Raw genomic sequence first — 72,089 nt, 5'->3', positions numbered from 1 at the left:
TATTTGTAATGAGTGAATTTTGTCAGCAGCTTAGGCATGTTAGGGAACAACTGATGTAATGAAAGATCAAGCACAATAAATTATCAATAATATTTTCGTCATATCCTATGTTTTCAGAAATGCTGATATATATATATTCATCTGATCCTTTAATTCTTTTGAGGAGTGTATTTTGCAGTGATGTTTGCACTGGAAGTGTATCGCGCATCGTACATGCATGGAGTCGTTTCTTTTATAAAGAGAAATCTACTAAAAACATAACAGTCCGAGAGGCACGAGAGATCCAATATTTACTTGCAATTGTATTAATTTAATGTTGTCAGTACTTATGTTTTACAAGTTTATATGCATTGTTTATTGAATATTACGATTGAATATTTCTACGAGCAAACACAGCAATTCTTTTTTTTTAAATCTAAACGTTGAAATCAGCTTTTTTCCATGACATTTTCATTTACAGCGGATTTCGTATACATCTTACAGTTCCTCAAACATGAATTTACTTCTTTTTGAATCAGCACGTACACTGTTTCCGCGTTACATAAAGTTGACAGAAATTCAAATATTCCTGCTGTGATCGAAAAGCGATATGGTGATGTTGTGATTTTACCAATCTCCTCAAAAGTGTTAACAAAACAAGGCTGCAAACGAATTCTAGCACCGAATTCTAGTATCTTAAAGACCCATCTGTCTTTCAATAATATCGGTAGACCAGACAAACGACCGCATCAAAAGATAAACAACTTGAGATTGGAGAGCCTTTCCCCTCTAGTTATCTCTTGATGACGTCATCAGAGACTATTGATCTGTTTTCATCCTCCTCGTGAAGCCTCTGTGGAGACAATAATGGTTTACCACATCGCACAAAATATTTGTCGTCTGTCTGTTTGACCAGAGATATGAGACAAGGTTTGACGGTTTCTGCTTACCTGATTTGGTAGGTCAATAGATATCGCGGACAGATATTGATCTGTTTTCGACAATAGAAAGTGGACAATTACAATACAACGTCACACATAACGGAGCCATCCTAATTTCAATAAAATTATGTTCCATCCGGGGGCCTACAAAGGCAATCCAGACCTCCAAAGGGCATCCAGGGTGTCCAAATGCAATTTTACATGAATATAAAATAAGGCAGGACATGGGTATATGGTTTTTGAACGAAACAACTTTGGTTGCAGATTCGGTATAAACTTTATTTTTGTCGCAAAATAAATACATCACTTTTAAAATAGGTCAATGTTGAAATGGAATTAACCACTTGTGCATTCTTCTATTAAGACCACTTTGGTGTGTTGATATTGCTCTACGCGGTCAATAACAAATTACTGCGCTTTTTTTTAAATGAAACAATTCGACTTTTGTTCTTTATAGTTCGCTAAAATCATAGATTATCTAAGCTAAAATAGATGCATGTCGATGGCTATAACCAACACCTTCATTCTAATTCTAATTTTTTTGTTTATTAATATTAATTTAATATTAATAAAAATATCAATGAATCCCAATTTTGTTCCATTGGAAAACAATCTAGACTTTGAACTAATCAATCCTGGTGTCAGCGTGCGAATGCATTGGTTTAAGCGGCGTAAGCGATATGTACAGCCGTCACGTCACCCGTATTATACAGCCTGTCTCAAATATTGTGCAAGTGAAAAGCGCTCTCTTTGGCAATTAGAAAATACCGTTGTGACATGATACTTACACCAACGTCAAGGCCGTAGTCTTAGCTCACAAATGCCATGTGCTCTGTTCAATTTGCTTGTTTTAATCTCGAGATACGTTAAGTTAACAACGAAAGGGTAAAATCGGGGGTGGAAAAGGTATAGTCGCTTTATAACCTAAAACAGTACAACATTAATGGTACATAAAGCGTTTATCAAGGTTTATCAATGTGCCTTTAGATAATATCTTAAATAGTATAGAACCAGAGTCAATCCAAGTGCAGCTAGCCATACCAGTATTTTAATTCCATTAAGTGCAGGAAAATCCCCATAGGATCCATTGATAGTGGAGTTTTGAAATAAAATGAGATGAATCAAATCTAGTTATGACGGCTAAACATTCTACTGAATCAAATTTCGCTTTCTTTGAATTTCACCTGACATTTTCAGACTTTTTATTTGATAAAAATGTCCATGATAGGTCAGAGCCTAGCTAAGCTTTACTCTTCAGGAGCACAATAGACACTAATTCTATTTATAAAAAAAAGAAAGAAAGAAAGAAAGAAGGAAAGAAAGAAAGAAAGAAAGAAAGAAAGAAAGAAAGAAAGAAAGAAAGAAAGAAAGAAAGAAAGAAAGAAAGAAAGAAAGAAAGAAAGAAAGAAAGAAAGAAAGAAAGAAAGACAGACAGACAGACAGACAGACAGACAGACAGACAGACAGACAGACAGACAGAAAGAAAGAAATACCGAAAGAAAGAAAGAAAGAAAGAAAGAAAGAAAGAGTGTAATAGAAAGAAAGAAAAAAAAAAAAAAAAGAAAGAAAGAAAGAAAAAAAAAAAAAAAAAAGAAAGAAAGGAACCTGTACTGAAAGAACACTACATAAGGGACAGTTGCGTTTTAGACCCATGAGAGCTGCCCGTGACGAGCCTGTACTAGACGAGGTGAGCTACCCGATGAAATTCAAAGACCTGGACGAGCGAATAATTGAAGAAGCATGACCTCGCGATTGATCGTGTATTGAAACAGCAATTTGCGGTGGCGAATTTCAAGTACTTTCCTGAAGTAGTCAATTAGTTTGATCACCGATTAAATCGATCGTTACTGGACTAGTCTACATATATCATTTTTATTTATTCACAGAAATGATTCCTAATTTTACCGTCTGAAATTATTTCTTGAATTTTTAATAGCTAATTAAATGATACAACAATTAAAGCATCAGCAGTATAGGCCTATAGTCCTACCTAGAGTATGCTAATGCAGATAATGTTTATATAAAGGACAGTGAAATGTTTAATTGGTTGAGTTGAAGAGTGGTTTGGAACTTTGAGTGGAATCTTTATAGATATGAAATATTTCTAATTAAAATACTTTTTAGAACCTAAAAATAAGGTGGGAATATTCATGATGTTGGATTTTTTTTAATAAAGAGATAAAGTGGTATTAGTTTTTTTCAACATGATCAAATAAAGCTATACTACTATTTAAATTCAATTTCAAAAGATATAACTATAATGTGAAAAACACGTTTACTTTCTTTAGACATTAATATTTTATCATGATTTGTTGTTAATAAGTTTCACAAGGTGAAACAATTTCAAACGTTTTCTTTTATATTTATATATTTATAGTTTTGACTGCAAAATGCAATTTCATGCGGTCAGCTTCCCTTTGTGTTGTCATAAGTGGTTTTGAGAAGTTATTGTCAATTATAACAATAGCATCGAGTACCGGCAATTTAAAAGATCGATTCTCACAACGGGCGGTCATGATACTCATCTCAATTATCTGGTTTATGAATTGACCTTTACATTCTTCAGTGATTCTAGAGGACGATGAAGTATAGAACGCGGGACGATCAAGTGCTCGTCTAGCTGTGCTCGTCCACCCAAGAAAACCAGTGGGTCTAAATCGCATCCATCCCTAACTAGCTATGTATATCATTGCGGACGGGTGCGTACGACAAGGAGATGTACGCAGTCTTCGAATTATTTTACATTGTAGTCCACTTTTGCACCCCATTTTGAAAGTTGTGCTGCGATTTCATGTGACGCAAAGCAATTTCAAGTGCAGTCTCAGACAATCAACACATAAAGTCAGTGAAATGTGGTATTACAATTTTGCACTACACTTTTAAAGCTGTAACGCAACAGGCGAATTTTGGGGTGCAAATTACACTGCGATTGGGCTTATTTCGAACGCTGGATGTACGTCTGGTGAAAATTATTGAATAAACCTCAGACAGTATATGTAGGTGACAGTAGGTCTATATACATGTATAATACAATTCTAAAAGCATAATGAAGATCTTATTTCCAAACCGTGAAGTCCACAACCACATGTTTCTCATCTACTTGTGTGATACAATCACAATCACTTTGACAAGTTTGAAATTAGCAACCATGAGTTGTACCAATGATCAACAATCCATTATTTACCACAACAATGCTGGTTAACAATAATAATGCAGACTATTGTTCTCATTTGGGAATCAAAGGCTTCACACAGTATTGTTACTGTGCATGCATCCACTGTTTGCTTTGTAATGGTGCATCCAACTGAAATTATAATACCTATAATAGCACCACAACCCATTGCAATATCGCACAGGTAAACATGGTAAATCAGGAAACATGTGTTTGTGGACTTAAGCTTTATGGAAGGTTTGGAAATAAGCTCTTCAAATACACTAAAAAATATATAACACCTCCAAAAGAGAAGGCTTAAAAACGATATGTTGCTCTCAAACATGCGGACATTGCCATTCACATATAATGCTATGTTTCCACCAGTGAAACGTAATCTAAGTTACAAGACAGAAGGTTCATAACATTACACTCCTAACATGGCGATGAAGATGAGTAACATTCAATTCAAATTGAGTCAGTGATTTTTCAAACCCATCGGATTACCTGACATCACCTAGAAAGATTAATACAGCTCAAATTAATCAGGGACATATTTCAAACGACAATACCTCCAAAGACGTTCCCAATATGCCATTAAGGTGATCTGTACGGCTTAATACCTAGTGCATGTCTGGTTTCATGAAACTTATTTCTGATATAGTTATAGAACTGATATTCAATTTGCATTTCCTTTTTCATAATCTTTTCAACTTCCGGAGATGTTTTTTTCTTATAGAAAGTTGCTGTGCTGGACATGTTTCCACCAACAGGGTAAAGATAATACTCCAAGGCATGTGTGAACATTGACGGCAGCAGTCTTTCTAACACTCTCAATGAATCCTCAAGTTCTTCCAGGATGCCTACAAATAAATATTTCTCTTCTACGTTTGCAATTGCTTGGTTCAGAGCCCATTGCGATGGAAACCTGCAGTCTTTATGCTGGCCACAGAAAAAGGGCACAATATAAAACGCTTTTACGCCTGTACACTCTTTTTTCTGTTGCAACACACAGACATCGAAAGTCTGGTACCTTTCTTGTTCTGATCCAGTGTACCTATCCTTTTGCTTTCCATTACTTATGCTGGTTTCATACTATCCTGCCGTTTGTCGCTGAGCGGCGTGGCGCACGCGCATTGCAGACAAACGGACACAATAGAGGCTTGTCATTGGTTGAAACACCCTGCCGCTTTAGCTTTCCATCTCCAAACCTTCTGAAGTAGTACTGTGATACCATTCTGGCTAAAGGATCTCGGATTATGTTGATGTACACGGGGGCGGGTTTCCTGCTGTAATTTGTGAAGTTAACATAATGCAAATGCCTTTGAAAAAGGAATGGTGTTTTCAATTTGTCTATGGTATGGACTAATCTCTCCTGCCAAGCTCCGTCTATCCTTGTGTAATTATACACAATAGAAGAAATCAAATTGAAGTTATTTACTATGGCAAGATGTTGTAACAGAATGATGACAGTACGACTACCACATTTACCTACTCTGTTGAACACCACACACGGTCCTGCAGTTGTGTAGGACGATCTTCATCTGATTTCAATGGCAATGATTTATAAGAATCTGGATCTATATCATTCCATTTATAATGATTCACAGATTTCCTAATTTGTATTTCTAAAGATGTCTTGGTAGAGTTAAACATTATAGCTATTGATTTTGTCATGATAACATTTTTACCAGTATCAATGTTCACCTGTTTTGTAACATTATTAACTGATATATTTTGTTTCTGCAAGTGCAAGAATGCACTAGTCTGCTGGACGATGCCCAATTTTTTCAATCCACAAGGTTCAGCTATGTTTCTAACAGGAGTCCTGCAAAAATACATCCATATCAGTACGATTGCAGCTGACACGAATAACAGTCCCCTAAATGCAACTTGGTTTAGTTTGGGTGCCATTTTTACAGTCTGATGCTGTATATTCCTATTAAATGTAGTTTGCTAGGGGTTGCTTGACTTGACAAATAAATACCGTAGTTACACGACGATGAGCCTGGAACAACTTATGTTTAGGGGTTGCTTGACTTGACAAATAAATACCGTAGTTACACGACGATGAGCCTGGAACAACTTATGTTTAGGGGTTGCTTGACTTGACAAATAAATACCGTAGTTACACGACGATGAGCCTGGAACAACTTATGTTTAGGGGTTGCTTGACTTGACAAATAAATATCGTAGTGACACGACGATGAGCCTGGAACAACTTATGTTTAGTCACATTGACGATGAATAACTACTAGCCGGACTAGCAGAAAAGCAAAATTCAAACATCATAATCATTTTAAAAAAGATACAGGTTTCCTTTAAGTTGGACTATAAAATACGAACACATATTGCACTATTTTCCATCAGCGGTGAGCTCTGACATAATGAGGTTACCTTGCTGCAGCTGCTAATTGTAAGTAATCGTGTAAGCTTTCGACATGTATTTCAATGTTTCTTGTACAATCTCCACCTCCACGGACATACTACAAGTTCTAAGGCTTCGTCTTCATTTGTTGTCTCAGCTCACGGTCTGTCTCCGGGGTCTGTCTACATCATCATCATCATCAGTCGGCTGCGGAGCAGGCGACTACAAGCTTTCTCCAACTAATGCGATCTTGGGCAAGCGAAACAATTTTGTTTGGCTGCAGCATCCCTTCAGTATCTCCCAGGAGGTGCTGGACATACTGTAAGTACAGTGTGCGCGGCCGTCCCGGTTTCCTCTTCCCATGTGGTGGAATATAAAGCGCATATTCTTTCACAGGCTCGCCATCTTCAAGACGCAGTATATGGCCGAGAAATTTGAGTTGATGAATCTTGACTCTGGCAATCAGTGGAGTGGTGTTGGTCAGGTTGTACACTATCAATATTTATCGATAATTGTCCGACTTCTGAAGGAGTTCCAAATAAATTATTAACCACTGGAATGACAATAAATTCGCTTTTATTTTCAATTAGAACTAGAAGTACAAATTACAAATTCCGTTGACTTGTAAGCTATAGAAAGCTGAGACAAGATTGATAGAAAGCGAAGCAAGCTATCAATTGATAGCCTAATTATTACATATCTTCAATACTGAATGGTAACCATGGGAACACGGTACCATGGCAAAACAATATATGGGTACGTTGGATTTTTAATAATACTGTAACTAATTAAGCATTAAGTCTCTAATTGCAGGACAAAATTTAATTGTTTTAAAATTCAATAACGTGCCAGTTTATTTTAGCATTGGAATATTAACGTATAAAAATCAAATCAGTTATTTGACAGAAACTGGCATTTATTCATCTTTTTTTTTAAAGTAACTCAGATTGGTATGCATGTTATGCAAGAGCGTTTGGTATGAATGTAATAAGCCCAATCGGCATTGGAAGTTTGCAATGCATTGTAGGACAGTTTTTGCAGTTTTGGGACACTTTGTCCTTTGACCTTTCAGAAAATTCAGAAATATTGGGTTTTTGTACCTACAAAATATAATCTAAAATGTTTTACAATAAAAAATATTAGTATTTTATAAATTAATTATTTGGTATTTTTAATGATCAAAATTGTGACAATAATAAGAAAATTAATAATAATTACGTCAATTTTCCCGATATGTCAGAGGTCAAAGTGTCCCAAAACTGCTCTCAAAAACCGGAAGTTAGAATGGCGATTGGGCTTCTTAATATTATGAAAGAGCCTTTGTCTAAAACATCAGTGCAGCGAATGTTGCAACATGTTGCTGATTGTAATCTTGGTATAGATTTATACCAACTCAATTTCATCGTTGTTCAAATAAAACAACTGAAGACCTGAGTGCAAGAAGACTGTAAGTCTACTTGGCCCCTCAACATGTATACACTAAAGTTACGTATAGTTTCTTAGGGTTTTATCATGTTTAATACGTGTTCCAGGGTGAAAACATCATGAAAGGTTGTGAAAGATTTGTGTTGGCCCCTGAACATGTATAAAACATTAGCAACTATACGAAACTATACGCAGCTTAAGTGTATACATGTTGAGGGGCCAAGTGGCCTTACGGTCTTCTTGCGCTCAGGTCTTCAACTTCATTATTGTACATTTCCATCACATTTTTCGGCACGTCTCACAATTTAAAACATTTAAATAAGTCTTCAGTAATAATCTCGGTGCAGATAAATTGTTTAAATAATACAATTCAAATTCAATTACGCTGTTTTTGTGTAGATCATTAATGCCTTTTCAACAATTGTTGAAATTCAATTAACCCATTTTCCTAATCCTCGATAATATTTATCTATACATGAAAGTCTCAAATTCTTTCTGACAAATCAGCACGTTACATTTTATCAGATTGTGAAATTTACTTAAAAGTATATTGACTAAGTAAATTTGGATGGTTATCAACATTATAAAACCTTTTGGTTTATGGATATGATACAAAACCAGAGTATTGCTAACTGATTTTAACACATTTTCTCACTGATTAAGAAAGTACGTTTTCTCTGGGAATGACGGTGATGTGTGATGTGAACTAACTTGGAATGGGGTCGATTATGATATGATTACATTGATTTAAAAACTAGAAAACCGAATCTGATACAAATTGCACAGAAGATAACAGAGTCAATGGGTTGTCGAATTTAAATAATTGTGAGCTTTTGATTTTTTTAATGTAACCCGGAGACGGGCATTTTTATTACACACACTGTTCTATACATACAGACTTTTTTTTTTTTTTTTTTTATTCCTGTGCTTGGAACTGGTGGAGGAGAAAAAACATACACAAAGAACCACCAGTTCCCAACGATCATGAACAATTACATTTATATAAATTTGCAATCACATTAATTTTTATACTTGATACAGACTTGATATTAACGTATCATATTATGATTTATTAGAAATATGATAACCTGTGCCACCATTTTGACATTTTCGATTGACGATATGGACCGCTTGCTTGAAACCACCAATACGTGTGAAATGTGTCCTCAATTAAGGGTATACAAGGTTTTGTTGGTCGAAGCAGACAAAAATAAAATCGATTTTCTTTATCTGAATCAATATATTATTGCAAAAAAAAATAACACTTTGGTGTTTTGCAAAAGTTCATTCTACAAATCATATACTTTGAAAACTTGCTTAATTTATTGTTGTTCATGAGTTTTAACGTTTTTCAAAAGTGTTGTTGTTTCAGCCCTCTTTACAACATAACTCAAGAACCACAGGACCTACAAAAGTATATTTGTAATATTTGAATTCTTCTACACGCTCGCTACTAATTGAGCAATGCAATTTTTGCTAAGCCTCACTACCATTCGCAAGATGTTGCGAACTACTTTTTGTTTTGGCTGCTTCGACCAACAATACATCGTATACCCTTAACGGCATTGCACGAGAGGGACCCAGTGCAGCAGTATACGCCAAAATAAAGGTGTTTCTAAAATGCTTTTAGAATAAGATTAATTTATGCTAATGCTAATTTTATTGCACATGCCAAGGAAGCCTGATTACCTTTTTGAAATAGGAGTGGGAGGGTATTTAATGAAAATATTTTTTGTGAAAAAACTGAAGCATCCTATGTATAAAAGAATATATGAATATTATTTGCACATCATATATAATGACCCAATCGTGATACAGTTGATGTGTTTAGAGAAGGCATATTATATACGCCAAAATATTTTTTGTTAAGTCTTCATTTTCACTCAAATAGTGAAACATTTATGTAAAAATTACATAAAGCCCCGCCAAAGATTACTGTTTCGTTTTTATCATGTTTATGGTAATCTAATCTTTTATTTTCTGAAATTAACTTTGGGGTTCTGTGGACTTTTTATAAAAAGTGTAAAAACCCAGAACGTCTTACAAGAAAAATGGTAGGCTCCCTACCTTGCAATGACTGACAACAAGTGCACCAAGTATTGTGTATGAATAGCATTAGCGCCATCGGCTTGAAATGTGTGTGGGGGACAATCGGCCTAAATTGTCAAAAAGTCACTGGTCCCCTCTCACACTCCAACATTACAATAGGGGAAACAATTTTTGATTATATCGCACTGCACAAATACATTCACGCGGTAACTCTGCATTGAACCATATCATGCTGATCACTTGCACCTGTAAGATTAGTATCTTTGATAAAAGCGGTATTGTATTCAATCTATGATTGCAGACATACACAGGAACGACCTATTGTTGTGGTAGTTGAGTTGGAAACCCCCCTGAGGTTGTAAAGTGAAGATGACATCACGGGATTCCCCTCAGGAAATGATAGCCTATCATGTGAAAGGTTAATGTTATAATTAAGGCATGGGAATTTCCAAGATCACATAAACACAATTATTCACAGTTTGTAGTGTTGATCTGGGCTAGCTAGCTAATAATTATGCTTACAGTCCAGTTCCTTCAAAGAAAGGAAATTGCGAACCAGAATTAATTTAAGTAGTCAATGCACTACTACCTGCCAGTGTTGTCGGAGAAGATCTAGAATACGTCAAAGAACGTACTTCATCCAAGAAATGAATATAAATTCTTCTGTCGACTCGCTGAAGTCTGGTTCATGCATAGATTATCCAAATATGATGATCTATGGTTTTTGATACAACACAGCTGTCAAAATAAGTGGGGACAACTGCATCGCAGTCCTGCTTCCTGGAGATATTGTGTGAAAGGTGGAAATAGTACCATTTTGGAGAAAGCAGCGCAAGGAGTTAAGTTTGGAGAAAGCAGCGCAAGGAGTTAAGTTTGGAGAAAGCAGCGCAAGGAGATAATGGTTTGGAGAAAGCAACGCCATTTTTGTGTGAGGATTTCATACACATATTTATAAACGCAAGTGTACATTGGACTTCGGTGATTTTCGCAGGACAAGTGAATAAGGATATATTACATCAGTCGTCCAGAACATTGCAAGAACTTTATGATCACCAAGAAGAAGAATGCTGGCTAAGTACTAAATAGTTAAAGAGTGATTATATTTGATTATTATGTATGTGCATTTGTTGTCATATATTGTACCAATCATAACTTGCTTTCAATTAAAGCCTTACTTAGATTTTGTTAGCTTAATCAAACAGTGTATTTGTGTTGTGCATTCGTGTGAGTTCGGGTGATTTTGGCCTTGAGTCAAATACGACTCGTAACAATAATAAACATGATAAATAAAACTAGTGATAATAAAGGCCGTATGGCCTGGTTGTATGCGTTTTGTCACGATATAATTTCAAAAGATAACTAAAAATAGTGTGTTTTATATTTAGACGTGCTTAAATCCCGTAGTTGTTTATTTACAGTGATAAAGAAAAATAGGGGCTGCACATAAAAACAAGCTATTTTTATCTCCCCCTTTCATACAAACAAGACAACGTGTGCTATTTTAGTACGAATTATACAATGTCTTTGTGTTCAGACTGTTGTTGACTCGACTAATCGTACTGATTCTTCACGCTGCAATGACGTATTTCACGACCCTCCAAAGTCACAGCAGACACGGAGCTATTTTTAACATCAAAAGACTTTTCGATTTATTTTCTTTTGGAGCACTTGTTTTTATGAAGCGAATTCATGAAAGATTAATTCTTTGAAATATATTGCTCAAGTTTAAGTCAAGTGGTCGAATCAAAACACATTATGTGTTAGAATAAATTTAAGGATACAGCGGAGGACGGTTTGCTTTCGGCGGGAGATGGGTTGACTTTTATCTTTTGAAGTAACAAAAACACGTTTGTGAAAGTAACGTTTTTCTAACAAATGACGCAAGGAATACAACTTTATCTTGAAATTTTGGAAGAAAAAACGGTTTTGTTGTTGTTGTTGTTGTTTTTAAGAATTCCGCCCATTTTAGATTTTTGCCCATTTTAAATCACCTGATATAATGGCCTACGTCGTACATGTATACCACAAAGATGTGGAACAAATTACCTATCAAGAGACAAATAAACCTTACGGCTACAACTCTCTCATTGTTTTGCAAAATTGACAAACACATGAAAACAAAAATTTGTTTCTTACACCATTTCCTCCACACCAACAGTGGCGGCGCTACGGGGGTTGGGGCAAGGGGGTATTTGGGGTACCTGCAAATACGTTTCTTTCTCCCAGAGTTTTGAGGCAAAACCCCAAAAATTACGTACATTTCCATTTTTGGCGGCAACACTTGGCCCCTGAAAAAATCCTGGTGTCTCCTACTTATTCTGTGACTTTCATGAAAATAGCTTGATTCGTTTTGGCGTGACATTGCTATTACTGAAAATGGACGAAAACTGCATTGTGTGTAATTTACAGCGCAAAGGCTTCATAACACATGGGTCCTTTATCACCATCGTCCAGCCGCACTGTGCAATATATATATTGGAGAAATCCTACATTCTTTTATGCACCAAATTTGGCACAGATGTAGATCTTAAAACGCTGAATAATTCTTGATATGAGATTAAATGAAACATTTCAATATGACTTCAGATATTTAGATTGACACAATTGTTACCCACAAATTTCATTATTACGGAGGATATAACTTCCTCGAGGATCCTCTGCAGTAAATTTTAATCTTCTCCGTTACGTAGTTGTGAGCAGTTGCCAATACACTGTAGACATAAATAAAATGCTGTGACACAGACACTAAGAACGAACCTTCTCTATACTCATCTCTGCCGTCATTTCAAATGACGAAACTCACACACTGAAATAATTGTCTTCAAAACTGCCGCCAAATAAAGAATCGTTTAAGGTCACTCAAGCATAACAAATCCTTTATTCCATACAAGAATTGCTTCGTAACATCATAAATAATCAACTATAATAATAATCAAATAATCGACTATTTAATAGAAGTAAGAACAGGACACAACAAATATACAAATATGCCGATTTGATTTTCCGGTAGGCTATTCATAAAAGTGATACCATTGTTTTCAATCAATAAGTGACTACAATACAGTCATCTGTAAGGGCAGTCATGTGTAAAGTGGTACCATTGTTCTCACGTATCCCAAATGTGAGCTGTGCGGGTCTGAAGTCTACAAAGGAGGCTTTAGCCGTCGATGTAATCTTTTTTATCACCACCTGACTTTAGGCGCTTCATTTAAATAAATTGAATGCCCCCGCTGATTGATTACACATCAGAATGTATTAAGGCTGCCATGTCCACATTTCTATAGTACTCTATAATCATGATAATGGTAATCGCTATACGTATACATGTAAGTATAAGTATAGGCATATAAAGGTGTTTTTTTCACAAATGTCTATTTAATTTAATTTTAAGAAGGAGATTGGCATATAAATAGCGGCGTACCCAAAGGGGGGGGGGGGTCAGGAGGGGCAGATTCACCCCTGTGAGAAATCCAGAGAGGGAAGGAATAATGAGAAGTAAATAAAATAATGGAAAGATAAGGACAAATTATTGGAATGACAGGGAGAGTGAGAGAGGACAAAAAGAAAGAAAGAAAGAAAGAAAGAAAGAGGGGGGAAGAAGGGAAGAGAGAGAAAAGGAGAGCGAGGGAGTGATAAAGTTAGTGTAGGCCTAGGAAAGAATAAGTACAGAGAAAGAAAAGAAAGGAAAATAAATGTAATATGTCATGTGTCACAAACTGGGGTACCTTCCCGGGGGTACCTTTTGGGGTCTCATTTGAAGTGGTTCATCCTCCTGAGCATTTTGACACCATTTTTATGGAAATCGGTTAAAAAATGAGAGAGTGCGGGCAAAAACAATCACAAAGTATAGGTGGGATTTAACCCCACCTCTTTTTTCCACATTTACAATCATTCTGAGCAAGTATTAGTCTTTTAAATGACCTTCTGTATTTATTTACTTGGTTTAGATGTCTGGAAGTTCATTAAGACATGTTTTTACTACATTCAAATTTTTAATGGGGGTTTTAAATCAAATTTACGATATGAATCCCTTCCCCTAAAACACCTCCCCTTAATCCACAACCACCCTTGGCACATTTCATGCCAAACGTCATAAGAAAATAATTAAAATTATTTTAAAACAGGATAAAACATAATAATAATATTTATTTGAATTACTTGCAAAATACAAAATAACAGTACATTTATACACACTCTACATTTCTTACACATGACAAAAGCATAAGTAATTCAGGATGAGGGAATGGGCTGACAAGTCCAAACACAGAAGTGCCCACTCATCCTGCACATGAAAGAATTATAGTTTAAAATTAAAAGTACATAAAATATAGAAAAGCAACATTTAAAAGTAAAATACAGGCATTTGAAAATACATAAGCCAAAACGTGTAACACCACAAAATCATTTAAGCATATTCAAGTAAAACGATTTACATTCAGACTTCAATACGACAAGGCTGTTAACATGATGTAATTCAGAGGGAATTCCATTCCAAAGACGTGGAAGTGAAACAAACATATATAGAATTAAAGAAAGAAGAAGATTTGGCAGTTTGGTGCAATAGCCTTATCCAAAATACTTCTTTGAACCAGAGAACATGAGTAATATAGAATAAATTAGCCTCTATTTAAGACCTAATTGAATCTTCTAAGTGAAGGAATACACAAGAGACGTGTTTTGAAATCCAAGCTGCACATCAAAATGTAACAAACTCGCCTTTTTGGGTACCCCAGTATATGACGCAGGATCAATAATAATTATTATATAAACTAACCCGTCTTCCTGTATGGGTGTGAAACCTGGACGCTTAATGCCGAGATGGAAAAGAGGATTAACGCATTTGAGATGAATTGCATGAGAAGGCTCCTCCAGGTCCACTACTCTACGCATACTACCAACAAGCAAGTAAGGGCAATGATGGAAAGTTTCATCGGAGAGCATGAACACCTGATCTCCATTGTGAAAAGAAGACAACTCCAGTGGTTTGGCCATGTGATCAGATGGAAGAACAGTCTAGCAAACACCATTCTGCAGGGAGGTACAGATGGGGTAAGGAAGAGAGGAAGACCAAAGAAGACGTGGATTGATAACATCAAAGACTGGACTGGACTGAACTTTGACCAGCTCATACGATCAGCTGAGGACAGAGACCTTTGGAAATTATGCATCTCTAAAGCCATCACTACATCGCCCCAACGGCCTCCTAGCTATGGGACATAGATAGATAGATAGATAGATAAACATCATAACCACACCATTCGATGACATCAATGCCGTTATGCGTTATGTAATTAAAACGCCCAGTCAGATGTATTTCGCACCTGCCAAGCACAAGTCACCCAATTTCGAAAACTGGACGTTGAATGTACACTCTCATGAATATTGATTGGCAACATTTTCCAATATGTCAGCGCTCTAATCAGACACAATACACAATAGAACAAAGAACGTTGCAGCCCGCTGGTATAATTATACACATATATTTTGCAGCAATTTTTAACATAGATTTTCGTTTCTGCATCAAATTATTCATTTTTTCTGCCCTTTTGTGATAACTTGAATTCAATAACCTGTACATTTGTGTGCATATTGAGGGCGCTATTTATATATATATTAAATTTAGATTAGCCAAATAATATGAGTTATACCTTACATTTCATGATAAAAAGTTTTTTGAAAATTCCCTTGTCATTTGTTAGTCTATTTGCTGATGTTCTAATACCATTTTACAAGTGTTTACCCCTGGTAAAGATGCAAACAAGATTTTAGATAAATAACGCCATCATTGTTCAACTTTTCTTTAAAATGAAAATGAAACGGCTGGTTCCCGTAAAATTACGGGAAATTTCGAAATACGGGCGTCCGTTAATTTACGGTCATTTTTACAGTGCACCTGTTTTATATGACTTGCAATGGCTACCATTTGAACAAAGAATCACATTTAAAATAGCCTTGTTTGTCTACAAGATCTTGTATATATCAGCTCCAGCATATTTAAATGAACTTGTAGAACTGTATTCACCAGCTCGTATCCTCCGTTCTGCTACAAAAGGACTTCTTCAAGAAACAGTTGCCAGAAACCAGTGGGGCAACATATTATTTCATGTTTCAGCTGCAAACATTTGGAACAATCTGCCATTTTCAGTTCGCTCTGCCAAGAGCTTGTGTAGTTTCAAAACAAACTTGAAAACACATTTGTTCCAAAATGCCTTTAATTGACTCAATGCATATCATGAACTAAACAACACTGATGAACTGTTTTGGCATTAATTGTTATAATATGTTTGTATCATTGTACATAAGCGTCTCTCGACGAATACCGACTTTACAGCTTTATTATTATTATTAATAGTTTTCACTTGTTCTGATATTTATCTCCATTAATTTGTTTGTACATGGAATATTCTAGAAATTCAATGCAAAATGCTAATCTTTAAAGTGAACAAGAAATTCATATCTAGTTATATGTAGAAATTTCTGGAAGATTAAGTGGTGGCGTTATTACAGTAACCATCTATACAGATTAAAGGGGCATTTCGTGATCCACAGCCTCATCCCCCCACTTTTCTCAAAAAAAGTTGAGATTTTTATATCACTGGAAACCTCTGGCTACATAATGTTCATGTACAAAATATTTCTTGCAGATTAATTCGTTTTGCAAAGATATCGTGAAATTTGAATTTCGTTCTGGTGCACCAGAACGAAATTACAACGCATTGTCTATGGGGCAGTGTAATACACATAATCATGCATAACTCGCAAACGCAATATCGGAATCAACTGAAATTTTGGGAATAGGCTTTTTTCGTGGATATGTACTGAAAAATGTCATAAAAAGAGGATGCTAGGATCACGAAATACTCCTTTAATGATTCTGATTGGCTGATGTGATGAGCTATATATCGCCAATCAATATATCACCAGGTTTAGATAAGTAACCATAATAAAAGGAAATCTGTGTAGTAATTCTAAATTTAACTCTTGTATGATCTTATATTGTGCTTTGATTGACAGCCATACTGCACTGCTTAATACTTCCGTAAATGGAGATTTGACCTGTAATACTTTCTTTAATGTTAAGTAATGGCTGCATGATCATGATATACATGTGTATTTTGAATTACCCAACAATGTACAAATGTACTTTCATGTTAAAATTTGTTGTCTGCTGTTGTTTTTTTATATTGTTTTTGTGTGATTATTGTAATTTGTTGATAATTGTTTTTTCATAATAAAAATCTAATAAACATTGAAAGACAAAAAAAATGATCATAAGTTGTTCTATATATTAAACAGTGCGTTTGGTGTTGAGTGAACTCGACTAGCAGGTGATTTTGCCCTGGGTCATTCTCGTGATCATAAGAATAAGCTATTCTTGTATTATAATGTTGGGCTTGTGATTATTTTTATCGTCCTTTATTTGGTGTAACAGTGGTCTCCTTTCCCCGTAAAAACGCGTAAAAAGGGTAGTTTTTCGTGGGTAGGCACGATGCGCGGGTATCTATCGTGTTTAGGGTATCCAAAACATGAAAAATTGGAAAAAAAGGGTAGCAAAATTGCAATTGCTAATACGCGGAAATGAAATTTAGGGTATGAAATTACATTGATAAGGTCGTGTGCAGCATCTTGTTAGCTCCAAATTTGATACCAACTACTTCGGATAGTCGGCAGGGGCCCATCGAGGGGAAGCAAGCTTGATCATTCTTAGCAATTTCGACCGCGTACATCGTTTTGATTGGCAACTTTTGAAACTTTCATATACTGGTATCAATCTTTGTTAATTTAAAGTGTTTGGGAGCAAATTTGGTATCAAATTAGAGCTAACGAGACATACAACCTTATCAATCAAATGGTCATAACAAAAAACATACGCATCTGTCACGAGACAGTTCGTCAACCACAATATATTTATACATTCTCCTAATGACCTTTCATTGTGTTAGGTACCATAATTGACGCTCCTCAACTTTTGTCCCATTAGCAATAAGACAGTTTGAGTGAGTGACGTTATTGCAACTTAGTGCGAATGTCTCTTATTGAACGATGCATGAAATTGGCAAGTTGTGTAGGTGTTGATGTGGAACATTATTTGATTACACACACGAGGCTTCAAGCGTACTACTACTTGGCTCGGGTGAGGTAATAGCGTTGATGTGTTCAACTCGACCTGTATCCCTACATATTATAATCCAGCTTTGAGATTATTTTATAGTATTTGGCAATATTAGACCTGCACATCAGAGATAGGTCAAACTATACTTTTTCTGAATTCTAATAATGAGAGGAATACAATTAGATGTTTTTGGTGTTGTTTTTTTAAATCCATATTCGTCCAATTTTGAAACTTGAGCCCTGCATTAGCAGCCATTTTGGATATATGCAAATTACCATTTCCCCTGTGGTCTTTTTTGGTATGTTGTTCAAGAGGGCGTTTAGATTCACTAGCAAGCAAAAAACATTAGTGTTCCAATTTTGTCTAAATGCACTCATTTAAGGGATCTAGAATGAGCGTTTATTGCGTTTCGACAGTATTTTTTGAGGGACATTAGAGCACCTCAGACCTATCGAATTGCATTCTGAATACGAAGAATGTCTTTCTGATATCAAATAATTTTCATTTTTTGAAAATCACAATATAATTAATACAAATTTTATGACAAATTATAAAAATTTAATATTTTTCAAATTTTTGATATATAACAGTCCTCTAAGTAAATTATATAAATCTAATGATATATTCTTAAAGTGTATGTAGCTGGGGAGGAAAAGCCGACGGTCAATTGAAAATTTTGACCTTTCATATTGAAGATATGGATTTTTTCCCAAAAAGACCTTTTTTTTTTTTTTTGGTGTTTTGGGAAAAAAATCCATATCTCCAATACGAAAGGTCAAAATTTTCAATTGATCGTCGGCTTTTCATCCCACCTACATACACTTTAAGTATAAATCATCAGATTTATAAAGTTTACTTCAAGTACTGTTAAATATCAAAAATATCAATTTTTAATGATTTGCCAAAAATGTGTATTAAATTGCAATTTCAAAAAATCAAAATTATTTGATATCAGAAGGCCATTCTTCGTATTCAGAATGCAATCGATATGTCTGATGTGCTCTAATGTCCCACAATAAATACTGTCAAAACGTTCATACCCCACCCCTTAAGTAGGTCATCTGTTTGCAATACTTAAAGAGGAAGCCCGGTAGAGCAGTTCTTCTGGGTGAACCAAACCTGCCTGGTTATCAAATTAATCAGTGACAGGGTTATCTCTGAATTTGACATGTTCTAATTGATGTTTTAATATTATTGCATCAATTAGCACCTGACAAATTTGGATATAATCTTGTCACTGATTAATTTGATAACCAGGCAGATTTGGTTCACCCCGTGCCCAGAAGAACTGCTCTGGCGGGGCTTTCACTTTAACGCCCAAGTAATAAAGTAACAAGTAATTCGTGGTCCAATCGGATTAACTGCCATAGCAATAGAAGAATACAATTTTTGAATAGATCGCCCTGCACCACAACGTTCATACCGTAACTATGCATAGAACCATAGATGTCAAAGGAATGCTGATCACTCGCACCTGTAAGATTAGTATCTTTGAAAAGAGTGGTTCTGTATTCAATCTATAATTGCAAACATACACAGGTGATGAGTGCAACCTACTTGCAGTGTAGGGTGATCTGTTAAAAAATTGTATTCATCTATTGCTATGTTAGTTTATCCGATAAATATGTCACTTCGCTTCAACAGGGAATAAGTGCAACACATAATTAAACAGAATAAATCCCATGAATAGGGCCGATAATAGGGCTGATAGTGGTGTGAAAATAACTTGTGCTCCAGAAGCACAAGTTGTTGAATGGAATCTCAAATATGCAAGGTGTCACCCCCTGTCCCCAGTGCATAACATGACTGCACAAATCACCCACATGAATCCACTCATACCCATGTTCATGTATGGGTGGATCGATCATTTGCATTCATTCAAATGCAATATTAATGCTACAGCTGTAGCAAATACCATAACCCCACTGCCAGTCAAACAAAATTTGCTCATAAATAAATCAAGTGACAACTCCATTACTTTGCTTTTGCAAAATTGTATTTATTTTCAATCATAATGGCGTTTCTTACATGATGTATGTACATTTGGTTTTGACTGTCATGTTTTTGAAACCTGTTTATGGACCTGGTAAAATCTTCCAATAAGTGACAGCTTATTATTTTCACTTACTTTGATCTAGCGAAAGAATTACAGGTTTATTAACCAAACCCCCAGATCTGTCACTAAAACCACACATTCTGCCACACATACTGTTATAAATCCATACACCCCCTATGAAAGACATGACCTTAATCTCTCACACAGAGGGTGTGAATTGCAAATGGTATTACCTGAACTGCATTTGAAATTCACACCCCCTGTGTGGAAGATTAAGGTCATGTCTTCCATAGGGGTGTATGGATTTCAACTGGAATAACCCAATCTAAAGAGTCAAGAGATTAGTCCCAAAGTGTCCAGACTCCGCCATGTTTGCATGTCGCTCATGGAAGGCAAAATAGTGTATCTCAGGATTATTTCACCATGATTTGAAATATGTGCTTGTTTCCGTTCTGTCGCTATAAGTGCTATACGCAAACCTTTGTAATGCTCATCTTAAAGATGCTAATTGTCGTTTGATTTCGGATCTGGCCAACAAATGCCAGAGGTACACTATTTACCATATAGCTTTAAGGGTACTACACCTGTGGTAAATTGTGACTATTTTTGCATTTTTCTCAAAAAAAATAACACACTGATAACAAAAGTTATGTATATTATTAGGGCAAAGAATCCAATTACTACACTGAAATTTCAGTGACTCAAGACAAGCGGTTCAGTATATATGATAGGAAATGAGGTACATCCTAAGCGGTACCATGTTTCTTATCATAAATAAAAACCGCTTGTTCTGGGTTACTGAAATTCCAGTGTGGTAATTGGATTCCTTGCCCCTATAATATACATAACTTTTGTTACCACTGTGTTATTAGTTTTTGAGAAAAATACAAAAATAGATACAAATTTATCGAGGGGTGTAGTACCCCCTTAAGCATGGATCTATTCACACAGTAATTGCTAAACAGAACTTGGACAACCTCAGGTCTTGTCCAAAACAATTCTTCATATTGAGTGACTTTGCCCAGGTCACAGACCAATCATGTTCCATAATCATATTTTCAATCATATCAAAGAACAGTGAATAAATAAGTTATGTGAGGGAACTAAAATATGAGGCTGAAAAAAAGAATAGTTTTGCTTCAAAGGGTACAGTATTAAATGGTATACAGTATTACATACTGTACATGGTTCAGTTAATTATAACAAACGATACAATAGCTATTACATAACATGGCCTCAAAGAACAATAAGGTCAAATCATCTCCATATTAAATACAAAAAACATGTTGGTGAAAAGCAAAATTTTATGGACATGCCAAGAAAATCTAACCTCAAACCCTCTGCAGATATATCATTGAGATTCCTGCATTTAACGTACGAATTTTTCAACATGGGCTTTCCATTTTTTTTCATACCAAAAAGTACTTTAAGGGGATGCATGACTTTCTCTGGAAATGGAACAGTCCGTTTATAAGGGACATACCATTCAAAATAAGGTAACATTTTAATTATGGTATCTGTTAATTAAAGGATCGCTGGATCGCTGACCTGGTCAACCGGTAGTATAGGTGACCTTGTCCTTATAGACCACACTCCTATATACTTGTATACTTGTCTGGACTAAGGTGGCGTCTGGACTGACATGCCCTGGGCCACATAACTCAATTATGTAGTTCATTTTTCCAGATGTGGTGTTGGGACTTTTTGGCCTGGGTCATTCTCGTGATCATAAGAATAAGCTATGGGCTTGTGATTATTTTTATCACATTATCCTTTACATTGTATAACAGTGAACTGTGGTCTCCTTTACCCGGGGCACACCCAAAAAGCTAAATGTATACTCCGTCCCTGAGCGATAAGTGATTGCCCAATGAGGTAGCATGCTTTTCCCTATGCAACAAGTGCTCTACCTCATTAGTTGAAAACCAATTGCTATTGCTCAGTCATGTAGTATTAACTCGGCTTTGTCACTCTTGACTGAGTTATATTAATTTTTACAGAAACTCTCGACTGAGTGAGACAGAAACTGAACATTGTCGTTTTTCTTTTCTTCTTGTTTATGATAAGTAATGTTATAATGAATCAAAAGACGATGAGTCAATTCATTTTATCCATGAGGTTCTTCCAGGGTTGACAAACCAATGTTGACTGAAAAAGTTTCTTGTGTTCTTGATGAATTCATCCCATTCACTGATCTGCAGACGTTGGCTTGATGGTGATACCTTTATGATGTCTTCAATCCATTCACTGATCAGCAGAGGTTGGCTTGATGGTGATACCTTTACGTATCTGTCCCCATCCAATCAACCTGGGAAGAAGAAATGAAGAAAAAAAAATTGATAATTTTAGCAGTTAAATTTGATGAATGAAAATTGCAGTTGTGACAATGCGACCATTGAACTAAGTTTGTGGTTGTTGTGACACTGTCCCTGTTGTCATAGGATGGTGGTACGGCAAACTCAATTTTAACATGTTTTTTATTTCTTCAAATCATACAACTGTTTGTTTCAGATGGTACAAATCTTTCAAGGACATGAAATTTGTATTATGAAGATAAACACATCAAATACAAAGACCCTACTACTTTAAGTAGCCATAACTTAACTTGAAGCAATAAAATTAAAGAATTTTGGTTGGCTGCAGTTTGATACCATATTTGTGTAAACGAAATCGGAATAATTGAGAAAATTGATGATTAAATGGAATTTGATGCGATTTGAAAAGTTGCTAATTCAAATAGATTACGCACTGTAAAATTGCATACTGTGATATGTTCCTACTGAAGCGAGTGGTGCAGTGGTGAGCGTATCTCATCGATCGGGAAGAGCCATCTCTGACCACGATCTTATTCAATTTAGAGAGCATGTATATTGATACCCATTCATAACCTCATTAATATACGCTTAGCCTGTAATCCAATCAAAAGAACTTGATTGCCTGACCGCGCACTAATTGCGAGGTCATTAATAACTCACAATGACTCCGGACGCGCAACAATGACTTCTGCGCACGCGTGTGTGTATAAGCTACGCGTTATGGCAACGCCACGCCTCACGCCGATGCCGTCGCGCTTCTGTGATTGGTAGCTCTTGTTGTCGGTGCGAATGTTATATTCGCCTGGTTGATTTTTTTTTGTAGGGTAGGTTACAACAATGATTAAAACTGGTTATATTTAACAGCGTTTTATGGCATAAAATAACATAAAATGCCATTTTGATTTGTTCAAAATATTAGATACGACGGTAATGAATGACAATAATAACTTTGCACCATTTATTTTGAGGTCATTGTGTGAAATTGTCGGGTTTTGTTTTGGGCCTTGGTAAAAAATACCTCAGCCCAAAACAAAATCCTCCGATTTCAGACAATGACATCAAAATAGATGGTGCGCAGTTATTATTGTCTAATTCATACACTCTTAGCAAGAACCAATCAGAGCAAATGTTAGAAAATGCAAACTGATTGTGTATATATGAACGGACACATTCATTTATTTTGCTGGTTGATGCATTTATATTTGCTTGTATTTTCAACACTTTAACTAATTTTGTTACAAAAATAGCAAAAATCATGGAATTTATTTCTCGTGTATGAAGTAGGTTATAATACACTTGTACTGAGATGTTGATGCTTGTAATGTACATTAGACGCATCAACATCTCAGTAAGCGTGCATTATTTTGTACAATTTCAGTAATATGCTTTTTACATAATTAATGTGTATCCATTTACACAGTAAATGATGCTACAGGGTGTCCCAATAAAAAGAGGCCCCTCATTGCGCCCTCTTTTTCTCCTATTTTAGAAAAGTTGATCAAGTATATGTTGGTATGTAAAGAAGCCTTTACCCGTTAGCTTTAATAAACCGAAACAATTATTTCAATCGGCTCATAACTTTTGAAGATATGTCCTTTTAAAGAAATGTATCCGTTTTCACTCTGTCCACGGAGGAGGTTTGGCTACTTCAAAGATTGAAAAGTGCATATACCATGCATGAATATAAAACATTCCTCGATGATAACTTTATAAAATAACAACTTTATTTTAGGGAATAGGCTTTACCGGTAGGCTTATGGGTTATGGATTTTGTTAAGTGTCATTAATTTGGACGAAATTGATGTGGGATGGGACTTCTTTTGCTATACTTGCAATTACTTATGTTTTTCTCGATTATTTTATGCCTTTTTGTTTTATTATGTTTCTTACTTTATTGTTTCTTGCTTTCTTTTTATTGACAACATAAGTCATTTCCCTTTTGGACTGTTTAGTTTGTCTTTTGGTTCTTTTGAAGTTAGTTTACTGTGCTGCTCTGCCCTCTACCTGGTTGCCTCCTTGACGAATACAGGTTTCAGCCCTAGTGCTCATTGCATCAAGCGCGTTGTGTACCAACCTTGTGCGCCGGATACTTGCGAATACAGCAGTAATACGTTTGCAAAGATCTTGGATTTTGCCACAAATGAAGAAATCAAGTGGTGTGAGGTCTGGTGATCTTGCAGCCCACTCCACAGCATGACCAATCACAACCACCCTGTTTGCTATCCGTGGACAGAGTGAAAAACGGGTACTTGTCTTTAAAAGGGCATATCTTCAAAAGTTGTGAGCTGATTGAAATAATTGTTTTGGTTTACTGAAGCTAACAATTAAAGGTTTCTTTACAAACCAAATATATTTGATCCATTTGTCAGAAATAGGCGAAAAAGAGGGCGCAATGAGGGGCCTCTTTTTTTGGGACACCCTGTACAACTTCTTTAAATCACACCATTTGCCCTTTCATCGCCTTTTTACACAAGCTTGGTACCATACTGCAGCTAACAAAATCTCCACATATTCATGTCACTTTTATTGCTTTAACTTAATTGGGCTCAAAGTTATCTTAGATGTGTTTATCCAAGACAATGCAATCATATGGGACACCAACAGCTTCTTGAGACATAAAATAAATCCTTCAGGACTTGTACAAACATTTACTTTATTCTCATTCACCAGTTTAACACACAATTTTTAGCTATCCTGCAAGTACAGGCATGATTATTTTATACCGAAAGAAAACATCCTTGGCAAGTTTGCTGTTAAGCCTACCTAACTCTAGCATATTTTACTAAACAAAAACATCCCTGGCAAAGTGCAATCTTGCATTGTGCCTGCTGATGTGCTTGCTTCAATTAAAACTGCTGTAATGCCTAGACTATGCCATAGTCGATTTTTGATAAATAAAAATGTTATTAATCATGATCAACGCATTCAGTTGAACTCGAAATTATACTGATATTTAGTACATCAAAATACTAGTATAAAATGGTTATGAAAAAGTTTAGGCTATATAATTATATTTGTGACAGTAAAAGTAAAGTATAGGCCCTACGTGAGGCTTATATTATTGAATGCAACATATCATAATGGCATAATTATAATGACACTTCAATACTGAACAATTCTAATTTTAGAATCTGCCAGTTTATTATCCGAACAACCGACTATGGACTTTCACTTTTAAGCAGAACTTTACCCCGGGACTCACACACTCTCAATCATACTTGTTTATCAATAAAATCTAACCACAAGACTGAGCATGGTGGTACAATACGCGCTAGATGCATACGTTCATCCACCAGCACAAAAGCGCCGCATTCCCTAGATAGTTGTGTACCATGTATAGTTATAATGGTACCAGTACGCGTCGGGAGGATTTAAACAATAACGAGATCTGGGCGACCAATCACAAGCCAGATTCATTTTTAAAGATGCATTACATCATCACCAATTTTAGTTAGGCCAGAAATTGGCCTAACTCTCAAGGCAAAGTCAGTAGTCCACTTGGGAAGCTAACAAACAGAGGGCGTGCGGTGACTGAAAAGATCAGTTGTGAAAATCTATCAATTGTGCACACATTAATTAAATCAGAGTTTTAAGCTTAAATGTAATAGCCAGATTATGCACAATTGGCAAGTGGACTACGGAGAAGTCTGCTGTAATGCCCAGACTGTTTGGTGTGATTTAATACACTTTTATTTTCTTTATGGTGCACTGAAACTAGGTGCCTAATAATAAACAGGAGCATTAATTAGGGTAAGAGGTAGATCAAAGACTATTTATTGAAGGCGGGTGGGTTAGGGTGGCTTATGATCTACAGATGTTTACTCTCAAATTAAGCTGAAATGAAATTAAATGAAATGAAATGGTTCTAGCTTCCAAGGCTTGATATAAGGGGTAAGTAAATACCTATATTTAAACCAAATTTTGAATCAATTATGACTTGTTTATTGCCTACATTACTCACTGTACCAAGTACACTAAGCAATACACACTTCAGATTATATAAACACATCACAGCAATATCTTATACAAGATGTTGTCAGTCCGCCGGTGAAAGCATTAATCATCATAAGTGTGTCTTGCATTTGACCACCTCTCTACCTACACTGTATATACTATCGTTTATAGTTCTTTTCAAAAAGTAACATAATTAACATTAATTTGGTTTATAGCAGAATCAGTTCACTTCCTATATGACTGCTGCAACAGGTACAGATCAAGTCCATCTATGCATCTTATTGAACTTAGGCAGGGGTGTGTGTGTGTGGGGGGGGGGATATAGACAGTGGGGTGTGCGGTCCGTAAACAATCAAACCAAAACACACACCCTGATAACCATAGACACCCACCAACTTTGAACATCCATGATTCATTTCCCCCACGGCACCAGTATATTGCAAACAGCATAAAAAGGGCTAATCCATTTGAAATCCATACGCCCCCTATGAAAGACATGAACTTAATCTCCCACACAAAGGTGTAGATTCCAAATGGAGTCACCAATTCAGGTAAACCTATTTGAAATTCACACACCCCCTGTGTGGACGATTAAGGTCATATATTCTATAGGGGGTGTATGGATTTCAACTGGAATAGCACAATTCATATTAGACCATGTCTCATTTGCATGGTCAGATCTTGGTTAGATTGTATATCAAGTGGGTTTACGATTTGGAACTTTCAGATGTACAAGGTCCTAGATTAGATTCCAAGTTCTAAGTCCGCATAAATGTGTTCATCAAGTCATTCAAAGCGAGGACAAGATATAGTTTCCCACATTCAAAGTGAGGACATTTTGGCATAGCGAGGACAAAATCCCAGTCCTCACTTTGTGAACAGGTGCACAGGATGACACTCTTTCTGCAGGGGGGTATGGGTGAATTCCTCTCTTTGTATGTGCTATTCGGAGATGTCCTCGCTGTGAAAAATGTCCTCACTTTGAATGTGTGAAACTCACTCTTGTCCTCGCTTTGAATGCTGGGACAGACACACTTTTATACCTATACACACGCTTTTACACACACGTCCTCTCTTTGAATGCCCGCGTACGTAGGGGTGTGTGTAAGTGTGGGACCGGTGTGCATGCATAGGTGCATAATTATAATTCTTACCTCCAGTGTTTCTCCACTCTTCTACTCAACGCAATCTTCTCTCCTATCTCAGTACATACAGGATTGGTCAGCACAATTTTAGCCAAATCAGCTTTGACCGCAAGGACACGTCCACCTGTTGATAGTGACCCAATGTTGACCATCAGCACTTCTCCTTTGGACAGTTTTTGAACCTGCAGAGGGAGAATAATAAAAAAAGAAAATAAATTGCGGATTTATATAGAATGATAATAATAATAATAATAATAACAGCACTTAATATAGCGCTTTTCCAACCTGATCAAAGCACTTTACAAAGATACAAAAAATATAATATAATAAATTGAATATGGTCATTTTCACGGTAAAGGGTGTAACTTTGGATTTTTAACATTTTGATCCGTAGTTTTCTAATAAAGCCACAGAATTCCATAATTTTTGGCCACATAAGTCATCTAGTTAGCAGCTACCTTGGGTAGCATAATCATCTTCAGGAGTTACTGCGTTCAGTTTTAGCAGGCTTAAATGTACCTAATATTGCCATTTTGAAAAACTATAAAAAACAGTAACATTTTTGTAAAAACCTGTGTTTTCTTCAGTTAGTTCATGGATAATTTTTCTTATCCTGAAAGTACGGTCATATGTTCAGTAAACACTGCCACATTAGATTTAATTGTGAACAGCCCTGTATTTTTGAGAACCGGACTTGAGATTTGTCGTTTCGAGGCTTCATTTTCCGTTAACAATTGTTAACAAACTTTGTGGGTATAGCTTTGGTTCGTAATTCTTGGTTATTTCTTCACTTCTTCTTGATTCATAACAGTTGATATCTTAACTTGAAATGGGTAACAAAAATTAGTCGATTTGCAAGCTTTCAAAATTTTTATAAAATCTTGACTTCAAAGAGCCGTTTTTCCGTTAACTTTTTGAAGCCTCCAAACAAACTGTTCAGCAAGCTTGGGCAAATATAAATAAAAGAGCTCATCCAATCTATTTATCAAAATGTAGCAAAGTAGATCTTCAAATCACTTCTTTTTAAATTGTGGAGATATATATCACCGCTTGAAAATGGGACCCAATACAAACTTTCCGTTAACAATTGAAGCCTCCGAAACAAATGAAGCCTCCGAAACAACAATAAGATTAATTATCATCTATGCATATCTAAATTGGTGTTTCATACTGATATCTGCATTGTAATTGTTACTTGATATGTGCAGAATGTCATAAATTAAAAAATTGTTGATGTTATGGTTAATGTTTGAAAAATATACTGATACCCAAAAAGCCTGTTTCGGAGGCTTCACATGCAAAAAACACCATACTTAACAAATGGGTGAAAAAGTTAACATGCTATAAATCTACAATATCTGCCACATAGAATCATTGATTCAATACACACAAGAAAATAACAGCTTAGATGATCCCAACAGTGTTGTTTTCAAAAAAATACTTCTGCAATGTTTAACTATTGTTAACATGAAGCATAAAAAAAAAAAAAAATGACTTGCTGTGATAATTTAATTTTTGTCACAACTGAAATTCAATACTTAGAAGCAAAGCATGAAAATTGGTAATTGTGATATTTTTACCTATTTTTTCATGTCAACTTGTAGTAGTTAGCCAAATATTTTACTTTTATGATCACCTGTGTTGTTAACTGAAGCCTCCGAAACACAAATCGCTTGAATTGCCAATTCTAAAAAATAACTCCAATTTCTGTGAAACTTGGCTGGGAGGTTCCTTTCATCAAGTAGTATTTGTACATGAAGTTAGACATTCAAATTATTTTAGGAACCCAATTAAAACTTAAAAAATATGTTTAAGATTGGGAAATTTCCATTGCAAATGACCCTTGATGTTAAAAATTTTCAAAATTGCAATTACAAACATAGCAAAACATGGTATAAAATTTAACTTATATCTGTTGACTTACTTTGGAATGGGATTTCACATGTATTCCAGCTTTCATGTCATAATTTTCTGAGCTTATGTAAAATACATTTTTCTTAGATTTTAACCAAAATGTTATGGAAATGTCAATTTTTTATCAGAAATCAAAAGGTTTAAGCCTTGAAACATTATTTTACTGGAATTTGAGTTGCTTCTATGCATGATTACAGTAAACAGAAACATATTTAAGTGGTTTGAAATTTTGACCCAAAAAATCAAAAGTTACACCCTTTACTGTGAAAATGACCATATATGAATACAAAAGCCACCTAAGTCCATACTTTGGCCAAATTGAGTTAAGCATGGGAAATTGTTGCTATACATAGGCCTGTCATATGCATGAAAGAACAACTCAAATTCATTCTCTGTGTCTATTGGGCATGTGAAAAATAGCATGTATGAAAGAATCACCCAATTCCATGATTTGAGTCTTGTAACACATTGATTGAAATCCAGTATGTATAAAAGTCCACTTGTAACACATTCATTGCTAGAGAATGACTTTTGAACAAAAATGGGTTTAATAAAAGGAAAGTGTGTGGTTTATATTACATGGCAGAATGCTTATCAACATTATACATACCTGTGTGCTTTATTTTGTATTATCTTACTAGTGGTAATCTCATTCTAACATTGTTGTCTTTGTATATGATTCAAAATTTTAAATGAACCCCACGAAGTCCCTGAAATGCTAATCGTCATACCTAATACAGGTTAATCCACTCATTTGCACGTAAAACTTACCATATTGACCAGGTAAATCTAACTGAAGGAATTAAAATGATACACGGTTTTTCTCTCAAAATAACTTCGCATGGACTTAGGTGGCTTTTGTATTCATGTATTCAATTATAAGACACTTAAGGATCTTGCTGCAATTTCACTGATTCCTAGCCAGGTAATATGGAACGATATAAAATGCTTAAACCAATCATACAAGGGACTGACCCATTTAAACTCTGGGTAAATGAATCTTTTTGAACACAACCCCATTAGTGAGAAGTTCAAGTCAGCCCGAACTATACTGTGCATCTTCATTTTCAGCCTGATGAACACCATGTTTTGGGAAAAAATAAGTTAAAACTTCAAAATTGCGCATGCACTAGCCCGGTAAATATCAATTCACCTTCATTTTGGGCCGAAACAGGCTCTGAGTTAAAAAAAAATTAGGAGTGTGATAAATATCACTTGTGTGGAGCGCTATTTTGTGAATGAGGAGTGAAATTACACTTCATGTGATGTAAGTTTAAAGTTTAAAGATTAAGGAGTGTGGAGTGTGATAGCACTCGCACTCCTCAAAACTAAGAGCCTGCCGAAATACAGTCCAACCTCTTTTATCCGGCCATGATGGGACCAAGCATTGTCCGGATAAGTGAAAAATCCGGATAAGTGAATTACATGTAATTCTGTATTGAAAGTTCCAAGGACTGAAATTGTGACAACAAAAGATTGTGGTAATATGGGATAATAGCACTAAAAGATGGCTTTAGAGTGCTTTGTGCAATATAGATGTCATTCTAAGCATTCAGAGCATGGAATTAAGGTGTTAAATCATCAAAAACATGTTTTCCTCTGAAAATTTCACAGCCGGATAACAGAGAGATCCATATAAAAGAGGTCCGGATAAGAGAGGTTGGACTGAAGTCTGAAATTTGATCAATTAAAACCAGCCACAAATCTTATCTCCACCCCCCCCCCCAAATTTTAATTAATGCTTCCGCCACAGCCACCACTACCTACATTTTTACCCCTGTGCATAGATCATGATGAAGACATCATTAGCAACTATGCAGTTTGTGTATATAAACTCCTCAACACGGCTGAGTACATGCCTTGTGAATGTAGTGGGGTCTCAAAATGAATTTGCCAAATTGACCATTATTCTGTGCAGCAAGCTGCAATCCCATAACTTCACAATCTGGGACCTAATGCAATCCTCCAAGATGACACCGCTCGCCCCACATAGCCACGGTAGTCAACGACTACCTACAGAATATGGGAGTAGAGTCAAAATGGCCTGCCATCAGGCCAGCCCCGGGGGCCAGACCTCAACCCGATTGAACACTTGTGGGACCAGCTTGATCGTGCTGTGCATGCCAACGAAGCCCATAGGCAACCACATTGAATGACCTGCGACAAATTCTTGTGGAAGAATGGAATTCCATCCCACAGTAACGTGTAACCAGGTCGATGAGCAGCATGAGGAGAAGGTGCCTGACTATTGTGGCTGCCTGTGGTTTTCCACCCGCTATTGAGGTTAGTGGCTAGCTTTGTTTGAGCACAGAATAATGGTCAATTTGGCAAATTCATTTTGAGACCCCACTACATTCACAAGGCGTGTACTCAGCCGTGAAAAATGTTGTTGTTTCAAATGGGATGTCATTGTAAAGGGGAGTATTGTAGCTATCCAGTGATATGCAACACGATATGAATATGTCAAAAATAATTGGAGATACAGATGCTTGAAAAAACTTTCCAAACTTTTCTTGAGGAGTTTATATAGTGGTAACAACAATAAAGCTTATAAATGCGATTTACCAAAAAGGTGAGGCATGGCGCACACAAAACGGCTTGCGCTGGACTTAAAGTGGTTAAAAAGTAATTTGCCGGGTTTACCCACTTTAATTAAATGTTGCTCTCCTTGTGTATGCCATACACCAAACGAAAAGGGTCTTCATAGTGTTGATTGCTACATGCTGACAAATTGCATATAACTACCCAGCAAACACAAAACGTTTTCGACATCATTCGCAAAAGGTTATAAAAGGTTGTCAGAAAACGTTTAAATGTCGGGTTATATAAAGGGCATATTAAGGGTATAAAACATGTCCATAACATGAAAAAACGTTTTTTGATAATCTACTGCCCAGCAAATACAAAATGTCTTACAGAAAACGTTTAAATGTCGGGTTATATAAAGGGTATAAAAACGTTCTAATAACATCCCAAAACATTTTTGAAAACTTGATACCAAACATTCTAAACAGAATGTTATTTTGGGGTTGAAAAAATATTTTGCGAAAAATGTTTACCCAAAATATTTGCACTAACGTTTAACGAAAAATAACGAAAATAGCGAACTTTCTTCAAAGTAAAACTTTGTTATGGGGTAAAGACCCCAATTTTTTTATTGGTTGGTTGATCATCCCCATTCATGGTTATTCTCATCCAACCAATGACTTTAATCAGCAAACTTTTTCTTGAGAGTTATTGAATTTTAAAGTTATACCACTTTTACTAATGAAAGAAATTGCAAAAAGAGGGATTTTGCATTGCATATTACACAATATTCTAGGTGGGTGAGAAAACTGGCAATACTATTTTTGTAACGTCTAATACATAGGTATTTATCAGCAGCAATTTAAATTGTTCCATACTTCTAGCAATTTCGTTAGTGCTAGCTAGAAAAATGTCTCTTTTTCGAACCGCAAAATTGAAAAAATGTACTTTCCCTGTGGCAATCTTCAAAGAACCGTTACCATGGCAACAAGGGATTTTCGAATTTTTGATCGAGTTACAAAATCATTAGACCCAAGTACCTTTCCTATCACAAGATTTAGGCAAATTCCATGAACCTTTATTTTTGGCTTTGTCCGCACATTGCTGAATTGATACAGACCCCCAGTCTTAAAACGTTTTGAAAATAACATCTTAAGAACATTTCTGTGTTTGCTGGGTGCAAATATTTTAACAGTATGTTATTTAAGTGTTGACAAAATATTTGGCAAAAATGTTTGCAAAAATAGTTTACAATAGCATTTTGAAAACATTTTAAAAATATTGCTGTAGTGTGTTTTTATACAAAACGTTAACCCGACATTTTAATGTTATAAAAACGTTTTTACCTAAACCAAAAGCCAAAATATAACTTATTTAAAACGTTTTTGTGTTTGCTGGGTATAAGCAATGGTGTAAGCACTCCACTCAATCTGCTGTTTATAGGAACAGCCTATAATTATCTGGGCTCCATCAGTATACCCTGATCAGCATGATAAACAGACCACAAAATAATTAAGGTACCGCTTATTTTCAACCCCGGTATATCCTAAACAAAGACAGATATGTCAGAATTAGACAATTTGTAGTTTGCTCCATTGCATGATCTATTGATATGTACACAAAGTGTTTTCGAACAAGAGAACTAGCGCCATGCTTTCCAATGATTAGAACACAAAAGTGCAACTTTTGATTTTGTTCCTTCCTTGGGTTTTAGATCACTGTTTCTTTAGTTGTCAACCTATTTCAACAAATTAGGTGTCAAATCGAGAGTTAAAGAATACAGGTAATTGGCTGCTGGTTTTAGTTTTTACATACTTGTCTTTGTTTAAGATATACAGGGGTGAACATGACTGGTACCTTAATTATATTGTGGTCTGTAATATAAACCACATTATTTTGACAAAATTACACCTTTGCCTACCTTGGCACCTTTCTTGTCGCCTTCTGTTCGCACACCAAGCAGACGACGCAGAAGGAAGTATGAGATTTCCAACTCGGTGTAGATGTCTGGCAGAGCTCCTACGGCACCCAGAACTTGACCGACCAATCGGTCAGCACGGCACAGAGTGGGGTCAATTTTGGTGCCGACTCCTGTCACAAGATAAAGAGAGCATTAGAAAGAACTTGTTAATACCTGCAGGTTTCAGAGATGTTTCCTAGCCCTTGGCCAGACGGCCGAGCACTTCGTGTGCGGCATCTAACATTAATGGGAGCATGTCCGGGGAATAGGCTAAAAAATGTGCGAATTCTTTTTATGACAATTTATAAGGGCCAATTTCCGGAAAAGTTACAACTCCAAGGTTTGTAAAATATATACCAAAACTGAGAGAAAATGTTGTTAGAATTTCATTTCACATGCATAATGGACTATTCCATTAAAAATCTACATCCCATGTGTTATGTCTTCCACCAAAGGTGTATGGATTTCAACTGGAATAGCCTGATGTTTTAATCAGTCATGATTCTTGCACAGACATTTAGTATTTTATCTACTATCACAAATATTTTTCCAAATATCTTTGCAAGAACAAATTCACAGCTTTGTATCAAAATTCTAGCCCTTGTAGTGCAGGCTTTAAGTCGATTTCATACAAGAAGTTCAGTGAGGATACGCAAATTGATTCTAGCAAAGACTCTCATAAACATAATTAAGTGAATCAAACTTGATTGAGAGTGAATAAATGATTCTCACAAACAAATAAATATTACAAGAATCAAGTCGAAATTCTTGTACTGACTGTGTGATGCACTACTACCTCTATGATGATTATAGTATGTCCATTATTATTACAGTAAGGCAACATGTTTTTTAATTTGGTACTGACTCTGCACAAGCCTGCTGCAGTGCTGTAATTCTGGAAGTTAGCTGACACGTACTTGCTTAAATTTGATAAATTTAAATTTTTAAATGCTATATTGTTTAATGGCCAAGCAACATAACTGCACTACACAATAGTGTTGCAATACACACTTCAGATTGAGGAAATGCATCATAACGACACCTTGAAAACAAGATGTTGTCAGTCCGCCGGTGAAAGCAATAGTCATCATGTGACATGATCAAGGGGAATGAGTCGGATGTCGCTAATATTGTTTTTGAGATATTGCCAGAAACAGTGTTCAAATTTTTTTGTTTTATATTGTTTTCAACCATTGATAAATTGCACATAACTCGGTAACCAGATGTCCGATTTTGATGGGGTTTGCATCAAAATGTAGCATTTGTCAACTTCCAGAAAAGGATGTAAAAAACTTCTAATTGATAATTGCCGACACGTGACTCATTCCCTTTGATCATGTCACATATGTGTGTGTCCCAGTAATTCGTACATAATCAAGCTTCATTTCATGCAATGTACCAATTGAACTCACCTATAAGGCCACCAGGTACAGCATACTGCAAATCATTCTTCTCAGCAAATAGAGACACAATCTTGGAGTAGATGGGTTTACACTGTAGTTTGCCCTCATTAATTCTAGTTAATGTAATGTACCAATTGAACTCACCTATAAGGCCACCAGGTACAGCATACTGCAAATCATTCTTCTCAGCAAATAGAGACACAATCTTGGAGTAGATGGGTTTACACTGTAGTTTGCCCTCATTATCTTTGGAAACAATGCCAGGTCTGACTTCTATCTCTTGCCCAACCTGTGACAAACAAACAAATAAATTATTAATCATGAAGCCAGGGCCATATAGCTAGAGAGGGTATACAGTGAGACACCCCCAATACTGGATTTGTCAGTAAAAAGTTAATGTCTGCAAAATCATGTGGTTGTCATTAATGTGACCACCCAGCACCCACCATGAATGTGCCGTACATTATGTTGGCAGAGCTAGTTTTGAGATATAATATAGTCCACCAAACTTCTCAAAATAAAACAGAAAACAAAAAACTCTTTTACTGTTTTTTTACTACCTTGCTAACAAGCAACAGGGACATGTTTGCCTGTCCAGTATCACACAAAGTGAAAATGCAGACATTACAGCACAGGTGTGGTGGATGGTTACAAAAAGGCATTGCATTTTGATGTTGCAATGCAATAGCAAATTGGTAATAAAAGTAAAGTAGATACTAATGAAATGTCTTTTTGGTCAGCTGTAAAGTGACTTCCATCAAGGACATACATCTGCACTTTCTCTGCAGACTTTTACTTGCAATGTTATATTTTTTTATAACATTCCCAGTCATTTGTCATCCATTTTTACAAAATGAGCTATTCCAGTTGAAATCCACCCCCCCATGGAAAACATGACCTTAATCTTCCCACACTGACAGTGTGTGAATCTACATTCCCAGTGTGAAAAATTAAAGTTGTGTTTTCCACAGAGGGTGTATAAATTTCATATGGAATAGCATAACGAAGGCCCCAAAATGGACTGTTCTCAAAAATCGACTATAACAAGTCCAATTTCACAAAGATACAGGATTCTGCAATAAACCTTTTGGATCCCAGCATGTGTTTTTGTTATATTTCAAATGAAATTGCCCCCAGCAGTTTACCTTAAGCACTCCTCTCAATATACTTCCACCAGCAACTCCACCTTTGAGATCTTGGACTTCACAGCCAGGCTTGTTAACATCAAATGAACGGATCACTACAAATAAACAACAGTATCATACTAATAATTATCAGGGTTAATAATACATTATCAGTCTTTACTGTTGTGTTTGAAGGAATTTATACTCATACTGACTAGTAAAAAAAAGTGTCAAATTGATCTGTGTCTGCACCTGTAATTTTAAAACCTATACATTAACAACATACCATGTTGTGATTAGAATATTCGACAAAAGTAAACAAACATTCTCAGATAAGTTTTTCAGGATTTATGGTAACATATGCCTAAAATTCCAAATATTTACTAAGAAACCGGTGCTGAGCTGATAGGAAAATCATTAGATTTAAGGTCAGTTTGCCAAATTTTGTCACTCATTTTTGCATGAAAATATCATTTTATGATTATTTCTCAAAGTAAAAAAAAAAATGCTGTAAAATTAATATTCCAAAATACAAAATGTATGTTGCCTACTGGACAGACATTCAGCATTCTGTTTTGCCTATTGTCATAGATTTGATTTGCACACCATTTATTTAGTGATTTCATATTGCTTGTAACTCAAAACTGTTAAGAGAAAAAAAATTCCTTTGAAAAATGTTGTCATCCATTTTTGCTTACAAATATTATTTTCAAATGACTTCTCAAATAAAAACACAAAATGCTGTAAAATTGGTGCTCCAAAAAACAAAATACATACAGTCTACGAGAAACAAACTTGTTTTTAGGGTGGGGGCTAAAAGAAATCTATTTTGTCATATATGAATTCATGTGTATATACCGATTAGTTGAATTTACACTGTGCCAAGCTGCACCCATACTATATTGTTACATGTTAATCAAGTCCTGTTGTTTGTGTTCCAAAGTGATACCACCAGGGCAATGATGATGAAATATTTAGCTTAATTTACATAAAACATGCCAAGATCATGCTGATGCCTGGTTGGCACTTTTCCAATTCAATGTAGACTAAAGGTGAATATTGCTAGGTCAGTCCGGCATGTTTTATTTCAATGTCATAAAAATGAATGGGTACCGGTACATGTACATGCCTGGATGAATTACATCATACATTACAAATTGCAAAATATTTCATCAGCAAAGTTTGTAAGACATGTTGTCAATATATTGAAAATTTGGCCGAGTTACAAAGCTGCATGTGTAAGCAAACTGCAAAATCACAAGAACAGGCCAGCATGATGCAAGCTATCATAGCACCTATGACGACGTAGTTCTTACATTAGTTGAAATATTAGTATACCATGGCCAACAGTGTCTGTTTATTTAGGCAAAAAAATTCCACATGAACGATGTAACCCACAATTCCTGGTACAATCTGTATTACTATTTATGCTTCTGACATATTGGACACAGCACTTACACCGAATGCACTTTGCATAGTATGCATTTTGTAAATTTATGCATGCCTTTGGACTAACAAATTTGCAGTCACAGGCTATCTTCAACACGTATGCAGGGATGCCAACCTTGCAACTCAAGAAACTGTACTCACAGACCCCAAAAACTGTATTTTGCCATACAAAACTGTATTTTTTAGGGAGCGAAGCGACCGGTGTATCGCGTCATGCAGCCGGGGGTCCAGGGGGGCCGATTAAGGCCTCCCTGGTGGGGTCCAGGGGCAACAGCCCGGTGGTGGTCGAGGGAGCGAAGCCCCCCCCCCTCCCGAAGCTACAGTTTCTACACTGTAAAAACCCTTTTAAGCCCCTTACAGAAGACAAATTTGATAGTTAAAATGCAATTTTCAAAGAGGCTCCATTTTGGAGTTATGGCACTTTTTAATGTCCACTTTCATATACTTAACCATGTACAAGGCATTTTTGAAATGGCTGCACTGGCTTTATTACATGATTGGCGTGGCTGACCTTCATATATGATGCACAATTTCCTACTAATAATTCATTGATTCAAGTGGACCATTCCACCAGAACTCAAACACCCACCTCCCCCACCCCCATTCGGGGGGGGGGGGGGGTCACCTGTGTGACCTACCTCACATCATAGATACATGCTTGAAACGCTGAAGCATATTTGAAAAATATTAATGTGCCACTGCCTGCACCATTAATTTGTTTAATGTGCATGCATCATGAAAGTCGGCAGTTAGGAAACCATCTTGTAGGCCTATTCTTTTGCACCAATAAATAGTTGACTAAATACTTTCAGAAGACATTGCACATGTAGCAGTTAGATAGTTAATAAAAATATTAATGTGCATGAACCATCTGAAAGTCAAGAACAAATTATTTCGGAAACCATATTGTAGGCCTATTTAAACATGTTAAATATTTTTTAATGTGCATGCATATCGCATCATCCGAAAGTCGGCAGAAAAACGCTGTAAGAGTAGGCCTATTTAAACATGTTAAATATTTTTTAATGTGCATGCATATCGCATCATCCGAAAGTCGGCAGAAAAACGCTGTAAGAATCCATTTTGTAGGCCATTCTTTTGCACCAGTATAGCTAAATAGTTGACTAAGTACCTTCAGAAGACATTACATAGGTAGCAGTTAGATAGTTAATAAAAAATATTAATGTGCATGAACCATCTGAAAGTCAAGAGAAAATTATTTCGGAAACCATTTACTAACCATGTTAAATATTTTTTAATCTGCATGCATCATCCGAAAGTCGGCAGAATGCGTGATTAACGGGCAGTGGAGCCTGAACGAAGCCCGATTTTGTTTCAACTTTTTATACAACGCTAGGCTTCAAATTATCGGTTATTTTAATTCCAGTAAGTGAAATTGACATTAGTCATTTTTTCTTTGATAGGCTAAACAGAAAATCGTATTTTTTGAGGGGAAAACGTAAAATCGTATTTTAAACAAAAAATCGTACAAAATACGGCAAAATCGTACTAGTTGGCATCCCTGCGTATGGTCCATATTCAGCTTTTAAATATTAATAGACTTTGGTGTATCGTACAAACTTGCAGCATAAAGACAGATCTTCAATTCCTTCAATGATTCTAGTCTCACGCTGTTTCTTTGGCTTGATTTGAAATTACTTGGTTCTCTAGGTCGGTAAACATGAGTAAGAATTTAATCTGTCCCTGAAGAAGTTCTATTCAGAGGGCTAAAAAAATGACTAAAAAGGACTTCTCTAGGGAAAGATTAATTCCTACTCACACTTCTTTGGTTGTTTAATAATGCTGAAAGACCAGACAAAGCAAGCGCCAAAACACCATAATGGGTATTGATACTTTGGCTGTTCCATTTTTTAAGGACACCTTGTAATCACTTCCTAATGAGAGGTCGGCTTCGATACGAAAGTCTGCTATAGGTATAGGGATCTTCTTTACACATGTATTCGAATGTCACTACAATGGACATTGACACTTTGGCTGGTCCTTTACATGACACCTGAAATCACTTACTAATGAGTCTTGGCTGCGATGTGAAGTCTCGTATAGGTATAGGGATCTTCTTACAGATGTATTCACATATCACTTCAATATTGTATTTCAACTGAGCTGAGATAGGGATTATAGGTGCACCTTCTGCCACAGTACCTATGTTACACAATGATAAAAAATAATGATATTCATATTAGCGCACATTTTGATTATTACTCTCTTAACTTTGTACATAAAATCTAGCGAAATGTCCACTCATAATAAATAAACATATCATACATTTTTCAACCATTAACAATAGTGATAGGCTAAACAGGGGCCAAAAAAGGGTGATGTTTAAGATTCTTTAGGGCTTCAGCTTATTTGATGCAGGATTATCTCCTTTTGTTGAAATCAGCCAAATAATTTCATACTCATATTATCTTGCGTATTTGCGTATAGTGACCATCATTACATATTTTACCCGTATGCAAATATAAGTATCCACGATACAATCTGATCAGTAATTTAGATATAAAGATTAATTATTGTGGCATTAGGTAAGATTCTTAATTCATTTTGAAAAAATAACGAAATATGGTCCGATTATGGTGAAAACGATGTGAACTAAAGATAGTCGACTTTCATTTGGGTTATTCTTAAAGTGACTGATAGAGGCACTCAGGGCAGTATATTATTGTGGGCAGCAGGAGGAGGATACGTAAATCGAGGAGGATACGTAAATCGAGGAGGATACGTAAATCGAGAAAGATACGTAAATCGAGGAAGAAACGTAAATCGAGGAAGAAACGTAAATTGAGGCAATCCTAAATTTGCGCGAATCAAGGATTCTCACAAATTTTTCCTGGATTAGCCCACACTTTCATAGATTTCTAGGCCTAGTTCTTCTCTCCTGTTTACCTTCATTTCATTGGTCATTATTATACAGGGACTTAGCTAGGATTTTGAAGTTACCTGTCGTTTTGAACAACAGTGCCCGTCACAAATGGTCAAAATGGCCCAAAATGGCCTAAAAAAGTGTAAAATGGTCCAAAATTGCTATTTTTTCCGTCTCAAATGACAATTGCCCGTCGAAAAAGACGGGCCGGCGGGCCGCTAGCCAAGTCCCTGTTATTATATCATTCTCTCCAACATGTCTCTCATTCACATGTCATTACATACCTTGTACAAATTTGAGTATTTGGTCGTATTGCTCCCTGGCCTGGCTCTCCTTAACCAAGTCAATCTTGTTCTGTAAAATCAGGATGTGTTTTAATTTCATAATCTCAATGGCTGCTAAATGTTCTGATGTCTGAGGTTGGGGACATGATTCGTTGCCGGCTGCAAGATAAAAAGACATGTTCAAGACACATAATTTTAAGTAAACAGTGAATTGGATCAAATATTGCCTACCAAAGCAGCTGGCAAAATGGCTAAACAATCTTTTTCATTTCACATGCTAAGTAGACATGTTTTCTTACATGTAAGGTAAAAAATTATATACCTAATGTAAGACTTTATTTAACCTTGAGTATAGTAGCCATAACCATACTTCCATAGACTCTATGTACATACCGACTAGTAGAAGTGCAGCATCCATGACAGCGGCTCCGTTAAGCATAGTTGCCATAAGAATATCGTGACCAGGACAGTCTACAAATGATACATGCCTGCAGAAAATTACATCAATTCATTCACATTAGCTGCAACTTGTGGAGGAAATTATTACTTTGGTTTACTATTATAGCCCTGCATGACAATAAGTCTAATACAAAACTAGACTAAATATTGCTCCCAACCCATAGTATGCCCTAATTCTTCATAACCTGATTCCTCCATTCATTATTATTATCTATTCTTTCAGAAAATCTTTGGCCCGCAGGCAACACAGAAGCTGTCAAACCCTCCAGGAGTGTTGTTAGGGTTTAAAAAAAAGTCAACTTTGAGGTGATTTTGAACTACAAATTGTGATCTGCAGTGGTTTGTTCACTGCCATCTCAAAAGAGGATGGTTGGCTAGCGTTTATTCGTCACCAGATGGCATACTTACCAGCAACTGGAGGTGAAGAACAATAAAAACGTAGTACATTAGTTGTATCTTTTTAATTTTTAACGACTGTCCATCCACTTTATTATCATCAAATTGAGCTATTTTTGCACAGTGATGAACTCATGAGTCATTCCATACAATCTCACCTAATTTTCAGAAAAGGTTGGCTGGTCACCCTCTCAGATTTTATTTAAAATCCCTTATATCATAGCCCTATGGCTCAAATGAACACATTTCAAGCATTAGGTCTCATCATGGAAGAAAGAGATAAGAAGGAACCACAACGAACGCATTCACTTTGTCCACTCCCTTTACCGACATTTAATTGACATTGTTATTCATGAGGATTTACTTTGATCAATACCCAGCGTTAAATAGGTGATTGGTATTGTACTCCATGTATTTGCATGTCTTCTGGAGCGTGTCTGAAGGATGATTTGAACTAATGACCTTCCGTGCAAGCACTCTATAGGATTTTTTCTGTTGACGTGATCATCGGTCATTGGTGGCCTACATCTTTTTCTTCCATTTCGCCCAATTTTCCCGAACTTTGATGACTGTTTTCTCAGAGTTGGCAGTCTTTGGCACTGAAACGAGTTAGCTAGTTACGATTATACACATATAAACTATTAAATTAAACAGGTTTCATGTACCGGACTCAACCGAACATTGTACATTATTTAAGAACATTTTGCATCTATTTTTCATCGAAAAAGTCACCAAAATCTTACCTTATTTGCTAAAGATGAAACTCGGCAAAAAACCGGCCGATTTTGATGACCTTTTCGATTTTTTAAAGGACATTTTCTGCACAACACGATCAAGAAAACAGTTTGACTGTAGATCCCAAAACAAAGCTACTATACATGTTCAGAGCATCAGTGAAATTCCATAATCTTACTTCTGGGTAGCGTTTGTTTGTTCTTGGATGGGTTTGTTATAGTTTTTTCCAGTAATGATTTCGCCAAGCATCGATCATGGTAAATGGATCATACATGAAAGTAAGTACCATTGATAGCTTTTCTTTTCATGCGTCAATAGATAAGCGGATTAAAACTTGGCCGATCGAAGTCGTTGTGGTTCCTTCTCATCTCTTTCTTCCATGGTCTCATCAACTCCTTGTAGTTTTTGAGTTATGGTTCGTTGAATATTGGATGTTTTTTGATGCAATTTGTCCACTTCCCATTGAAAAAAAATCTTGAGAGAGTGACCAGCCAACCCATTGGGTGAGTTGAGATGGAATGACCCTCATGCAAACAATGTAGTGAATTAAGTTGGATCTACTACTTACCTCTGTATTCTGAATTTTCCTGTGCACCCTGACCGTTCACAGGGGAATGCATCTTCTTTGTTACTCCCTGCTGACCTGAAACAGCCAGGCCTAGGACACCCTGGGTGGTCACATTTATATACCTGTGAAATTATGTACAATAAAAACACCTCCAGAGTTACATGTACCGGTCCATGTATGTAAGTATATCTACAAAGCCATTCAAATTGGATTTTAATAATTTTATGCTGTATAGGTGTATCAAATATATTATTGCGTAGTTCTGTCAAGGTTCGCCAAATGATTCTCAATCTCATCATTTGCAAGGATCAATTCAGCCTAAAAAAATATCTGAGTAACTATTTTATTTTGTTAAATGCAGACAAACAATAAAAATCCTTGCATGATTGATTGACAGATTTTGGGTGATTTTCATACATATTGGAATATTTTGATCAGGGCAAGGCTCAATGGCTCATCATATTTTTATAAATGCGGAACCTCGTGAAATGCATCAAAACACATGTATCATGGCCAACAATACTGATGTGTGTCCAGTCACCAGACTGCAAACTTCTCAAATTGAAACCTGTTGATCTCTTCGATGACACACATCTAGAATTCTTACCTTAGCGTTTGCGTATCCTAATTTGATGGTAATATTTCTAATAAGTTCATTCTTGAATCGGACAGTTTGTACACCAGATATTGCCTTTACTACAGTGGATTTACCGTGAGCCACATGACCAATTGTTCCTGAAAAAGTAAACAATTATTATACAAAAAATATTAATAATATATAAATTACACTTGGCGAAGATAAAAAGTTTACGGTACTAAAATAGTTGTGGTTTCTAAATTGCCCATGTTCTGTCACATAAAAGTTTACTATATCAAAACATGGTATTTTATTCTTTAGTCTATGCTTCCAACTGACCCTTCTGATCTCTGAACCCAATGCAACAGCAATCACTTCTCATGATAAGGAGTTTTTTGCCAGATTTCATAGCGACTCTTTTCCCATTTCGAATACTGTATGTTCGAAATTAGCACCTGGCCGTCGCCATTGGCACAATCCAGTCTGTAAATGCCCCTGGCAAGCTATGCTGGTGGGCAAGTTGTTATACAGGCAGCTCAATTGACAACTGCTCCACGCTGAGACAGTGGACCAGTTGTTAAAAAAGTGCACCGCAAACCCTTGGCCTGTGATTGATGTACATATATTATTAACAGCTAGATGTCAACACTGGCCAAAGACATCCAATATTTTGTGTCAAAATGGGTAACAAATCTATTTTGCTGACTAACAGAACCATAATGTTTGATGCTGAGAAGTTGTTACATTATTAGATTTAAAAAGCCGTAATGTATGATTTCCGAGTTTCCGTTAAATTTGAATTTTGTTATTCTTTACCCAAATTGGTGAAATAAATTAGTAATAATTGCCATGCTAGTTTTGAAAGTGATGTGATATCACCAATTGGTTTTATGTGCAAAATTGAGTACCGTAAACAGCAATATGTTTCACTTGAAGTTGATACGGTGGAATTGAATGCATTCATATGTTTGTTCCGTAAAAATATTGAAGTTCATTACATTTCGCACACAGAACCTATTGGTCCCATCTGGCATGCAGACCATTTCTGTCTGAAAAGCAAAATAATCACAAAAATCATTCACACTTAATGCCACATCTATTGCCCACTTGTCCTACTTACCAATATTAATTGTTGCTTGTCTACTAATAACTTCAGCAGATAGTGGATTCAATTCTTCTATTTTCTAAACAAACAAAACAAAGAGTAAGAATGAGAAACATTAAATCAGTGACAGTACATTTTTTACTTTTACCAAGACCAGAAGCATTTTACATTGAAAAACTAGTAAGAAAGGTTGAATGAACCAGTTACAAGTTGCAAGCATTTCATTGCTTGAACAAACCAATACAACTGTGTGCCAGGTCACTTGAGAACCCACTTTAGAACATGCACAGTTGTTGGTCATTTCTATACTCAATTGCTGCAGAAAAGTGAATCGTAAGCATGATCAGTGTGCAAAATTGCTGGTATTTGCATACTGAGAATGAGACTTGAGCTGAGTATGTGTGCGATTCACTTTCCTGCAAAAGCGACCAAGCATAACTGACGCTCTTGGTTATACATGTAAGCATAACACACAGTATACGTATAACATGCGCACTTGACAATGATGACCTTCCGGATTCAGTTTAGAATTTGGAAGTTCAGAAGTAACAACAGCTAATATTAGTAGTAATAATGATCGGCGATTGCATCAAAAATGCTGCTAAAAATTTACACAGTTGAGCTAAATTTTAGACTGTTCAGAATATTTAAACATATCATAACAATTGACCTATCAAAATAGCTATCATCTACATTTAAACATCAACAGCAGATTGTCACCCTTAACAATTGGGTTTTTTTGGCCTTCATTTTTTGTACTTTTGAGAACAAAGTACAAAATGTGATTCTAGCATGCATCAGTTACATATTCACCGACCGGAAGTATTTTGGATTATTCCCTTTAGTTGTATCATTATCATTTGTTCTTGTACAAAGATTGGTGAATAAATGTTTTTAAACATGTTTTTAAAAATCCATGCAGATGCTTGAACCAAATTTTGTTCTTTGTTCTCAAAATGGTACTGGTAGAAGTAGGCCGACAGTATTAAACATTGCATTGCAAAAAATGTGAATGCTGATGGTGGGCAAATTCAAAGCTAGATTTCTCTCATACAAGTAGCACATTACTCTAGCTTCAAATTTTTACACGATAGTTACGCATTCGATGCTAGGGAGTATGTTGCTATCGTTTTTCGGTCGGTCAGCATTGACATCTTTTGCAACAATGTTATTTATTCTGTTTATGTTGAAATTTGGATGAAAGTTATTTTGATGAATCAACTGCATCTTTTGAGCAAGCGGCAAGCCTATTTTAAACAGTCCAAAATATTGTTGAAGTGCAATATTTAGCAAAACTTTTGATATGATCGCCTGTTGTTACCAGCTAAACTTCCAATCCATTGCTATACACAGTGTCATGCTTTGAACAGCGAATCCGACTAGATTTTGAATGCAACAGTCTCTAGCCTCGAACATGTCGCAAGTACTACACAACGACTAATTCAGCAATGTCATGATGTTCAGTCTAGACTCACTACGGTACCAGTCCTATATATACGCCATGTAACATACATTTTGTCTCACACCATTTTGTCTGTCTATGGGAAATACACACTTAACAATTTGCCCAGGTCAGATATTTGAAAAATATCTTCAAAATTTGGTCAACGGTACATTGGTACCCACCAGCCCTCGAATTAAGGATCTGAAGGGGCACAGCAACTTTTTTTAGGGCAAGTTGATAATTGCCTTATGGCTTGGATTTTCACTGAAAAGGCAAGGCAGCACAGCAGTTTGTAATTTCAAGAGGGCATCATACTGTACTAGGTATTTATTTATGCTCCAATATGTTCTGACTATCATATTTCTTGAAGAAAAAAGCCCTCGCGTTCATTGATTGGCTTACGATTTCAAAGAATGGCTTTTGCAACCAATCACAATACCGGTTACGACGCCCGTCGGAAATTTTGCATACGTCCACGATGACGTCATGCCCCAGCGCACAGTGTAATTTACCCATTACCAACTTCAAAGTAATGTGCCATATTGCCTTAGCTCCAAAGCTGCAGCACCTATATTTATCCAACAGTCAAATATATGTTGTAAAATCACTCATTAACTTTCATGTTCATTTATTTTTCAGGTTCAAATTATTGTTAAATTATTCAAATGCTTATATTTACCCAATAACGTGTTTGAGATTAAACATTGACTTTGTTGTATATTTTACACCCTGCTACGATTGGTACACGCAGTCAGCAATACTAGTGTTTATGCATGCAGCGCGTGCATAGCTGAACCCCGTTCCCACACACACACACACACACAGCGGACATGCGAAAGATGGATTTTTAATGTCACAAAAAACAAAAGATCCGCCAAATTTGCAACGGATCCGCCTCACAAGCTTCAGCGCATTCAACGCTACGATAATACACGATGTTAATTTGAGATAGACAGTGACATTCATAATTACAAAAATTAAATATTTGCAATTAAAAACTCGTGATTTTGAACGATTCTGAATTTTATCAATGAAAATACAGCGATGACGTCATTGGGTTAACGATTTTCCAACTGCTGATTGGTTGATTGCGTCAGTCACTGTCTGTGATCTGTGCATGCACGGTACGGTCCATACGGAATGATTTTTCGTATGGGTAAAATACACTGTGCAGCGCCACGAGGCTGGCTTTTCTGCGAAAGCGAGCGAGTGGTATAAAATAAAGTCAGTTTCACACCTGTGTTTTAATGGAGCACATCCTGCATCCACAGCGCATTTGACAGATAAAAATGAAATTGGCAATTCTGAGCGACGGGATTCCATGAAATGGACGATTATGTAAGTTATTCTACAGGATCGGTAATAATTAACAGCTGGTCTGCTGTATTTGAAGTGCATATATATTGGCTTGCCATATAATTGAAGTTTGTAAGTTTGTGTGACTTCGTATGTATGTGCAATTGATATAGGAAGCTTAAATTGGCAGGCTGTCATGCAATTCATCCGTCTCTTCCGAACATATATGGACGTTCAGGGCAAGTCATACTTCAGTATGACTTGCCCACACAGGGTATAACACAGGTGCAGAATTCGGCAACCTGGCTGATCTACAATTACCAGCTGCTTAGTTTCGTCGGATATATTTTAAGAGTTACAAGGCTTTTCTAAGAACAAAACTTTAGAATATAGACTGCTGTATACTCAAGGAATTAAAATAATGTAGTGAGAATTTCCTTAAAATTAATTTTTTGATTGCAGCTGATGTGAATCTTCTTGCATTATTCACATGTTCGTTCGCTCATTCTGTCTGTAGCGATACGGGCAACTGATCGCCAACTTTACACTTGATTTTAGTCATATTAAACACAAAATAATACATTAAAATTTTATTTGATTACATAATATATTACTTAAATAAAGCTACCTAAATTTGTGAACAATTATAGACTTATACTTACTAATGTTTCTAAGTCTTGCTTAGCCAAATGCGGATTCTGATCGACAGCCATGATGGAAATCGTGTGTGAATGATGAAATATCAGTGTTGCTAAATATCTCGCCGAACAAGGTGCGTGTCTGACGATATTTAGGCGCCCAACGACATTGTAGTTCTAAACTTTGCTTTAATTTTTTATTAAAAAAGATCTCTTTTCCTGAAAATTAAACTGACTGTGTTTAAGAGAAAATCAGAAATTTCACAAGTGTATACGCTCGTGGTAAATTTTAAAATGCCGTGAATTATATTCAGCGTTATTCGCCCAAAATAAGTACCAACCGTGGTCCGTGGAAATACATAAAACAAGAAGACTCGTTTAAAAAGGAATTGTGCGTCACTATAAGTATTTAAAACAATGGAGCTTCGGCAGGGGGCTGGAAAATTATATGTAGGGGGGTCATAAAAGTTTTGGAGTTCTGAATGGGGGGGTAAAAAGTTTTGGGTGTGTGAACAGGGGGGTAGTATTTGGCACATCATCAGTCTCGTCTGACGGTACCGACGCGGACGCAAAAATTGTGCCGACTTTGACTCGGCACGCATACCTGCAGCAGAGACGCAGGCTGCGCGCTGTTTACGCGCTATATACGCGCGAGTTGTCACTTTGTAGCCTACTTCGGAGAGGACAAACTGTAGAAGGGCCTAAAAACTTTAGCAACAATACAAAATAGCATATATGCCTAATTGACAACTTTTCGCGCGCCTCTGCGCAAGCAAATGTTCCAGTAAATCCAGAACATACATGCAGATAAGGGTATTTGATGAGGTACTTGATGTATTTTGATAAATCGTTCAATAGGCCTACTCCACGTACCGTCGTGAGGCCTAATTGTCTTATTCATAACTTAATTTTGAGCTACCGGTACCGTACATGTCAATTCTGGTCTGCTCTAAAAAGCTGCAATATCTTTGTTCTTCTTCAGTGTTCACATTTTACAACAATGTTTCTTAGCTTTAGTACAGATTATTGCCACTGTATTTTGACCATTATGTTATAGGCCCCTATTCCAATCATAGGCGGCGGGAGAATGGGGGTACACGTTCTCCCCTAATTTTTTTCCTATGATGGGGGACATCCCCTAAAAATCCTAATAGAAGAAAATGAAGCAATAGGCCTAATTGCCTTGTGAATCTTCTTTTTTTCTTCAAGAAAAGCAACATGTTTTAGGCCCGAATGTGGTAATATTGCAAATTTTACGCTTCGCGCACACTGGTCCATCAAATAGCAATACAATGAATACATACCTTCATTTTCGGCTAAAATAGTCCTATATTGAAGTTTTTCACACGCAACAAAAAGTCTAAGTAAAACCAGAAGAAAAATATACTTGTCCCCCGACCCACCCCCTCCTTCCACCGCCGATGATTCCAATCATTAATGGATGGTTTATTAATTACCGGCAATACTAGGTTGCACACATAAAACATGCTTATGAGCTGCTTTATGAAATAACAAAACATTTTTGCAATTCCACATCTTTTATATCAATGACATAATGGGTACAATTTCCCTGCACATGAATACAAGTTTTAGTATAATTAATATGCTTTGATGAAGAATAGTTATTATAATTGGGGCGTCACAATAATTCTGTACCTAATATGAGAGGGGTCAAAAAAAGTTTTTGGTCCATTAAGAGGTGGGGGGGGGGGTTAAAAAGTTTTGGGTTCATGAAGAGGGGCTTAAAAAAAATTTACACGCGAAATTTTTTTCCAGCTAACCCCCCCCACCAAAGTATTTATGAACACTCCCTTTGGGCGGGGGACGCCCGGGGGAGGGGTGCCCGGTAGGGTTGATGGGGTTATCAAGGATTTCCTGGGAACCCAGTGGGACTAAGTCTTAAAGCCATATTATAACATTTGCTGTTGAGGATTCCATCGTATAATAAGACGCCGGTTCCGGCGCTTTATTCAAAATCTCGGATTTTGACAAAACTACAGCACCCAGAGTCTTGACATTTGCAGGGTACATATTGGTTTAATAAAGTACAATACAATATAATATCATATCACACATCTTAATGTACCATCAGGTGTGGGAATGACATGAAAAATACAACTACTGGTGGATTCTTTGATTCCGACCATATCTTCCAATATTTGATTGACTTGTTTTCGTATATCAGCCTGTACATGACCCAACAAGCACGAAAATGTTCTTGCAACGTTTATTCAAAACATTTTTATAACATTTAAATGTCGGGTTATGAAAACATTTCGCGCAAAATATTTCGTCAATAGTTAAATAATATTGTGTTAAGATATTTTGCATCACGTTAAAAAAAATGTTAATGAATGTTATTAAAACGTTTTTATACCCTTTATATAACCCCCAACATTTAAACCTTTTCTGTAAAACGTTGTGTTTGCCGGGGAGGAGGTTGTCTGTAAGAACGATATTTGATTGGCGGATGATCACCAGTTCTAATGACATGTTATATTTTTCAATTGTAGCTAAGTTCTATAAAGCATATCCATGTACAAAGTACTCACATTTCATGGAGACTCGACGTTTCGAAACCTTCTTGTCTGGTTTCCTAATCATGAGTGATGACTTGATCCAGCAACACTGGTGGTGTTTCTAGAAGATGTAGTGTTTCTAGAATTGTTCTGGATCAAATGGTCATAACTGTGACTGAGGTTGAATGCTGCGCCTCCTTGGTTGTTCATTGCTTTGTCTCCCCTGCGAAGGTTTCGAAACGTCGAGTCTCCATAAAATGTGAGTACTTTCATAGATGAACTCCTGGATGGGGCAGCTTTAATTAGCATGAGGCCGCATTGATATGTAAATAGCGTATTGTTATTTAAATTTGCGCCCAGACGTATTGAGGGCGACAGTCATGTTATCCAGACGGAGAATGGCTGCATATGCCGGGCATGTCAATTTGCTGAGTGAAGGCTGATAATTACCTTTCTGTATAGGTAATAAGCTAGTATATTTCGTGTACCAGTTGGTTATAACAAAAAATTAGTATCATATTAAATATATTAAATGTATAAACTTTGAAATTTACATGAATTTGAAGAGCAGAGCTTCGAAATGTAGCTAAGTCAGGTGATGTGAAATTCTGCTGCGTGACCCCCTCTGCGTGGTAGAATTATATTCATAAAATATTGAATTTAACAGATATCGTGGGTAGCCAACCACGATTTATCAGCATTTAAAATATATGTTAATTAACAAAGATAAATAATAAAGAGTACAAATGGCAATTAACTAGTAAACAAGCCTGAAATCTTAAAATGTTGCCACGTGATTTCCCGAACACATGATATGTCAACATGTGACCACTATTCAGATTTACCGTAAATATTTGGAGTATGCTTGCACATCATGCACATACACTGTGCATTTCTTTACTTCCGTATAAAATCAATAATTCATGCTGGGAGCCAAGTAACATTGTCTGCTCAGAGCAGATTGGTATTTTATTTTACTTGAGAGCATAATAGAAATACATAAAAACGAATAAGGCGCCATGATGGAAGGTCAGGTCGGGTATCAAAGGTTATTCATAACTTAAATACTACTTGTATTTCCCACCTTGCCTCTGTCACATGTTTCCTTCATATTATTGACAGCAAGTCCTAATTTTGACTTTGCTATTGCAAAATGTCATTTCATATCAAATTAGTAGACTTTCTTTGAAAAAACATATCACTGGTGCCTGATGGGAATACCCGTCCGCCATTTCATTAAACTGGATCGTTTTCGCCTGTTTTGCGCCCAGATGTATTGGGGGCGCGCTATACTCTCATTGAACAGGCAAAGTTCGCAAAACTAACAACGTTGTTATTTGCCAAACTCAATTAACATGATCCAAGGGGTCGAACATGAATTATTCATAACGAGCTATAACGGATCGATAACTGGCCTCACTTTCTAGCTAGTAAACCAGCTGAATTTTTCATAGATTTTGCGTTGCTAATAGAACAACCGTGAATTTAGTGTCACCCCCTTGGTACTTTGTACATGGATATGCTTTATAGAACTTAGCTACAATTGAACATTGAACTATCCAAATGAACCTCTTCCAGAATGTTCTATTTTTGTATACAATTATCTACCTCTAGGACCATCTTTGGTCTGAAAAAAATTAATGTCTACATACGTAGATTTAAGATCAGATAACAGTCAAAAGAGAATCATTGAAATTATGACTTGAGAAAGAACTTTACAAAGACCCGTATTTTGATCAGACCATGACTTCTTCTTTCCTTCTAGATTGAGTGAGTTAGAACGTGCTTTGAATTTTAAATTTGACCCTTGGACATTTAGTTTCTCAAGTAGATATGGTTCTAACGAAGGATGTTCTTTGTGTGTGACATAATTGGTGAGAGATGATTTACTTAACGCTCCGTTCTTCCAATCAACTTGATCCACTTGTTAGCTCTTGTTTATTAACATGCTTAAATGATTTAGACCAATTACTTTTGTATTCGCTACTTGCACGGTTCCGCCATTATGCACTATGTGCGGGAGAGCCTCGAACTGGCAGCATACATGAATGGGAATTGAACTAGTCATAACGTTCTGTGTAAGGTTACATAATTCTTCCTTTCATGTATGCTGCCAGTTCGAGGCTCTCCCCGCACATAGTGCATAATGGCGGAACCGTGCAAGTAGCGAATAGGGTCGACTCGGCCAGATTTTATAATGTATGCATATTACATCTTTCTAGAGCCCTTTTGATATTACCTAACCATCCCCATTTTAGCTTATCTTCAACATGGAAAATCGCTTTAAAGGGCAGGTCTATAGCAAAAACAAGTTTATCTCTATTCGAAGAGAATAATTATTACATTAAGTTCATACTTGTTGCAATTTTTTGTGCGTATTTCTCCTGAAAAAGGGAAATTGTGTGGGTAAAGTCCAGCCTCGTACGTGTCCTTCCCCCGTTTGAAGCGTACGTGTTCTCCCCCGTTTGACTGATGACGCGGACATTATCGTGCTCTCATCATACAATCACACCATCACTTTGACAAGTTTGAGTTGTACTATCACTTACCATAACAATGCTGCATAACAATATGCACGCTATTATTCTCTTTCGGGAACAAAGCCCACACAGTAATTGTTACTATGCGTTTGCTTTGTAATATTTCATCCAACTGAAACTATAGCATTGCAATATATATACAGGGAACAACACGGTTTATATATATCATGATATGCTAGTCTCAGATGAAATTCTAAGCGCAAATTATGTATTTATTTTTTAGGCCTAATATTTCTCATGATATTGATATACATATGAATTGTAATATCACAATTGTCTAATATATAAAAAAGAAGCGGCTGATTTTATCCATATGTTTAAAAACCATGAAATTTGTAATACTTAATTTGGAATTTTTTCTGTGAATAGCAACAGTATACGTTCTGTCCATTGAGAGCGTTTATAGTCCCTTTTCTCACAGCGGGCACATCTCATTTCATGACGTCACCGGTTTTCTAGGCCAAATCTGTCTCGTTCGAAGGAACTCACCGCTTAAGGGCAGAGTATATGGGAGAGAATATGGACCTTTTCGAGCATCATTATTTCTGAATTGTATCTCCAAAGTATATAAAACTATACATTTTTGGAAAGGAAATGAGTCAAGGAATCCCATGGTGACATCAGATTTTTTCAAAAATCTCGAGTTTTTGATAAAATCACAAAAAATCGCTTTTTTACCCCAATTTGTTTGTGACAACTTAAAAAAAAATCAGTTCGGAGTAAAAAAAAAATCAATTAGCTTTTAATGAAGAAGAGACATGAACTTAGGGAAGGTTTTTTTAATTTTTTTGAAATTCGTCTCTTTTTTTTGAAATATTGAAAAAAACATGTGAAAAAAGCAATTTTGTCATTCTATTCAGCTAAAATTGCACATAATGGTGTATATTTTTGTTTAAAACAAATATTTTGAAAAAATGAGAAAACCTTCCCTAGACTTTGATGTACTCTAAACGATAGTGCAAAAGTTTACCTTTTGCTTGCATATTTTTCGAGTTATCTTGTCACAAAAATCGTGCAATATTGTCAAAAGTGAACTATGAGAAATCGACGTTTTAGTAAAAAAATGTCAAAATTATGCACAAAATGTCCGTATATTTTAAAACGGCAAGACTTTCACGCTTGTAAAAGCTGTACCTGGTGCATGGTCTTAATATGCATCTTTTTGCAACAATGAATTTATAATGTCTGCTTTTAGTCTGCCAAAATTCAACATAATTGAAAAATCTAAGTGGCATTTTGACTGCAAATTTGTGTTTTGTTTACACCGCATTTGCCGGCGTTAAAAGCATACCGAATGCGCCTTGACTGCGTTGGACATACGCGCAGAGTTGCGCCGCGTCACGCGCCGCGAATCGCGCGCGTAATCACAATATTTCGCATTCGCGCATTTCTGACTCATTATTTCCCGCCAATTTACTAAGCTGTCTTGAGCCATGTGACTTTTTAGAGTTGAAAAGAGTGAAATAAATCAAGCAAAAATACGTGTAAATATTAACAAGTTGTATTTTATCAGTTTCAAGTGAAAGAATACATCTTAGTGTTGATAAAAATCAAGAAATCTCAAATTCGGGCGTGGACGAATGTGTCTTCCATTACTCTGGCCTTAAGTTAGTTTTTGCGGAGTATCAATTTTAAACGTCTTATTTTCTCAAAAAGGAGTCATTTTCATTGTCCTCATATTATTAGCTTACAATGATATGATGTTGTTTTTGCTATAGACCTGACCTTTAAGGCTGAGAAGTTTAGGCAGCCGATCCCTATCCATATTTTTCAGCCCATTATTGCACACGGATGTTACTTTGAATGGAAGCGATGGATTGCCAACCAAGGTCACCATATAAAGCTTCTTTTGCATTATTTCTTGGCGCGCGCAAGTATGGTCAAGGGGGTGACACTAACTTCACGGTTGTTCTATTATCAACGCAAACCTATGACAAATCCCGCTGGTTTGCTAGTTAGAAAATGAGGCCAGTTATCGATCGGTTATGAATAATTAATTTCGATCCCTTTTAGGGTTGGCAAATAACGACGCCGTTAGTTTTGCGAACTCTGCCTGTTCAATGCGAGTAGCAAGCTTGAAAGTGCGCCAGCTAGCAGAGCAGGGAGCAATCCGGTGATGGCGCACTAGTATTTCCCATCAGGCACCAGTGATTTGTTTTTACAGAAAGTCTACTAATTTGATAATGGAATAACCTTTCGCAATAGTAATGTCGAAATTAGGAATTGGTGTCAATAATACGACGGTAGTGTATCACTTGAATTTGATACGATATTCAGCCAGCGATTTAGCGATTAAAAAACCTTTGACCACTGACCTGACCTGAAGCACGTGAGGCGCCATATTCGTTTGTTTTTATTTCCTCGTGTGATAATAAATATCATTCAAACTATAGTTGTCGGCCGTGAACGTAGTTTATTACTGGCCTAAGAAGTTTGTTTTAAAAACAAGTAAATAATCATCACTCACCGTTCTATTTGATCTTGTGGATTTCCCAACACGTAATAAATTGAAACGCCACTACCGGATTGCTCTCAGGTAGTAAAGCGGGCGCACTTTCAACCTTCGAAGCTTGCTATTCACTACCGGTAGTCGGGCCGGTAGTAATACATGATGCAGTCATGTCTACAGTAGAATTCATCTCGACCTTTGCAGGACTTAACCCCATTAAAAGCTATTAAACCAAGATAACACTCATTGAAACAGCTCAACTGATTAAATCGGATCTTCTCTGGTTGTGCACAAGTGACTGTTTTCATGTGCGATATCGCAATAAAGCTGGTATTCATAGCTTCAGTTGGGTAACCGATTACAAAGGAAACGAAAGGAAACAATGTTATGTGTGGCTTTGTTCACGAAATCAGACAATGTCGTGCTTTTTGTAAACCAGCATTCTTGAAAATGAGCAACATAATGATTTTTGACTTAACACGGTTTAGAAATAATTTCTTCATATTTTTGGTGTTATCTGTCGTTTACATGTCCTTCCTAAAACACAAAAGTACGACCCTCTCCAAACACCTAAATTAGCTAAAAATTTAGGACATGTTACAAAACTTTATTTTCTAGAACCTATTTAGAATAATTTAAATGTAGCTTTTACCGGTTTTTTGTGGCATCCTTCAGAAGTGAGCGGTCCGATACCAATATTTTCGGTCAAATCTCCATTCAAATAACACGGGGAGTTGGCTAGCTATGCCTTGCCCTCACTCATATTTTACAAAAGTACGACCATTTCTGAACATCTAACCTAGCTGTAATTTTAGGTCATGTTAGAGAAATATATTTGCTAGAAGTTTTGGAGAATAAATAAAATATTGGCTGGTTATTTTTCACACAGTGATGTTAACTAGGCAAGTGTCCATTCTCCCAACATACATCATTTGTAGGGGTCACGCGTCAATGGTGAGAGCACTGTGTATTGTGTATAGGAAAACGGACAGTAACTGCAGTATGATTAATTAAGTGATGTCACTGATGTGCAGCGTTTCTGGAATAGCACTTGCATCGTGCATGTATAATTTGAATGTAGCTTGCTGTATTCAATATGTGCATGCATATTACAGGAGTTTAGGCCCATCGAAAAAACAATTGAATAATTTAGGAGATTATCAGGGGCTGTGAATAATTATGAGTCCTGGGGAGGGTAAAATTGGGGTGAGAGGGGTGCGAGCTTCCGAACCCATAACCATTTCTAAGGGTCACGATTTTACCGAAAATAGATAGGCCCCCTACCCATATCTAAGGATTGTCAGGAAAGTAAGGACCCATATCTAAGGATTTGAGCTTGAAAATAGTAAAAGCAATATGTGACTCCTCGTCACAACTGAGCCCGGAAGTCGCCAATCATCATTTTTGAGATATTCAACCAAAATGTTCTGCTTTAAATTAGCTTTAAAATGATGTATATCATGTCTATAGTACTTGACATTTAAGTAGTGAAAAATCAATAAAACAGTCAATAAATCCTTTGTTTCCTATTGTTTATTGTTAAGTTCGATGGAGCATATCTCAATAGTGGCACTGGCGACATCCGGGCTCAGTTGTGGCGAGGAGTCACATATGTTTTCCGGCATGTTTTTCACACATAGCACGGACAATCTAAAAGGGAGACCCATGTCTAAGGATTTTTCGTGGAAAACCTTATGTATACGTGAGTGGAGGGGGAGGATAATAGTAAAGGTCCGGAAACGCTTATGATATGGAAATTTTATTTTGAACAAAAATTCTTTAATCACTATTGACGGTTTCGCCTACCATGGTCAATAATGAGTAAAATGTCGGTTTAGTTTTTAAAAAAAAGTTTTTTTTACTGTAGGCCTACATCTACAAATCTGATGTATTTAATCATTATTTGGGATCCCAATAATTTGAATGTCCAACAGGGGGTGGTCACAATATTTTTGGCAGGCTGAGAGGGGAAAGCGATTTATTTATTTATTTATTTATTTATTTATTTATTTATTTATTTATTTATTTATTTATTTATTTATTTATTTATTTATTTATTTATTTATTTATTTATTTATTTATTTATAATTATTAAGGCTTGTTCAAGTAACTCACCTCTAACATTTCACGCACTCACTTGCACCGGCTCAACAAATCAATCAATCAGTTAATTAATCAATCAATTCACAAACAATGAATATGAATAAATTATATGATATTCAATTTCGATCAATAGACATATCATATCAAACCATCAAACAATGAATAAATGAACTGATCGACCAAGAGCCCTTTTTTCTAAAGAGTGTGAGTGAGTGATTAAACAAAATAAATACATGCATAATTATTTACATAAATAAACAAATAAACAAATGAATAAATAAATAAATAAATAAAAGAAATAAATAAATAAGAAAAATTTGAGCAAATTGTATCGTAGCATTGCATTCACAAAAACAAACATTGCTGACAGGAGGACCCGAACCAACAATCTTTACATCACCAGTCTGACGCTCTACCACTGTGCTACGACGTCGTCTAGTGGTAAAGATCTAGTTTTTAGCGTATACAGTGTTCGTCTGTGACAATGCCGCCTCATGAAATGATTTTAAAGTTATTTTGATATCAATCTTTTTTTTTCAATAGAGCCGTAACATTTTGTTTAAAGATCTCAATTTTTATTTTCTTTAGAGCAGAGACAAATATTTCCCCTATTCTACAATTTGAGCCCAAAATAAGAATCTACTTCTTTTATTACTGATTTAATGTTAGACGTCTCACAACAGATATTTAGCTGGCTTAGTTGTCTTGCACTGTGCTTTTTAACCGGGAGGTACCGAGATCGATTCTGAGTTATGGTGTAAAATGTATACGAAGGTCGTATTCATCGGTCACTTAAGCTGGCGCGACATCTGTCTTATTTGGATAGTCACAACACCAATCAATAATCCTATTATTGAAGTGGATAATAAGCTTCTACCTTAGATGGCTATAGAACTTTTAATAGCTCTGGTCTTTGTTTGCTTTGCTAAATCCTTTTCAAGTGGTGGGTTATTTGTATAGGTATGCATAACCAACAATTAACAATGAGAGAACCTTCTTAAACCTCGCTGACTTGGGGATGATTTGAAATGACCGCCAATTATGACTGTTTGATATTTATTTTGCCAGCAATGTGGAAAAAGAGACACACATAGAAACGAAAAAAGTTATAATTTTGTTGAAGGAGCAAAGTTTAACTAACCATAACTCCGCTTCTGGATATCGTTTGAAGTCAAATGATATACCATTTTTAAGTTTATGATGTTTATTTTTTTTAAACACGAAATAAAACAAAATTGACCGGGGAGGAATTTACGGCTCATTCGCCGTGGACGGTCACATATGAGAGACTTTTGCTTATAACTTGGCAACATGATTAGTATATATTTCAATGCAAGACTATTTTTAAGAGCCACTTACGTCTAGGCGTAAGTGCATATACACCAAACACATGTCAATTGAAGCCGTACAATTTCCCGCGAATATATGACCGTAAAATTTAGACTCTTCTTTTGTCTAGATTAGCACCCAACCGCACATCTCAAGGTTTTATGTAAAAAATCAATATAACTTACCAAAACGAAAACTGAAATTCACGAGCTTCAAATTTTCAGTAACTAACAAAAGGCTAGAATAAAAGATTGGTCACACCTGGGAAACTACCACTTCAGAATAACAATGACTTACAAAAACTATTACGGATACGGAAACAGAAACTGAAAAGATAAAACGACGGTAGGTCTCCGTAATATACTCTATTGAAATCATCTTGGTTATATCAATTTAACGCTTATTGTCCAGTGCTTTCCTTTTTATTCAAATCATGAAATGTCAAAAATTGCGATTTGTTCTTGGTTTTGCCAGAGCTGGTCACATATTATAGATGTAGTTCGTCTTTCAAACCACATACAGTGTGACCCAGAATAAAATACCCAGTGAATTCATTTAGAAATAAGTCGAGAAATAGGCATCGGAATCAAGAATACATAATGCGCGCATCAATGCAATTCATTCCAAGTTTGAACAACAGGCGCTTTTTTCATACTCGCTCACGCCTTCCTGAATTCCAAAAACTGGTTTACCAAAATTCGCTTTCCACATGTGGCTTGTTTAAAATCCCATGAAACCTCCTCCTCCACCATTTTTACAAGCAAACATATTTTTCTCCTTAAAGACCCCATTCAGTGATCCCAGCACAATTTAGTGTAAAAAAAATCAAATTGTTTATAAATTGCTTAAAAGTGGAGGATAAGTCGATCACATTGTCCTTTGGTATTTTTGAAATGAAAAATTTGGCAAAAAACAAAGAAAACAGCAGTATTGTAGAAATTGAAGCCCCATTCAAATACATGTAGCAAATTTAAATATTAAATACTGTCAGTATATTAATTATAGATTCATGTAAAATGTTTTATTTTGTCTTAAATACACAGCTTTCGGTTGAACCACTAGCACTCTTATGTTAGTACATCTACAGGGCGGCGCCACAGGGGGGCAAGGGGGGCAATTGCCCCCCCTATGATTTTCAAAAAAGAGGTAAAAGGAAGGAAAAAGAGAAAGAGAAGAAGGAGAGAGAAAAGGGAGGGGAGAGAAAGAGAGGAGGGAGAAGAAGAAAAGGAGCCATTCCCCTCCCTGGCAGCTCCTGGTCATGGTTAGAAGGAGGAAACTCCCCCTTCGGACATCTTGACCCTTGTGGAATGCTGACCTACATCACGTACCAACACAGTTGTTGGTTCTTATATTTTTGGCCCATGTTTGGCAAATTTCCCCCCATAAGTCACATGGCCTCTCTTGCCTTCTCCGAACTACTTTGGAAAAATCCTGTGCAAACGTTGCTATCCTGGCGCGGCAACTCATGCAAGTCTGTGGCATGCAACAATTAATATGATTTTGAAAAAGTGGACCTGTTTTGGACCTTTTCCTAAAATTTTGACCAAGAAAGCATAACAAACTTAATTTTTTCGCTCGCTACGCTCGCGAATGGGCAAATTTTGTCCTTTTCTGACTGGAAAAGCATTAAAAAAACTGGGTTTTTTTCGCTCGCTACGCTCACAAAGTGGACCTTTTTGGCTTTTAGTGATCATAGGGGCGACTACCTCCCACCTACGCTCCTGATTACGGCTTTCAATTTGAAATATTTTCAACCTCAAGACACCCCCTATTCATATTATTTTATCGTGCCAATTTATTATTTTTTTTAAACCGGCATATCATATAGCCTACAATGCAACTGACTTAACATACACCGCGTTGCAACCAGAGGCGTAGATCCGACCCGGGTGTGCGGTATAAATCCCCCCAATATTTTGATAGGGTAGATGGTCCATAAAATCATCCCCTAATGTTGACGCCTGTATGTGGGTTTCTGACCAAAGTAACCTCATATTTGGCCATTTTAGCCTAAAAAGTGCCAATTTTTTCGCGCTTTCGCGCGACTTTATTTGTACCATGAAATTATTTTGTTGCCAAAAGGTGCTGGATTTACTACTTGAGTAGGTCCATGCCTAAAACCAGCGGGCTGAAAGTCGGGCCCGTGAATGAAATCCATAAAAATATCCGGTTGGAAAGTAAATAAATAACCGTAAGGGTGAAAATGGTGCATCAAATGGCTTCATTTGTGCTTTCATTTTGAAAATTTTCTAAATTCTGAGGGGGGCACATCCCCCCTCAGACACCCCCCTGCGTCGCGCAAGCGCGACGGCCAGCGCTGTCGCGCCGCATAACAAATTCAAAAAGATTTTGTCCCCCCTATCAGAATACCCTGGCGTCGCCCCTGTACATCTATAACAATATGAATTTTGATGATTTTTGTTTAATATTACTCTATAAATGTAAAAGAGTGAAAAACTCACTCCCCAAAAGAGTGATTCTCTTATAAAACCACTCAAAAATGAGTCAAATGTGTTTTTCAAACTTTAAAATCACTCAAAAAAAGAATGAAAACCACTCTAAAAGAGTGAATTTCAACTCGTTCAAGGAGTTAAATGAAGGACAACACATTTTTAGAGTTGCCTTCATTTAACTCCTTGAAAGAGTTAAAATTCACTCTTAAAGAGTGGTTTTCACTCTTTTTTTAGTGGTTTTAAAGTTTTAAAAAGCATTTCACTCCTTTTTGAATTATTCTTTTCGGGAGTGAGATTTTCACTCTTTTACATTTAGAGAGTATGCGCCATGAGCAGGGAAATTATATTTTGTGTATAGATATGGCCCCACATCGCCTGATTCCTTTCCTCCCGTCAAAAACCGCCTACCCTCTTCTTAAAACATGCACATGCTTTCCCACCCCCAGTCATTCACTCCCAGTGATAAATGGTCGTATCTCCCGTTTTATACATTGTAGTATTTAGTCCGGCTACAAAGTATTGTTTAATCAGGTTAGATGGTTTTGCCAGTTTCTTTGCTGATTATGGGGTGTCGATTGTCACCTCTGGGCAATCTCGGTGGTGGAGGAAAATGTTTTGATTGATATCATAAAATATTTTTGAAGTTTACTAGAATAAGGTAGTAAATAAGACATTGTGTACTTTTTAAACCAAAATTTAATTTTTAAACCAACATTTTGTACTTTTTAACCCAACATTTTATACTTTTTAAACCAAAATTTAACTTTTCCATCCTATATGATATTTGTGGCACCCTGTATATCAACCTACAAGTTGCAAAATTGGCTTTCTTATACTTTCAGATTCATGTTGATATATTTGTCGTTTTACCACAACACCAAAATGCCGATTCCGATAATTTGATAAGTTTTTACCAACTTCGAACCGCTCCAAACGCAGCACCAAACTGATTAGTGATACTGCACTGCAAAGCCCCGAAGTTTTTGTAAGATTTATTTTTACACACTAAAAGAGATTTATGCGAGTGATTTTGAGGAATAAATTACGGGAGTTTTCCAGAAATTTGGTTTACATTGTAAAGTCACAGCATACAACCACATCAAAATAAATTCAATTTAAAACAATAATAATTAGAATAAGAATTCCAATACTCAGGGCCGGATTTACCATAGGGCCCAGGGACCCCAAATTTTGGGGGCCCCCCAAATTACCTTGTGCAGTGTGCATCTTCCATTTCAGCCGAAAAACTCCACAAAAATTACAAAAATTTTCGCACTGGTCTGTTTATAGCAAATTTCAGCTTCAATTTGAGCTAAAATAGTCTAATATGGATTTTTTTTCGTGCGCTTCGCGCGCAAATGTTCTACTGATATCTAAAACTTTGTCACTTTAGTGCACATGCCTTCCACATGGTACGTTTGGGGGCCTCCAAATTTTGGCCTGGCCCAGGGCCCCCAAAAAGGTAAATCCGGCCCTGCCAATACTCACCATTCTACATTGAAATCCAAAAAGATCAAGTTGATTTAAATTAAAATCTAGTCAACTGGACTTACTATTTATTGACTGGCGACGTTTCACATCCTATCCTGGATGCTTCCTCAAGCCGTCTGATTTTTCGGCGGCGATTGGTCAGTGACCCGTGACGGGGTCACAGAACTGAGACGTCGAGGGATCTTTTGGATAGCAGAACTGTAGGCCCCCGCCAAGTTGTGGCGCAGACCTCCTCCTCTGTTCAGAGATGGCTCCTCCCGCTTCACATAAACAGCCTCTTTCAAACCACCGCGATTCTCTGTCCAATATGACAACTCAGATATGAAAAATCAGACGGCTTGAGGAAGCATCCAGGATAGGATGTGAAACGTCGCCAGTCAATAAATAGTAAGTCCAGTTGACTAGATTTTAATTTAAATCAACTTGATCTTTTATATACCTGGATGACTGAGAATATACACAAATAAATCCAAAAAGACAAATACCTATGCCGCTCACGTGAGGTCATCTGCCCCCGGGGAGGATGGGGGGGGGGGGCACATCATACATTTTTGGTGGGTACCGGTATCTTCCCCCGGAATTTTGAGGTGGTGGGTCATTAATTGGGAGCTGACGGCGTACCAGTGGACCTGAGAACAAGTAAAAGGGGGTCTTTTGAAGCTGTGAACATTAACAGTCAAAATCAAGGAGGGTCTTTCTTGGCTTCCTAGTTGAAAATGAGCTGAAATTATCAAAATCAAAGGTCAATTCGGAACTTTATTTTGGTCAAATTTAGGGGGTCTTTCGGAGATGAGAAATCCAAAAAGGGGGTCTTTCCGGTGGCGCATACCAGTATGGTCATTTGTGCATTTGTGTTAAGTGCCCCCTACCCCCGGCATCAGTGCCGACACGAAGAGCGTCCTGATTCGTTGATACGCGGGGTGACACGACTCTGACACAAAACAGGTGCGGGCTGTTTGTTTGGTACGGTGTCAGTGTGTCACGAAACTATAACGCGTCGTGTCGTCACGAGAAAACTAATCTACAGGGTGAGTCAAAAAAAGTGCAATAGAGCAAAGAATCGATATTTATGTAAGCACCAAGTTGAACTTTCCCATTATTGAAAGTTTCTATAAATGCCACACTCAGTAGTAACCTTCTGTGAAAAAATGAAGTGACTCGCTTCTACCGTTTAATTTGTATGAGTCCTTTTGCTGCGATACCCAATTTCATTATTTGTCCACGAAGTACCATGTATTTTGAATGGGAGCAAACAATGCACGATAAATGCACCAGCTCTGAAACTGACTTTAACTTAAATAAGGTTGATTTGCGTTATTTTATTTCTTTTTTTCTGTTCAAACAAACTTTCTTACATTACATTAAGTCCTTCATACCTCACTCGACTCCAACTCCAGGTTTTTTAATCGCAATATGTCCAACTTACTGGATATTTTTAAAATTCACTCCACTTCAATTTGCGCGCATTTCATTTAGACATTTGAAAAACCCGCCTATAAATTCATATGGTTTTGATAGAGAATAAACATCTTTAAAATGAAGGGAAAATGAAAATAACAACAAATAATGTTTCTCCTCCTTAAACAAGACCAAGGGAAATAACACTTTGGGTGCACCATTTTATTTCAATGCCAATGAGGTTAAGAAAACGGCAGTGGTTCCAAATCTACCTTACACAGAGTGGGCTGACATTCAAATTGTAGATGTCTCTTGGACAAACATTAAAATTGGGTATCGCTATAAAATATGTCATAAAAACAAAACGGTAAATGCTAATTCCTTGATTTGTTCACACAAGATCACTAATGGATATGTTAATAATAAAATGTTTTAAAACCTAAAAGGTTCAACTCGGTTCTTAAATAAAAATTGATTCTTTTCTCTATTGCACTTTTTTTGACTCACCCTGTACAAGAAAAATTTGGTAAAGGAAGAGGGTATAGGCCAGGAGGGTAGTGCGCTGAAGTCCATTTCCGTTTCACAGTGATCAGATCAGCATTTCTTTGACATCTATATACGCATCTATTTATAATCGGATTAACTAGTAGCAAAACCACTGTTATATATACCGCGCTGCACTGGTACGTACGTTCACGCGGTACCTCTGCATTGAACCATATCATGCTGATCACTCGCACGTACCTGTAAGATTAGTAGAGAGATTGCGATTTCCAAACGTAGACATCGGACGTACGTTGATCTATTCAAAACCACTCTCCTGTATCGAAGCGAGGTCACGTATTTAGCTATTTTCCAAGATATTCCACGTGCGAAATCGACGTATAGATACATCGTTGAAAATACACAAAATTTGTCCATTTCACAATATGTTAAAGACAGTCAAAGATAATGAACATACGAATAGGGGGGACATTAGGACCAACTTTTTTCTACCCATCTAAAAATATGTAGATGACCTATCTAAACATGAAAACAACAATGAAATTTTTTTCAAAAAGTTCTAACCCCCCTGTACATACCCTCTGAAAGTTTGAAATTAAGGTTGCCGAATTCGGCAGACTTGCACTGCTTTTAACACAGGGAACTTATGACCTACAGACTTGTATTGCTATAACAATAAGTTATCTCTAATGAAATGATAATTTTAGTGTCCACAATTGTTAGTTCACATATTTGAGCAGTTCATGGGTAATAAAATATGAACTTTTTAGTGGCATAGGGTGTTGTCAATCTTGGGGGGGGGGGGGCAGTGGCGCTTGAAACATGTCTGTCAACAAAATAATTTGTTTCAAATGTAGGCCTAAACTAACCTATTTGGCGAGTAGGATCTACATGTACAGCAGCATTGAAATCATCATGTTTAATACATCATCAGCCTTTGATGTGACGTGACATTATTCAAATAAAGTTTCAAGGTGAATAAGTGATTGCTTACAGTTTTTTTTTAATGTATCACTTGTTTTCAGTTAGACCCTCCCTCGGGTCCGTGGAGAACGACTGGTAATGTAGATTACATAGCATTAAAAATCAACCCAATACACGGACCCTCCCAGTCTGTAGGCAATTTGACTTCCAGCTCCCACAAACTGCTGGAAGTTCACTTTTACGGATTTGGAGTCACGCAATCTTTCTATATACCACGTCCATGTTTTCACTACATTAACGTTTGTGTAAGCGACTAAACAACGATATTGTATCCGACCAATCAACGCAGCTTGGCAGCGCGGGGATATTTGAAAAGGCTTCCCTAGCTAAATAATGTGCAAACATTTGCAAACCGCACGCGATAATGTACGCAATATGGACAATAGGCCTAAGTCCGAGTCGAGTGGTTGCCTTTTATTATTGCGCGTACCATGGGTCTATCAGACGCGTGCCACTTGAGCTCAATACCTCTCAGTTGTTGACAAGTGTCCCATCCGATCTTGCGTCACATCCCGCGGCATAGCTTTGTGCTACCATATTTGAATTGAAACTGGGGCGGGGCTTTCGTAATTGACATCGGAATCACCGTGCTTCGTTGAACGAATATTTGGAAGTGAGATCTCTAACAGATTGGACCAGTCTCGGAATCAGCGCTCAATGGACTTTCGCGTTCACTTATAATACGAGTATATTTCTATATTGCTGCATGGTTGACTGTGGTGGGTGTAATTAGTGGCGTCGATTTGTGGATGAAGAGGAATGGGTTTTGGCATTGAAGAAAATAAGGGGGGGGGAGGTGGCATTTTTTTTCATAAGGCATTACGTAATTATTTATTGTTACATTATCCAGAGATGGAACCGAACCGAGACTGGGGGCCAGTCTAGTTTTCAGTATCTTCAAGTTAACTGTTCTCTATTCTCTTGGTACTCGTCTACACCACCTGTACTTGTAAACGGTCTATTCATAGTTTTGAGTGATTGTAAGTCCTTAATTATCCTACACGCCTTGTCCTCCTAGCTGTTTCATGTTCAAATCTTATAGGCCTATTACATTATGCAATTTGCTGTTCTCTTTGGGTCTGCTGATTCAGCACATTTGTAAATGTACTTATATACTTGATTTGATGATAATATTTAGCTTTTGTTCAGGTGTTCATGTGTGGGGTCTACAAATCGGAGATCCCGATGCTAGTACTATTGATTGCCAAGGGATTCCGGTAAAAAGGAGGTATAGTTGGATTTGGGGGAGGAGAAGACGGTGATCATCATGCGTTTCAATTATGAATAGGCCTAGTGCACGTCCAGTCCATAAAATATAACAGCAGAGAAGCGCTGGGATCATAAACTATGAACTAGGGTGTAAAGGGGTTTATCAACTCAAATCTGATTCATCCTCACGTTTAAAATGTACAAAATGTCAGCAGACTCACAATTGCACAACATGATATTCCACAAAATGGAGTTTGAACATGATACAGGATCGAGGACTTTAAAAGGATGGCATATATGGAAGCCGAAGAGATCTCAAACATTGCAGTTGATATTAGGAGGTATTTACAATTGGCACTCAAAATTATAGGTGGACCCTGTACAAGTGCAGATATGGACAAGTACCTAAAACATTGAAATTGAAGATGACACCCATGTTATGCTACTGCATTAATACCGCATTATGCTGAAAACAAGTGATATTTTTAGACTGCTGAAGGATCTTAAAAAAAAAACTGCCAACAATCTCCCCAACAACACGAAAGTTTATTTGAACAACATTACATCATGTAAAGCATTGATGATTTCAATGTAGCAGTAGATATTTTACTCGACAAACAGGTTAGATTGCATGAAAAACAATATTTTGTTGATCTTACGTATTTCCAGGGGAACTTGAATACACATAGACCTATTATGCCCCCCCCCCCCCCGAACAATGCCACCACACCCACTACAAAAAATACATATTTTATTACCTAAACTGCTTAAAATGTGAACTAACATTATTGTGGACACTAAAATTATCATTTTATCAGTGATTATCTATGTAATAGCTATACATGTATGCAAGTCAGAAATTCCCTGTGTTAAAAGCAGTGCAAGTCTGCCGAATTCGGCAACCTTAATTTCAGAGGGTATGTACAGGGGGGTTAGCAGTATCAGATTTTTTCTTTTTTCTTGATTAATTATCTATTAGGGTTGGTACATATTTTGAGGAGGGTAAAAAATAAAAAGTGTAATTTTGTAAAATACTGCCCCCCCCCCCTAATACGAAGGAATTAAAGTCTAAATATTATTAAATGATCCTTTTGGTTTGTAACAAATCATTATAATAAAGGTACAGCGATGTGTTAAAAATGGACTAAATTTAAACGCAATATTCATACGCAGAGATTGTCTATTGAAATGTGTGTGATACTTTGCGTATAAAAAATTACCTTGCGATTTGACATTTTGGACTCAACGTAGCATTAAAACGTACGTTCCACCATGGTTCCACGTGGAAATAGGCTGATTTTACCTCGAGTCTAGGTAAAGGAAACGTAGAGAACGAGTGTTTCTCTACGAATGTTATAGTCAAAATATCATGTGTTTTTTGTACAGCTGAGGGGTGGTGCAATAACTTTGTGTATCCCCGAGGTGGTGAAGTATTATAGGGGTGGGGGGGGGGGGCCAAGATTGGTTGGCAAATGCAAAATAGACAATTTTTGCCAGGCTTATTGAATATAATCGTATGGTATTGCATATCGTATGGATTCTCCATCTCTCTGCCCCTCTTCTCCCTCTCTTCCCCTCTCTCTCCTCTCTTTTTTCTTCTTTCTCCCTCCTTTTTCCTCTTTTTTCCTTGCACTAGGGGGCGGGGGCCCAAATAGGCAAATTTTGCCATCGCCCCCTGCCCCCCCCCCGGCAGCTACGCCACTAACTGATCATGTTTCATAGCATGACGAGGATCTTTTATCACGTGAGTGATTAATTATTTGATTTCATCATCACCGTGATCATCGGACCAATTAGGTCATACAAAATTCACCTGGAGATAGGAGGGACAGAAGATTATAATCCCGTATGAACACGCTAATTTTTCTAGGTTTGGACCGTGGATTTTCCCATGGACCTCAAGCGTGCGTCTCTTTTAAGAGAAAATACGGACTAACCTAGGTAAACAAACAAACAAACAGACAGACAAAATGGTTTTCATAATCATGGAATCCATATAAATTGAAATTGCAGGCTATCACGGGAGCAAATTTTAAAATTCACCTCATTTACCAGAAAACCCAATTGGGGATTTGGGCTACTAAATCGCTGGTCGGGCAATATGCTTTTCAATGGAAAATTGCCCTGGATGACAACAATGAAAATATCGGCTATTTCTGCTGGTTGCTCACGAGATAAAAGTACTGAGTTTGACATTTTCGGAGCATGAAGGGAAAAAGGGTAAAATAAAAACGGAAATTCTGACATAACTATAATATATAGACCCACACGATGTGCGTTACAGAGGTGGGCAATATCTTTCTTTAGCAAACTATATTAGTTTGAGACGCTAAAAAACAATTCCGTAAAAAGCTCGCGGGCGAACTCAAGGCCTATAAAAATCAAAAATATCACACTAAAAGACACAATTTGATGCTTAATTTTAACACCAGGATTTAAAAAATATATATATATATCCAAGCACCAAGTTTTTAACTGACATTACTGAAGAAAAAAAAATGCTTTATATTTGACCGAGAAAATTAATTTCATAGCAAAAAGGTGTATCTCTGAATTGTGCTGATTTTAACATGTCCAGGTGGCTGACTGCTATCGTGATTGGCAGCTGCATAAGACATCTCTTTGATAGCTGATAATGCCCATCTATTCACCAAGTGGCTATTAACTGATGAGCACTGTCATTATGCTAATATGAAATCATTGTTTATCAACAAAGGCGAGGGACTCGTCTGTCGATATGCTCAAACAAACCGCTACACTGTTCAATGGCTTTCTTGTACTATATGAAATATGGTGGGCGATTTGAAATGCACGTGCCCTGAGCAAACTACGATGCGTACGCACACTGCAGGGCAAAGAACGATGGAAATTGTCATAATTCGCGCGCATACTGCCGGGCAATGACGTCACATGTCAAGTGGTCTATACCCGATCAATGTTGGAGTTGCCTATAGCCTATATGTTTAAAATTCAATATGGCTACCGAACTGTCATGTGGTCCAGTGGATTAGTGCGCCGGACTTCTGTATTCTTTATGTAGCAGCGGCGTGGGTTCGAGGCCCACCTGTGCCGGACTGAAATTCCATTAAAAAAAAAAAATAATATTAGGGAAATGAGACTGGGCGAATTTATGTATGACGTAGAGAGGATTAAGATCCCTTTATTGATCACTGACCCCACCGACTACCCCGGGCTGATTTCATGCAAAACAAATCACCAGATGACCAGAAGTGACGTCATAATCGGATTAACTACCATAGCAATAGATGAATACAATTTTTGAATATACCGCGCTGCACTGCAGCAGGGTGCACTCATCACCTGTCTTCAATCATATAATAGATTGAATACAATGCCCCTCTTTTCAAAGAGACTAATCTTACAGGTGCAAGTGATTTGCATATCTTTGACATCTATGCTTCAATGCATCGGTACCGCGTGAACGTTATAGTGCGAGGCGATATAGCCGAAATTGTATTCATCTATTGCTATGGTAGTTAATCCGATTAACTACGTCACTTCTACGGCGTATAGGACATAGCGCCACAGCACGAGCGTTGGTAAAGTATGTTGCCTCACTGCAATACATAGCTACGTAAAAACGTACGTGTTAACGTACGTAAAAACGTACGTCCTACGTCTACGTTTGGAAAATCGCAATCTCTCTAGTATCTTTGAAAAGACCGGCATTGTATTCAATATATGATTGCAAACATACACAGGTGATGAGTGCAACCTACTTGTAATGCAGCGCGATATATTCAAAATTTATTGTTTTCACCTATTGCTGTGGTAGTTAATCCGGTCTATTACGTCACTTCGTTAGCGTATGCTTTAATGCATAGGTACCGCGTGAACATTGTAGTGCAGGGCTATATATTCAAAGATTGTATTCATCTATTGCTATGGTAATTAATCCCGATTATAACGTCATTTCTACGGCGAATTGTGGTAAATTTTATTGGAATGCACTAAAATATTTTGCCAATCGCTTCCATGCGACAGGTGCTCTCACAGCTACAGGGGCTCCAGTTAAAACAAAATGAGTGGTATGTGTGGGTGTGTGTACAAATTAATTCGAGGCCATTTTATTACGACCACTTTTATCTAGGGCCCCTTCAATTTAAAGCTTATTGATATTACGAGACACATAAAGGAATCAATATGGATAAGAAAGAGGGGGCAAGCTAATACACTCAACAGGGATTGTGGCAACTACTTCCTTCCGCATATCTATGATCAGTTATTGACAGCACCATCTACGTCAGCTACCAATAGGAAGCCGCCGACGTCAAAGGTCAAAGCTGGTCATTCAACATCACCTTTATTTGGATTTGTTTAAGAACATTTTCAACAATGCCATGTCTGTAATTTTTATTTTGGATCCTTGGTTCTCAAGTGCTATGATGAGGGACTGAGAAGGTGAATGGGTGTCATGGTTGGTCACGAGGTGTCATTAAGAGTAAGTGGGTGCAGGGTTATGGTGGGTCATGGGGTGTCATGGTTGATTAGGGGTATTATAGTGGGTCAATCTATAGTTCTTTTATAGTTATAAGAAAATCATAAAATCTGGTTCACTATTTTCAGGGTTAATCATTTCTCCTATGCTAAGCAGTAAATTATCCGTCACTTATACGTCAATTTGAAAATAAAAGTTATTAACATATTGATCAAATTTCCTTAAAAAGAGAATTTTTTTGTCATTTTGATTTTGGGTGAACATGTCAATTTGTAAGCGCTCTTTAGCAAAGTCATAGTTCGTTGGCCATTGCTCATTCTAATGAGGTTAGTATATGAACAATATAAGTGTGCTCTTTCATTTAATGACATAAAATTTGAAAAACATAGATAG

At 36.7% G+C, this 72,089-nt stretch overlaps 1 protein-coding gene across 3 annotated transcripts; it reads right to left on the bottom strand.

Moving 5' to 3' along the window:
- Positions 1–20,910: 20,910 nt before the first annotated feature.
- On the bottom strand, positions 20,911–48,428 carry LOC140157572 (eukaryotic translation initiation factor 2 subunit 3, Y-linked-like). Of its 3 annotated transcripts, none has more exons than XM_072180811.1 (13): positions 48,283–48,428; positions 44,896–44,959; positions 43,806–43,933; positions 43,199–43,320; positions 41,434–41,528; positions 41,041–41,199; positions 39,901–40,035; positions 36,445–36,539; positions 35,309–35,588; positions 33,858–34,027; positions 27,506–27,678; positions 22,336–22,390; positions 20,911–22,278 (listed from the first exon to the last, which is right to left on the bottom strand). In XM_072180811.1, exons 1-13 carry the CDS (start codon positions 48,331–48,333, stop codon positions 22,270–22,272), a joined length of 1,536 nt encoding a protein of 511 aa, XP_072036912.1. In that variant the 5' UTR covers positions 48,334–48,428; the 3' UTR covers positions 20,911–22,269. The 3 variants fall into 3 exon arrangements, with proteins under 3 accessions (XP_072036912.1, XP_072036913.1, XP_072036911.1); XM_072180812.1 differs by having other exon boundaries at positions 20,911–22,304; positions 22,362–22,390; XM_072180810.1 differs by having other exon boundaries at positions 20,912–22,390.
- Positions 48,429–72,089: the final 23,661 nt, after the last annotated feature.

This window comes from Amphiura filiformis, chromosome 7 (assembly GCF_039555335.1).
Source record: "Amphiura filiformis chromosome 7, Afil_fr2py, whole genome shotgun sequence".
In the NCBI taxonomy this organism is placed as follows: Eukaryota; Metazoa; Echinodermata; class Ophiuroidea; order Amphilepidida; family Amphiuridae; genus Amphiura; species Amphiura filiformis.
This window is presented reverse-complemented; position numbering and strand designations above follow the sequence as displayed.

Excerpts from the sequence above, each read along its gene's own strand:
- LOC140157572 (XM_072180811.1), bottom strand. The coding sequence starts at position 48,333 with ATGGCTGTCGATCAGAATCCGCATTTGGCTAAGCAAGACTTAGAAACA. Across the intron at positions 34,028-35,308 it reads TGTACCTGGTGGCCTTATAG|GAGTCGGCACCAAAATTGAC; the intron begins GTGAGTTCAATT and ends ATCTTGTGACAG. Across the intron at positions 22,391-27,505 it reads AGAGTGGAGAAACACTGGAG|GTTGATTGGATGGGGACAGA; the intron begins GTAAGAATTATA and ends TCTTCTTCCCAG.